We start from the raw sequence: 72,089 nt of genomic DNA, 5'->3' as shown, positions 1-72,089 counted from the left end.
TGTAATTTGAGGGAAGTCCCTGTAATCGATACAGAATACAGAATATGTGCATATGGCCCTTCAAATATTGAAGCGATGGCGATACTGACTCAACATGCGTTTATTAAGCAGAAGCTCGGTTAACCCTTTATCGCTCATAGGAGATCCCCTGTAGGATAAATGCCCGCTCGACACCCCCCCCCCCCCCCTTTGGCGATGGCGAAACTGCAATCGCAGGAAATTGTTTTGCACACTCTTTTGGGATGATGTTCGATGGTAAATGAGACCTTTTAGCTGTAATCATGTTCGACACACATGAATCTGAGACGGCTTTGACTGAATGCGCGTCGTGATGACGCTGCATTTTCTGCAGAAAATCTGCTGCGATTTTTTTTAAAAATTGCAAGCTCCTCTGAATATTGTGGGGTTTGCTTGATTTTGCGTTCATTTCTGCGATCGCGTCATAGCCAAATCCTGGAGGGATTGCTTTATGATGTAGTCAAGAGCGCCTGTGCTGTTCTGTTTTTCTGTGTAATGAGGTCTCATGGGCTTTTAAGCTCTGGTGTTATGTTAGCATCGTTGGCTGCACGGCGGCTAGAATTACATACATTTTTATAAAGGTGGTTCATCCAAAACATTGCCTTACCTGGCGCTCCGAGTGTAAAAATAAACATACACGCAAACGATCATGTTGGTCCGAAACGCAGTTTTCCGAATTGGGTTTTCACAGCCACATAATACACTCGTGCTGAGACTATCGCTTAAACAACGAGGGTTTTTTTTTTAGCATGTTCTGCTTATTTTCTAGGTTATTTGTACAAGTAAGAAATAAAATACTGAGACTTTAACAGCAGCCATGTTTCCATCCAAGTTGTGAATTTAACTTAACGCGAAGAAAGCACTGTTTCCATCCCGTGTGTTCAACAGAACAAAATCATCACTTCCGAGGAAACTGCCGCGAATTATCAATAAAAATTGATATCAGTAAGAAAACCGGGAAGCCACTGTGCCTCTTTTTTCCAGTATTATAAATGACTTGCACTTCAGAGAGCGCAGATGAAACCCTATCACACACCTCGCGTTATCTTGTGATCAGACGCGGATGCCTGATATTAGGGAACGGAACCGTGTGAGACGGATCTGGGAGGTAATTATACCAGATCATTTTGATGACAGACTTTGGCTCAGGCATTTTTGTCCAATGAGATTAATCGGCTGTTAGTCCTATTACACGACCCACCACACCCCAGTATGAGTCAATTATCCAATCACGTGATTCGCTGAGGCAAAGTCACATGGCGGTTTTGGACGCGCATCGAGGAATTTCTTCGGTAAATGTGTTTCCATCGTAGTTCATGCGCATGTCTTCTTATCGAATAAAAACTTTAGCCGCCTCAATTGAGCGCACAAGTTAGTCTATGCGCATTTTGGAGATTTTATTCGCATCTAGTGTTTCCATGCAGCGTATGGGTTTTTAGGACATCGCATAAAAATACGTGGCTGGAAACATAGCTAGAGTTTCACACACAGCTGTCTGTGTGTATACAGTACACACACTTCACAAATACAGCAGCGGCAGGGAATACTTCTGGGTCCAACCCATGCTTAGAAAAATTCCTCACAAACAACGCTTTAGCTCATCACCACTTCCAGCGCACTTTTTTTAGTTAGAAGAATATAAACGTCGATTTCAAACGATCTCTCCTCTCTTTTATAGAGAAGAAAATGCTGATGCTGGTTAATATTATGAAACCTGAGGCTAGATTACCATCTTAAATCCCCAGACAATCCCCAGATACTGATACACAGTGTGTGTGTGTAGCATTTGCATGGCCTCCAGCACTGTACGCAGTTATTATTGATTTATCTACAGCGTGTCTAAATGATCAGATGAATTGAGCACACACGTCGTTTCAAGCTGCTGGATGACGATCAGAGGTCTGAGCTCCGTCTCTGTCTTCTCATCTCATAGTCAGCTTTAACACACACCCTCCAAGTGCAGAGAAACACTGCGGAAACACCCAGCACACACGTACACCAAGCTAAAACTACCGTGCGTTATTAAATAAAAGCACTTCTTCGCCGTGAACTCTGCACTTAAACGGTCTTTACAGGTCAAGCTTCAAAACTCAGTTATTATTCATTATTACTTATTATTATTAGTTATTAACGTTATTATTAACGTTTATGCAGATACAGTTGTGCACAAAAGTTCACATACCCCTTGGAGAATCTGCAAAATCGTAACACTGTTAACAAAATAAGAGGGATCAGAAAAATCCCATGTTTTTTTATTTAGTACTGTCCTGAATAAACTATTTCACATATAGTACACAAGACAAGATTATAGCTGAATTTATAAAAAAATTTACCCCCTTTAAAAGTTTACATACCCTTGATTATTAATACTGCATGTTGTTAACTGGATGATCCACGACTGTGTTTATGTTTTGTGAGAGTTGTTCATGAGTCCCTCGTTTGTCCTGAGAGGTTAAACTGCCCACTGTTCTTCAGAAAAATCCTCCAGGTTCTACACATTCTTTGCTTTTCCAGCATCTTCTGCATATTTGACCCCTTTCCAACAGCAGCTATATGATGTTGAGATTCGTCTTTTCACTCTGAGGACGACTGAGGGACTCGTACACGACTATTACAAAAGGTGCGAACATTCACTGATGCTCAAGAAGGCAACACGATACAATAAGAGCCAGGGGGGTGTAAACTTTAGAACAGGATGATCAGTGTAAATTGTTATTAGTTTGTTTAAAGATCTTTTCTTATTATTTAGTACTGCCCTCCAGAAGCTAAATAAGATAGTTACATGTCTCACAGAAGACAAAATACTATATATTCAGGACAGTATTAAATAAAAAACAACAAGGGATTTTGATGATCCTGCTTATTTTGTTAACAGTATTAAGATTTAGCAGACTCTGCAAGGGGTATGCAAACTTTTGGGCACAACTGTATGTATGTATGTATGTATGTATGTATGTATGTATGTATATATATATATATATATATATATATATATATATATATATATATATATATATACTGTATGCACAAAAGAATCACCTGAAATCCAACCAGGAGAGAGCAATGTCGACGGTGACAATGTCGGCACAATCATAATAACACAGAGCTGAATGATGATGACTAAAATAATATTCATGAATATTTTGCTCAGAATTCATATAGCAATCAGTCATTTGGAGGCAAGGTTTTTGATTGCACTGTGAAATTGATTAATTAGCTTGATGCTTAGAGTGATTTATTTGGTTAGATTGACTTATTTATTTACTTGCTTAAATCGATGTGTTTTTATTTACTTGCTTAAAACGTATAGGTATTTATTTGGTTATATGCACAGATTTATTGATTTGCTCACATTTATTTATTTACTTGCTTCAGTTTATTGCTATAAATGTATTAATTAATTTGCTTGCTTCAATTCATTTATTTACTTGCTTAAATGTATTTATCCATTATTTAGTGATTTACTCGTTTCAATTTATTTATGTTCTTTCTTTTTTATTTTACTTTTGATTTTACTTTCTTTCTTAAATTTATTTTTGATTTTATAAAATGTATTTATCTATGTATTTCTTTATTCACTTGCTTAAATGTACTAATTTACTTACATCCATCTATCTGTCTCTATTTGTCTGCCTGTCTACGGACTTAATAAGAGACCTTTCCTTTTGTTATGTTTTAGAGCGATAGAGAGACAGACAGATGGACAAATCGACATTTAAATGCTGAATATAATCAAATTTAGATGGAAAAATATACAGACAGACAGACAGACAGACAGACAGCATTAAAAGTGAAAATAAAACACCTCCTACCTTTTTCTCAGAGTCTTTTGCCCTCTTGCCATTGTGCTGCTGTGGAAGCTGCTGTTGCTCGCAAAAGTGTTTCTCCGTCCCAAACAGCTTGTTGGCCCACTCGTCCTTGTGGGCATGGAGCCGATAGGGCTGGGAGGCGATGTCTCGCGCCGCACGGTACCGATCAGCCGGGATCTTACTCATGGGAGGCGGCAGCGTGCTGCAGTTAGCGCTGGACCAGCCATCTGTGGACTCGCTGTAGGACTCCTGATCGCTGCTGCGGCCCTGATGCCACTCTCTCATGACATGGACAGGGAGCCAGCGCTGGCCCCCTGCGCCCTTCTTAGAGTGGGCGGGGAAATGGTGGCGGGTTGGAAGTCCGGATACGTCCAGCCGGGAGGAGGAGCTCAAGTGTCTGCTGGACAGAGGAGGCGGGTCTGTGTGGGAGTGTGGGTGTGGCTCGGAGAACTCGTGCCTGTAGCCATTACGATGAGTTATAGAGGGAGGAGGAGGAGGAGGAGGAGGAGGAGAGGGGAGACCAGCCTGGGCGCTGGGGTTCCTACAGCCCTGTGCACTTTCCCATAATCCAGTGGGCATGTGGCGGGCAGGATTGGCACCGAGGTCAACCAAGAGGACGCGGTTGTTTTTTTCTTCGGGCAGGAAGTTGCCGATTCCGCTGTCGCTGTTGCTGCTGGTGCTGTTGTTCTGCTGAGCGTCCAGGTCACCATCGAGGAACGCTCGTGCACGCACGCCTTCGATGGACTCGCCCATGTCACGGTAGAGCACTGATACAAACTGCAGCAGCGGCTGAGATGTTGAGGGGAATTCCAAACAGCCCCCGGTGTCCGGATCTGGAGTGCAGTTAAAACCAAAGCGCCGAGAGATCCCTTGATGTACCTTAATAATGATAATAATAATAATAAGAAGAAGAACTTTATAAATAAAGTACTAACAAATTATTTGACACATTTTAGACAGGTCAAAGTATGTTTACAGTATGTGTAAACAAACTAAACAACTATATCCATTACCAAATGTATTTGAGCTTTAAAGGAGCAGTTTGTTGTTTGTATAGCCTCCTGCTGCTAGCAAGGCTTTTGCAATGAAATTGCAATGAAAACAATGACTAGCTTTCTTATTCAGCCAACAGACCCAACCTCATCTGTTCAAATTACATATGTCATGTGTGTTGGGACTGTTCCAGCTGGGGGCGGAGCTCATTTCAGGGCCAGAATTTTTTTAAAAGTAGCCTTAAAGGAAGAACCTAACAAGGCAATATTGCAAATCAGTTTTTCTAAGGTATCTTCAAAATGACATTATTATTATATCATAGACACACTTTTACAAACAAACGTAACAAACTGCACCTTCAACTGCAAAAAAATAATAATAAATAAATAAATAAAAAGATTAGTTTTAAGACCTTGTGGTGACAGAGCTCAGGATCAACGAGGAAGACATGGCAGGAGGTTCTCGAACCCTGGTCTTCATCTGCAATTGCACTCATGCCGTGATCCTCAGCAGCCTGCATAGTTACCAGGCCAAAGAAGCGGCGGTCGTCTGGGCACACGGCGCTAAACGCCAGCTTCTCGGCCGGGTAGGCAGCCAGGATGGCTCGGCGTTCATTGCGTAGGAGTACACGGTCATGAAGCACCTCGAGCAGCACCAGAGAGTGCACCTTGTGCTCAGCTCGCAGGCGGCGCATGCAGCCACGTATTGCCTGCAAACTGTCACTCTCTAGATTGGCACCACTCGACGCCAGCTCAATGGAACCCAAGTAGCCCACAATCATACCGACATTGAGGATGCCTGCCGAGTCAGCTTCCTGCCGCTCAGGTTCAAACACATCCACGAATACGGAGTCGTCACGCAGCACTCTGGCCAGTTCCTGTTCTGAGAGGAGGTTCACGTCGCTCCTCTGGGCCTCAGAGTCTCCACACAGGAAGTCCAGCTCAGAGTTAGGTCTCCGTTTCGCAGCAGCTTTCTCCGAGCTGCTGGAGGAGTGGCTGGAGGAGTTCTCGAAGATCATGTTGAAGATCCCTCCAGACTGCATCTCGGCCACCACGCGCTCAGCACGGTTTATTCCCAAAGTCTTGGAGTCCATCTTCGGTCGGAGCCAGTGACTTTTGTGCTCATGGAATCCGAGCTCCTCGTCGCTGGAGCACGAATCCAGCTGCCCGCTCTCGGAGATGAGCAGGTGTAGCACACCCGAGCAGCGTCCGATCAGCTTGACCACGTCCTCGTGGGATGCCTTCGCCACATTGATGTCATTCACAGCAAGGATCTGGTCTCCCGCGCGCAGGCCTACATAGTCGGCCGGACTGCCTTTCAAGACGCAGCTTAGCACACAGGGTGAGTGGCCAGAGAGAGTGAAACCGTAACCTGTCCTTCCTCGAGCTACCTCCACCCCTCTGACGCGGCCCAGTGCCTGGCCATTAGCACGTCGTCTGCTTGCCTCAGATGATCTGAACATTGTTGGTTCGCACGCAGCTGTCGAGGGCCTCACGAATGCAGAGCAGGTGGGCTAAATGTAACACTCAGGTGAGATCATCGTCTATCATCTGTTATAGTCGCTTTCAGGATTACAACATCCTGACGCCAACCTGGTTTACGGGACACCTCCTGCAAAGTGTCAGGGATAATGTAAGTTAGAGATGACAGATAAATTAAATAATATATAAAGTCTTCTGCTATACATGTGGGAAAAATTATTATAATCATCCACAAATCCTCTGTTTTTTATTTAGCAACATATTACTACTACTACTAGTAAGAGAAGGAGAAGAAAAACAACAACAATTTCTAAATGTAATGTATTTCTAATATTTATATTATGACCTTTGACATGCAACCACCACCAACTAAACCCCGCCCCCCAGCAAAAAAAAACAAAACAAAACAAAAAAAAAACTCAAAACCTCAAAAATGTATTAGTCTTAAATATCTTTAGGGCCTTTGGAAGACTTTTACAACATTTTTCTCAGCATTAAAATGTAAACTCGCTCCGCATGTGCTAACTCGCGCACTTTAAAACTAGCACTAACTTTCCGTTATTGTTCGTCGCCTTTGCGGGGAACACTCATTCACCCTTGCTATCTGTCCCTCGCCCACCCACGCGCTCCCATTGGATAATATTACACGTCGCCTTGGGTAGCCATGACGACTGAATCAGCAACAGTCCCTTTCTCAACGCCTATTGGTCAGTAGCCTTGTCAATCATTTTGAGAACTGCTCCCAGTTTGCTTGAGACTAGCGAGTCAGCTGCAGATCCAAACTATTCCACAGGTGTCGAAAACTTCGAGTTAGCGTTTATAAAATAAAATAAAAACAACAACGAAATAATACAATACTACTTCGTTATGTTTTCATCCTCATTCCATGACAATAATAATAATAATAACAATAATAATAATCTTGTTGAGCTATAATGAGGTGGTGATGTTTTCTAAGGAACAGCTGCTTAGTGGGAGGAACATAACGGTGTTGAATTCTGAGCCTAAACTGATCAAATATTCATTATTTATTAACAGGAAAGACGAGTCAGACTGAGCTACATGTATATAAACTTGTTTCCAAAGTAACCCTAAAGCACTAAAGCAGCAAGCAGGAAAAGATATCAAGCTTGTAGAAAGGTTAACTCACCAGTTCCTCCAGTTGTTATCTCCTCGTGCTGTAAAAGAGAACCTGTGAGATAATGTTATTCTGTTTTGCTCAAACAAAAGGAGATGAGCCAGATGGTAGGAGCTGAAGAAGAGGTGAGAGTGGATTGGAAGTGGGGGCTTTTTTGTTTTGTTTTTTTCTTCTTTTTTACAAGGAGTGGACCACTGCTGTGTGGACCTTCTTAGTCACGTGACCTCAAGATTCCTGTAGGAAGAGAGGAAGAAGAAAAAAAACTGTACTTCCCCAAGCTTGGAAAAGTGCACGTGCGTGTACAGTAACAAACACAGCGGTGAAATCAGTCTCTTCATAGTTCATATGATTCCGAAAGAGATGTAGACGGGTGAAAGATTAAAGAGGAAAAACCTCATCAAGATTTTTTTTTAATTATTATTAAATTTTGGGGCACCAGAACAGCTTGAATGCTCCTAGACACACCGATTATACAAGTCTCAGGAGATGTACTGATGTTAGGAACACCGTTCTTCCAAAAGATATTCAGTCAGAAGGTGTTAAAGACAGTGATTATCATCATTTTCAGCCTTATCACCTTGTAAAACTGGAGATAAATTACTTGTTGCCATATGGCAACACCGTGCAATAAAGGAAGAAGTCAGGCTTAGTGGTTAGCAAGTTCGCCTCACACCGCCAGGGTTGGGGGTTCGATTCCCACCGTGGCCCTGTGTGTGCGGAGTTTGCATGTTCTCTCCATACTGCGGGGGTTTCCTCCGGGTACTCCGGTTTCCTCCCCCAGTCCAAAGACATGCAAGGTAGGCTGATTGGCGTGTCCAAAGTGTCTGTAGTGTATGAATGGGTGTGTGAGTGTGTATGTGATTGTGCCCTGTGATGGATTGGCACCCTGTCCAGGGTGTACCCTGCCTTGTGCCCCATGCTCCCTGGAATAGGCTCCAGGTTTCCCCGTGACTCTGAAGAGGATAAGTGGTATAGAAGATGGATGGATGGATGGATGGATTTCATACATTGTGATATATGATGGCTTGATTAACCCTTTATTTTATGGTGTTGCCATATGGCAACAAGTAATTTATCTCCATTTAAAAAAATACAATAATACAAAACTATTTACCGACTAACCCCCCCTCCCCCCCTCCACACACACAGTTGTTTTTTAAATGTTAAAATATATTATTACGTGAACTAATTTAAGTAATAAAAATCCATAAAAACCTTTTTTTTGATGCACATGTAATAATTCATGCAGTAGAGGGTTAAGTTATATGAACTGATTTCTTCTCTTTAACACCAACTATCATGACAAGTTTTGGATATGGAACTCAGGTGGATAAGTTTTCGAAAATTAAAATTAAAGTAATTCACTGTCTTGACTTGTAGAACTTGTCAAACAGAACTTGGTGAGTTGGAACAAAGGTTATCTTCAAGTTGAGGTTTTTTAAGGTAGCAGGTGAACTTTTGTTTCTAATTTTAATCACCGGAAATGTTTTACAGTGTACCAGTGTTGCTATGTCTTTTCAGGGAAAGTCGGTAGAAGTCGCCAAATGATGTCATAAACTACAGCTGAGGTCATACGTTTGCCTTGCAGAATATGCTAAATGTTATTTTATTTATTTTTTTTAATGAGGGATCATAAAAATTGCTTTTAATTTTTTATTTGGTTCTGCCCTGAATAATATATTTCACATAACAGATGTTTACATATAGTCAACAAGACACAGTAGTAACTAAAATTTACACAAATAAACCTGTTTAACACTACATACGCTTGATTCTTAATACTGTGTGTTGCTACACGGATGATCGACAACTGTTTATGTTTTGTGATAGTACACCGATCATCCTGCTCAAAAGTTTACACCCCCTGGTTGTTAATGTATCGTGTTACTGTACCTTCTTGCGAATCAGTGAATGTTTGCACCTTATGTAATAGTCGTGTACGAGTCCCTCAGTTGTCCTCAGGGCGAAAAGACGGAACTCAACATTATATAGTCACTGTTGGAAAGGGGTCAAATATGCAGAAGATGCTGGAAAATCAGAGAATGTGCCGGACCTGGAGGATTTTTCTGAAGAACAGTGGGCAGTTTAACTGCTCAGGACAAACAAGGAACTCATGAACAACTCTCACAAAACATAAACACAGTCGTGGATCATTCAGGTAATGACACACAGTATTAATAATCGAGTGAGTGTAGACTTTTGAGCTGGTTTATTTGTGTAAATTCAGTTATTATTGTGTCTTGTGCACTTTATGTAAACACCTGTTATGTGAAATAACTTATTCAAGGCAGAACAAATTTGTATGATCCCTCTTATTTATTTAAATGAAAATTTAGCAGATTCTGCAAGGCGTATGTAAACGTACGACCTCAGTTGTAAGTTTCATATTAACTGCATTATCATTTACTTATTAAAATGTGTTCGAAGAGTAACTAAGATTTTTCTGAGAGAAGCCGAAAACAACAGAAAAGAAAGCTTTTCTCAGAACAGAAAATAATACATTTATACCACAGCGCTGTTGAATTCTCAAATCTGATTGGCCAGAAAGTGTTGATTTTCTGTAACAGCGGCTCATATTAATGCACTCGTTGTAACACATTATTGTTTCTATACTAACAGCTCATTCACAGGGACTTGCATGTTGGACGCTTCACAATAGTATAATAATAAACAGATTTAAAAAAAAACTTTACTGATCAACAGTGAAAAATGTATAACCATTGAAAATGTTTTTCTCTATTGCTTAACATTTATGATAGTGGTCTTAGAATTTTGTAACATATATTTACAGTATAGCTACGTTGTCCACCACAGCGGTCTTCAGGATAGAGGACTTTGTGCTTTCAAGTTTAATGTGATAAGCTGCATGTTTTTGTTTTTTTAGAGGGGTCATATGATGCTTTTTAATGTTTTCCTTTTCCTTAATGTGTAATGTATCTGTTTGTGCATGTATCCACAAATGGATTTATTCGATCTACCAGAGAACACATCCATTCCTGCCTAAAATGCCTCGCTCGAAGTCTAGACGTTACTTCCACAAACGTCTACGTCACTATTTGAAATATCAGCATAACGCCGCCATAATTTTTAAATGTTTAATTAATTAAAAAAAAAAAATTTAAACTGTATTTTATGTTGTCACTTCAGGACATAAAGATGTTACAGTGAAGAAGACATATTAAACTGTTATAATATTGTATTTGAAAGTTATTCGAGTTACATAATAAAAAAAAACTTACCACTGTGAAACGTTCTGCTCAAGTCCTGCTTGCAAAGTTGGTTTCATATTGATCTGCTCGATCATTCGCATTTTCGTAATCTGACTTGGGCTCGAATTGATACAGTAAAACTGTTTAGAATTGCTTTTGAAGCATTGGAAGCTGAAGCTCACAACTACTGTAAAGGGCGTTACAATTCCGACACACGCTTGAGGTTTTTGGCCAATCACAACACAATGGGTCAGCTGGCCAATCGGAGCACTCTGGGCTTTTCGGAGGGAAGGATTTTGGAGAGACCTTTGTCTTGATTTGCATTGACTCTTCACTCTAAGGCAGGGGTGTCCGATCTTATCCGGAAAGGGCCGGTGTGGGTGCTGGTTTTCATTCCAACCAAGCAGAAGCCACACTTGAGTCTATTCAAAGCCAAGATAAACTGATTAAACAGGTGGAATCAGGTGTGGCTCCTGCTTGGTTGGAATGAAAACCTGCACCCACACCGGCCCTTTCCGGATAAGACTGGACACCCCTGCTCTAACAGGATAAATGCCCTCTACAGCATAATACAGTCACCAGGTTTTTTTTTTTTTTTCCCCTTTAATTTGTCACCCATGGACAATTTGTCACATGGACACACAATCTGTCGAGGTTGGAAGTTCTCTCATTTCCCATGCTAATAGATCTCGCCTCCTTCTTGTCCAGCCCAAGATTTCATTTAATCCCCTGCCCTGCCGAACGGAGTGCTAAGTGCTTGAGAGGATTATCACCACACACTGTCCAAACCAGCTGTCTAAAGCAATTAGTAAACACTCTGACATGAAGGGACTGACATTAAACGCAGACTAGGACGAGCACGAAAATCAAAATGAGAAACTGAAAATAGTTAAGAAAAAAATGAGGACAAATATGTGGAGGGTGAAAAAGAAATGCAAATCAACAGCAACAACAAAAACATTTTAAACATTTTATTCAGTTTATTACTACATGATAATCTGTCCAGTAGTTTTATATTAAAATATGCCATTACAGTAAATACAACAACTTTGTCTTCATTCCACCAGCTTGCAGGTTGAGTGAGTGTGGAATATTTAACACACCGATACAGGTTTTCAGGAAGCTCCAGTGCACGACTATCATAGCCATCCTTACTGACGAGGACAGTAGACGAGCGAGTAGAGATAAACGGTCTCATAACCCGTGCTGTCTTTACTCACTTGTCTTCTGCCAGCGTCCACACGCGGACTGATCTGTGCCTCAGCTATAATGAATCCAATGGAAATCAGCAATGAATCGTTGCAGCTTAAGCAAACTTTAGGGAAGGATGCAGGTTGTGCTGAGGGAGGCGTGAGGAGATTTCGAAGAAGGAAACAGAAGTGCTAAAATCAAACCAGGAAACCTAATGCTGATTCTAATGAGTGGCCTTTTTTTCCTCTTCTTCTTCACATTCAATTCATCCCGTTCGGGTTTTCCAGGCTTGGATGTAGAAGAAGTTTTCAGAAGTTTATTGAGGAAATACAGACTTTCGAGTGGTGCTGCAGCTGAAATGTGTGTGCATGAAGAAATACTGTCTATAAAAGTGAACGTCAAGTTGGAAAACGCAAAAGGATGAATAGTAGACTCTCTATACTGTACCACTAAAATAACGCAGCACTGGATACATATCTCAAGATGACAATAATGCAAGGAATCTCACGGCCGTGATATGACTTGGAAATTTATTCCAAGTCGGTCGCCATACTTCAAGTGTTGCATCCTCCTCCACTGTGGTTTTAACATCACACGAAGACCCAACATTAAAAGCGGACAACGGCATGCTGCAGGCTAAATATATACGAGATGCGCACAGGCGTCTATTTACAGCGAAGGGACGCCTCAGTTGTTTAAACGCCTCCGATCTGATTGTTCGCTCCAAGCCTTCGGAGAGCAAAAGTTGTCAGTTTAAGGTTACACGCACACCGTTTACGTCGAGGGAAGTGGTTTGCAAACATTCAGTAAATGTAGTCTCTTTACACCATCTGTCATCTGATGGCTGTTCACATGCAGCGGATTTTTTAGTAGTATAACACAAATATTTCTTCTCTTACATACATTTTACATGATTTTTCTACACAACATAAAAAATAGACTTCCGGCCGCGACACTAGATCGAGAAATCACATTACATCCTGAGAATTAAAACAATTCAGACTTCAAAAATCGAGTTCAGAAGGTGGAACCGGTTTACATCACATCACCGTACGTGCGTTACACCACTTTAACAAGCTCACTTTGTGTTCTTATCTGCGACGACCCCACAATCTAAAAACACAGGGCACTACGGCTGGTTCAAGCCTCAAGCTTCACGTTTTCATGACTGAGGATCAAATTTCTATTCAAATTTTTAAAAATATTTAAACATAAAAACTATCAAAAAAAAACAAAAAAAAACAAAGAGAGAGAGAGGGCCAACTGGAGTTGTTAGATAACGATTAACTTTGTGCCAGTCGATTGTACCATCTCACAGCCCTAAAAAAAAAAAAAATATATATATATATATATATATATATATATATATATATATATATATATATATATATATATATATATATATATATATATATAAATCAAGCACATTTTACATTTCAAAAACATGGAAATTATGTCATCATCTTGTTTCAACATGGCTTACGCAAGTTTCCTCAGACGAGGCAGTATCATCGTCAGTTTACAGTTAAATCTCTCTAAGTGCTAAAAGGTCAAATCGGGCAAACGTTTGTACAAAGGAATGACTTCAGGAAGAGACGTCTTCTGCTAAAAATGTTTACTCTTTCATGCAGATATTATGTTTGAGCGAGCACTTAACTTTGTGGGTTCTTGGACAGTTTTGAAAGTGACGACGCGAAGCAAGAGATGCAAAGCCGCGAGGCTGGAAAAATGAAATCCTAAAACCTAGAGGAAAGGATTTGTACCATGATCTGTTCACTGCGAATGTCAGCTAGCAGTAAGGAGGGTTTTGAGGAGTATATCTTGGTTTTTTTAAATCCACACATTCGCTTTCAGACATTACATCTAACTCGAGTACTGATTTGTTCCTGTCATGTTTCACAATTAACAAGACTATATTGCAGAGCTCATACGTTAGGTGACATTCCATGGTTGCTCTTTGTAAAGCTGGTTATTAAATGTGTACTATGTTGCCTCTGTGGTTTGGTCCTATGGTGAAGGTAAAAGGAAACGGTCTACACCCACTAGATTACTATGTCCTGCTCGAGGTGTGTGCCTCATAGTGGCGTGTCCTGGTGAATGCTCTGCAGACAGCACAGCAGCTGGTAATAAGGACTACCGGGGGATGCCACCATCTCAAAAACCGACTGGAAGGATCTGCGGTCCAGCTCCTCGTCGATCTGGTGTCGGTAGAAGTCCATGGCTACCAGACAGAACAGGCTAACGTCCACGGTGTCTGCCTTGCCCATGCGGCTGATCACGTGAGGCAGGCTGGAGGAAGCGAGAGGAGTTAAAGATAAAAACTGTTGAAGAAGAAGGACAGGTTTGTACACTGTACAATTTTTTTGGCCTGATTTTAGTGTTACGATCTACAGTTTTAAGGGATATGCTCATCAACAGCTGATTTACTGCCACTGCGACCAAAGAGAGTCTACGAGAAAGTTCTGGCAGCGACTTTGTCATTTAACTCTTAAATTCTGACCAATAGGAGGACGGCACGGGATCCTACAAATACGTAGCGCGGCTCCAAATACAGAAGTGAGGACGGCCGAACTAAAAACGAAACATGCTAACGGACAGAAAAATGATCCCTAATTACCTCTAGCTCACTTTGTTTCTGCGTAACCATTTTCTGGTTGCACTTACAGGCCTCATATTCAAATGTCCCGGAGTGCTCCATTTCTTATTTTATGGGTTCAAAAGTGTTTGGACCCCTGGGACAAGCCTGCATAAATGCATGTAAACAGCATCAAATGCATGTCTCTTAGCCAAAAGATCTTGTGATCTTAGCAACGGGCTGTCAGGGATTGTTGCGATGGTTTTAAAAAAAAAAAAAAAAAAAAGGAAAGAAAAAAAAAAGCAACACCGGCGATACAGCAACACAGTCAACAATGGAGACAAAAAACAAAGACAAAAACAAATAGTTGTTATGGGACTGCAATGAGATTGTAATTCATGGGGATTAACAATGGGATTACACGGCTAAATAAACTGAGCGCAACCAAATTTATCTATCATTAAAACATCGTTTTACATGAAGCTACTGCACACTAAAAGTAGTTTATATCTCCATGGTACATATTTTTTTTTAATACCAGTACACTATTATTCTCACTAAGTTGAGAATAATAACCAGGAGGAATGGCACACGTGAGTGAGTAAGTAAGAGAGTACATATGTGAAACCATGTTTAAGGATACAGGGCAGATATCCACTGGCTGGTGGAGGCGCTGACGAAAAAACAGGAAAGGCTCCACATCGCCATGGCAACAGGTGTTCTCTGTGTGAAGTTGGAAAGCGAGAGCAGCACCCAGTCTCGCACCATAGAGGACTGACCAGTGGCGTGGAGTGTCTGAAACACCTGGAACAAAGAGCACAAATTATAACACGGCTAATCTGACATTGCAGTTAACGTTAAAATGGCTTGTCATGGAAAATAAAATAAAAAAATGTTTTTTTTAAAAAAAAAAAATCACATTATAAGCTTGATTTTCTTTTGCATAAAAAGAAACCATCTGCCTTGACAGTTTAAATTTGAGTTTGTGAGAGACCCATATCTTAAGTGTATTAGTGAGGCCAGCAGAGGGTGCTCACCTTGTGGTCTGTGTGGGGCCGAATGCCCCAGTATGGCGCAGATACTGTGTAACTGTAACTGAATTGACGGGGACACTATTGTAAAAACAGCACTGTTTTTCAGATGAGACGTTAAACCAAGGTCCTGACTCTCTGTGGTCATTAAAAATCCCAGGACACTTATGGTAAAAGAGTAGGGGTATAACTCCTGTGTCCGGGTGAAATTCCCCCATTGGTCCTTCTCTATCACGGCCCCCTAATAATTCTCATACCTGATTTGACTAAATTACTCTCTCCATAGCTGATTTGTGGTGGGCGTTCTAGCGCAATATAATTATTAGCTCAAAGCATCACTAATGCATAATAAATAACCGAGGAAGTCAATTTCAATTTAAAAGCAATACAAAGCCCACCTTATATACCACTGTGGCCATAAACTGTGGGTACGGCTGCTGATTGGACAGAAACTCTCCGATGACTTTGTTCATGACGTCCTGCGGTGGAAAAAAGTCATCCAGAAACTGCGGTAGTATCCGTGACACCACACGCGCCTCGCACGGAAAACCTTTACGGATCCTGAATACACGATACGCACAATACACGAGGCAGTTAACAGAAACTGAACTATACATTCGACTGGAACATTAATATGCATGAGCTATATTTGCACATACGCATACACTACCGGTCAAAAGTTCGTGGACACTCGACTGAAATGTTTCTCATGATCTTAAAAACCGTTTGATCTGAAGGTGTATGATTAAATGTTTTAAATCGGTGTTGTAGACAAAAATATAGTTGTGCCGACATATTCATTTCTTTCATTAGAAAACTAACATTTTATTTCAAAAATATTTTTTTTAAACGGTTGACTCGGAGCGAAATATTCTGAAAAGCAGCCGATAAGTGTCAAGCGTACGTGTGAACTCCTTTAATACTGTTTAAAACGCATCTCAGGGAAATTCCTCAAGAAATCGGCCGCGAAAATGCCAAGAATACATTTCTGGAAATTCTAGACAAAAAGGGTGTCTACATTGAAGATGCTAAAAAAAAATTACATTATTTTGATTTATTATGGATTTTCCCAAAATACATAATTCCCAAAAAACATAATCCCCTCAGTTTCAATTGTGTTACTACAGAGTTTTAATGACTATTTTTATTCAAAAATATATATATAAAAATAAATAAATAAAGCTTTTGACCGGTAGTGTATATGTCGATCGTAGATGTAGCAGTTCTACCTGTCAAAAAGAACCGAGACACGCTCCATGGCAACAATAACAGACTCGCTATCGGGAGCTGTGGGGTCTGTGTCGATTGGCAGACCAGGACTCCCTCTCTCCTTCCCTGTGGAGGGAAAACAAAAAAGGTTGCCAGTCAGTTTAAGCAAACGGCATCTCTTATTAATAGCACACAAATCCTCTTTGGACTATTCCGAACATATTCTTTTTGACATTCGTTACATACAACAAAAATGTCCGACATTATATTCATCTCATTTTGTCAATCAAAATAAAAGGAGCAGCGTTTTCTCCTCCTTGCTGTGAGGACTATGTGAAGGAAGTGTGTTTGTGTGTTAGTCAGATGTGTTAGCATGAGGATGGGGGCAGTTCTGACCGGCTGCAGGATGTTTGTTAGTAAGTGGGTCAGTGGGGGGAGGGGGGGAGGGGTAAAAGTGAGCTGAAATGTGTCCTGCCTTCCTCTCCAGGCACACCTGTGTACATGCAGGTGAGCATGAGACCCAGGGCGGCCATGGCGCGGTGCGGGCTCGGCATGTTCACGCGATCCACGCTCAGCTTCACTAGCGTCTCCGCGTCCACGCGTGACAGCTGCTCAGACAGAAGCAATCGCTCCAGGCCTCGCAGTGCACAGTGGTAGATTACAGATGGAGTGGCCTCCTCGCTGGCTGACAGCATTATGCCACACACCTAGAGTTAGGGAGAAAGAATGAGATTGGATTTAACCTTGGCAAACCATGTCTTCATGGTGCACGCTTTGTTTACGCTGTCATACTAGAAATTGCAATGCTACAGCATCCAAAGACATCTGATATAACTGTGTGCTTCCAACTTTGTGGCAACAGTTTTTTTGGGGGGGCGGGGGGACCACACGTGGGTGTGATGGTCATGTGTCCACATACTTTTGGCCATGTAGTGTATTTTCTAACAAGTGTATGTCCTCCTTACCTGGACAACCCCTGCGTTAAACTCTGGCCCGACATCCATTGGGTAGTTTTCCATCATGTAGAATGCCACAGCACACATTACTAACACATGCTGCTGATTTTGCAGGTTTACACATCTGAAACACACACACACACACAAAAAAAACAAATTAGTTTAGTTGGCATCAATGAATTAAAAATCTCCAGTGTCACAATACTACACAATACTACAGCTAATAATGAGCCATGCAGTGTGTGTATCTCTGATTTAGGCTCTCAGCAGGGTACACAGGCTCTGCCATTAGCTTTAACTCCAGGCATCCAACACTCAGCAGAGCCATGAGGTCTTTCATCTCGAGTGGGAACTAGCTGCTGACTGTTTCCTTCTCGTCTCGTATTCCCTCATATGAGACGAGCACGTCTACACCGGCTCTAATGATATATCATCAAGCTGAGAGACTGTGTGAGTGTGTGTTCAAATCTGATCGCTGTGAGGTCTGACTGAATAACAACACTCACTGTCACATCAGGATGGATGCTATTTCTTTCAGTGTGCTGTATGGAGAACTTACTGGACACATGTTATTCATCTGATATTAGTCAACGAGGACTAGCTGTAAGTTTTGACAGTATAAATTTAGTAAAAGTGTGTGTGTGTGTGTTACTCACTGGGCAATGGCCCGAAGATTAGATAGTACATATTCGCTGACAGTGGGTATGAGTTGGCGTGCTGTGTCGTCTAGCAGATCACACTCCAGCACATACAGAACTCCATGCAGCGCTCCAATTCGACTGGGGAGATGAGTGCTCCTCAGTGACGACTCCAACAGCCGACACACAGGCTCTGCTGTCACCTTATCCTGACACACACACACACACACACACACACACACCATAATTAAGCAAGCATAAATTACATCTTAAATTACACTCACTCACACAGACAGACACTCACTCACACAGACAGACACTCACTCACACAGACAGACACTCACTCACACAGACACTCACTCACTCACACAGACACTCACTCACTCACACAGACACTCACTCACTCACACACTCACCATGCCCAGCACAGCAGCTGCTTTGCAGATAGCAGGGACGAGGTATTGGTTGAGGATCTCATCCTCTGGAGGGTGAACCTTTTGCAGCTCCATCAGAGTGGAAAACATCATATCAAACTGATTCCGTTCCGTGAACAGATCAGACACCGCCAACAGCTTATAAGACAAACGGTGAGAAAGACACAATGAACATTATGAAATAAAGCTATTTATAATTTAATCATGATTTTTGGCTTTATCTGTGAACTAAACATTATCGATTACGATATTGGAGGAAACCCAAGGTTACAGTTTGCCTTCGACTGTTAGAAAGTTAATTCTAGAAAATGCTAGATATCATCTCACAAAAAGCTTTATCCTTTTCACATGATTTAAAAGAAATTAAATGTCTAAAAATTAAATGAAAAAAAAAAAAAAAAAAACATTTATGAGGAGTGTCCACCATACACGTGCCCGTGTACATTGTTACCACAGGAATGATAACAAGCGCATCGATATAAACCTGTGATTTGTCTTGCAACTATTATCAGAGCTGCTATTACAGAAAATTAATCAACACTTTCTGACCAATCAGATTCAAGAACTCAAAACTATGATATAAATGTTACTTATCAGAGAAAGATGGGCAACAATTGCACTTTTATTAGTCTACACATGTAAAACTAAAGATCACCAGACAACATAAGCTCGTCTTACAATTCCTGCAACTTGATATACATGCATTTATTTATTTATTTAGAGTCTCAAAATACAATTAATGTGATTAAAGAGCAGTTGTATCAACTAACATACAAACAGTGTAATGCAACTAAATTGGCTAAATTATTGTTACAAATAATAAAGACATTAAAGTTAATCAAAACAAAGCAAAAACAATTTTATTTTATCATCATTCAGCCTTAATGTACATGAACAAAGAGCAGGAATAAAACAGAGAAGCACAAGAACTAGCTTCCCCTCACACAATCAGAAAGTAAACACAAACTCACCGATCTCACCACCTCACTTATAAGCACTACTGGAGTTTTTCTGCTGCTGGGGCTGCCAGGGAGGATCCACTGGCTATAGAGCTCCAGGAGAAACTGGGAGCAGGAGTGGATGTCAACCCCAGCTCGGTGCTTTCTGAATAAGAGAGGGGACAGGCAGCACACCAATGTAAGTCTAATTTCATGCACAGCTGATGAGTAATATACTATGCCAGGAGGACCTGCTTTACCCTAGGCTCACAATAACATGACAATTCACTAGTGTCGCATGTAGTTTGTCTATTGTAGGCGTGTAGCAACTGCTACAGCTGTTGCTCCTGGGTGCCCACTGTTTCTTTTAGTACAGTGGTTCTCAACCAGGGGGGCGTGGAGAGATCAGAAGGGGGGCGCAAACTTTTTCAAGAAAAAACAGACAGGACATCATTTGGGTACTCGCTGTATTTTATTGCTTTTCAAATATAATGTGCATAAATGGAAAAACCCAGCGTTCTCTCTCCCTCTGTATTTTCTTTTTGCTGTGAAGAGGCGGAGTTCAGCCTGCCTAGTTCTCTTGTTCAAAGTAGTTATAGTGTTCAGAAACATTTTATATCATTCATATTTCATACCTGTCCAGTACATAGATTAATAAAAGTTATTTAAAAAAAAAAGTAAGTAATCTTAAGTTATGAAAAGTAATCAAAAAAGTAAAAAAACACAAAAGCAAAAAAAAAATAATCTATCTATCAAAAACAGATTATAGATAAGGGGTGTGTGTGTGTGTGCTCGTGTTTGTGTGCATTTTTATATATATATATATATATATATATATATATATATATATATATATATATATATATATATATATGTACAGAGAGAGAGAGAGAGAGAGAGAGATAAAGAGCTAGATAGATAGATAGCTATTAAATTGAATAGATAATCGTTATACTTGGTCTCCTCCAATGTGGGGGGTGAGCGTGTCACATGATAGGGAATGTTTGGGGGGGGGGGGGGGGGGGGGGGGTTTAGTTGCAAAAGGTTGAGAGCCTCTGTTTTAGTACATTCTAAAATGTATAGCCTACAGCCTACTATCCATCCATCCATCCATCCATTGATCCATCCATTATCAGTACCACTTATCCTACACAGGATAAGGTGGGGGAGACCCTGGATGGGACCGTTACAAGGCACATTTGCAAACACATTCACACACTACAGACAATTTGGAAATGCTGATCAGCCTACAACACATGTCTTTGGACATGGGGAAGAAACCGGAGTACATGCAAAGTCCATGTACACAGGACGGAGGCGGGTTTCAAGGCCCCAACCCAGGAAGTGGGAGGCAAATGTGCTCGTCACTAAGCCACCGTCCCCCACCACCCAAAAAAAAAAACAAAAACAGCTAACTAGTGAAATACAAATTCTTTTTAGTAACACTTACTTTTCCAGCCTTTTGTTGCCCGTCCCACCTTTTTTGAGACGTGTTGTGGCTATCAAAATCACCTTATTTTTTTTCTTAAAATGGTACATTTAAACATTTGATATGTTTTCTATGTTCTGTTGTGAATAACATATAGGTTGATGAGATTTGCAGATCATTGAATTCTGTTTTTATTTACATTACTCACAGCGTCCCAACTTTTTTGGAATTGGGGTTGTATTTGTCACTTTACTGCTTCATACTGAACTTGGATAATTAGGTACATGCCTAATTTGCATTGCTTCGCTATCGCTGTAACCCATATAGCGCATGTCCACTTTGTCACCTCCTAGCTTGAAGCGAGAGTTAGAAAAAAATGTACATGTGTGTTGAATGTAGCTCCGTGTCCTTGTCTGTGTCTGAGCGTGACCTCACCTGGAGTTAATAGGAGATGTCGGAGGTGAGGCGGTTGCAGGAGCATCAGCTTCATCTTCCTCATCATCACCCCACTCTTCCTCCCTCAGAGGAGTGATATTATTCCCCAACCATACGGAGTGTATCGACACCTACAGCAATCAGCATACAAGCCATACATGATCAGACCGCCTTTAACGGACAGATGAAGATTTATCACGTTGTTGCTAGTTTGTTTTGCGCTCTCTAACCTGGCCTAGTTTATAATCCATGTTGCCCATTTCTCTCTCGGTGTTAATCTGCAGGAGGAGTTTCTCATGACTGATTAAAGTGCCTGTACACAAAAGAAGAAAGTTTGGAAACAGGCTTAAAAAAAAAAAAAAAAATTTAAAAAGATGATGTGCACTTTTGGATGTATAGGACTGCTTATGTGTTCTACCTGCAGATGAAGATGACAGCGATGGCACCGGGTCCCAGACTTGGTAAGGGAAGTGCGTGGCTATATTGTCTCTCTTGGACACCATGGCCTGAATCTCCCTCTCCACTACACCTCTGATTGCCCTCAGCTTACGCCCAAACCTGCAGCAAAAAAAAATAAAATAAATAAAAATAAAAAAAGGAAAGAAGAAAAGATTTCAAAACTCATTTACTGATGAGTTTAGGCCTCTGATGACTTTTTTGAATTTTTATCTAATTACTGTTCATTTAATACTCTTAGGAGACCCCTGATGTAACGCTTCTGCTTGCATAGTAATTTCTCACTTAAGCAAATCGAGAGAGAAATAGGCTAGGCGGACTTGAATAACATTTTACGTCAGATGCAAGTCCATAATAATGCGATTAGCTAGCCAACTACTTAATCAGCTAAAACTTTTTAACCTAGTCAGTTAGGTTTCTGGGTTTTTCCAAAACCGTTAACAGTAAAGACAGCCCATAATGCAAGTGAATAACTGAGCGAGTAAGTCTTAAGAGCAGTTTCTCTCGTGCAGTCCTGTTGATCTGATCTTCTGTTCGCTAGTTTAGAAGTTTAACCTCAACAACCATTATAAAAAGAAATGCACCTGGTGTCTAATGCTTTGAGGCTCTTGTTGCGCGGCTGCTGTTCCAGGCAGCTGACTGCAGGGTTCCCGGCTGTCGGCAGAGTCATGGCGCTCAGCACCAGGGAGGTGATGGCCTGCACCGCCAACACGTTTATCTGCGTCCGCTCCAGATCCTCCTGTTACACATAAAACATTTTTCAGTTTTAGGGTCAGCTGGATTATGATGGAACAAAGTGAAACAGCAAACAGTTCAGTTTCGGTGCACGCTCGATGCGGTCACCTCTTGCGGAGTCTCCTCCTCTTGATCGATCGTGATCGGTTGGGTGACCAGCACCCCTAACAGAGTGGCCCAAGTCTCCTCAAACTGGGTCCTACTGCTCCAGCCTGTAGCAGACAAAAACACACCAATCATCACATGAAAATGAGCTTCTGATGTTATAAGCATGTAATCAGACCACAAGCACATCTGTCTCTTTCGTACCGAGGACATTAATGCGGTAGAGGAATTCTCTGAAGACGTCTTTCTCTTGCAGGAACTCGACAGGAATCTCAGGCAGTGCTGTGCCAAACTCCCCACCACGTCTGGGGGACCAGCCTAGCTTCCAGACCTATGACACACACACATGAAGGCTCACATTGGATTACTGCCATACTACACATTAGAGTTGGGAGATATATACAGTACATATACATGAGAAACAGGGAGAAATTTAATACGAGACAGGAGAGCAGGCAACCCAGGTGCTTTAAGTTTGGCTTATTTTTTCAGTGATTGACAGAAACTTAACACTGCTCATCACCATGAAAACACCATCTACACAGTGAAGCATGATGGTGGTAGCATCGCGGTGAGGGTTACCCTTGGCTTCTTGGTTGCACTAATCAGAGTTGCTGTTGGGACATATTCTTTAATATTTTTAAAAGTGGTTTTAATGGTGTTTCAATGGATTCTGAAACTTCGGGGTGTTTGTTGGGGTGTATTGATTTATTTATGTTTTATAACAAGACCGGACTGATACTTTGTCCCAAATTTGTTTTAATAGCATCTTTGGCCTTATGAATGAGGTGACATCTGATGGCAACTGGTTTAGGGGATACACATCAATGAGTATCAATAATTTCTGGATTACAACCTTTTATTTTCCCTCACTCCAACATTATGGGCTGTTTTGTCTAGATTTCTAGATTCATGAGATATAATCCCCAGTTAAGTCTGGTTCAGTTCCAGGTTTACAAAATGTAGAAAAGTTTAGTATTTTTATTTTTTTTTTATTTCAAATATTTAAATCATACACCTTCAGATCAAAAGGTTTTTAAGATTATGAGAAACATTTCAGTCAAGTGTCTCTAAACTTTTGACCAGTAGTGTATATTTCACTCACCAGTGGTGGGATGCGTGTGTAGCTGTTGACAAGGGGCAGCCTGGCCAGACTGATGATGACATTCCTAAGGGTAGGAGTGAGGAATGCTGGGATATTGCTGTTTCTGTGGTGACCAACAGCCAAAACACTCTGCAGGCTTTCCACTAGCTCAGCCATGATCTCACAACACTGCTGCTCACACAGGTCTGAAACACACACACTAATGATTTGGACTCAAAATATGCACAAAAAAAGTAAACAAACAAACATATAAGTTATGATTATTCACTTGTAAGTACTTGGGCCCATCCCTAGTGCCAGCTACAAAGTGTGCTCTGGAGTGCGAGTGTGGGTGTGCGTGTAAAACTCACTGCCTTTTGCCGAATCCACCTGGTCCTCCTCAGAATCTCGGTCAGCGTGCGTCTTTCTCTCAGGCCTTACTAGTTGATCACCTGGACCAACTGTGACTGCATGAAATACACACCCAAAACAAACCCTTCAGTTTCATACGTTCTACACAACTAGTTAAGTACACGTTTGAAGTTCGCCACCCTTCTACTCACACATACCTGCGTAGATTAACAGGTGGACACAGTGGATGACGGAGCAGGTGTGCGTGAGGTAGGTTCGAGAGGCAAAGTCTGTCCACACTGATGGCTGCTGCAGAGCCAAACACAGGCAGGACACGCTCATCTGCACATCTATACTGAAAGGTAACCGGTCCTGTAGCAGACGCCATGTCACCAGCTACAGACAGAAAAGAGAGAGAGTGTCAGGATGTCCATACTTTCTTATTGGGGGTCAGATAGAGAGGGAAAAAAAGGATGGATCATAATATCCACTATGAAGTACCGAGTGTCTACTGGAAAACAAATGCATGTTAAAAAAGTGAGGAATGCATCCAAAGACAGGTGCACTTTTTACTGGCAGCATTACCACAGGTAATGCCTATAAAAATGTACATCTTTAATAGATTGAAGAAGGTAAAAGAAGTGATTGAGAGTTGATATCGGGGTGGGTGATACATAAAAAATATCATACGAAATTTGAATTACAATACAAATTGTAGCAAGGAACATTCCAATAGTTTAAAAGCATCCGATGATCAGGGCTGATTATATCCTGTCAGTCAAAAGAGGGTGGGGAAAACATCGATTTCGTGCTGTGTGTAAAGAAAATGTCTCGTGTGGAATGACGACAAAACTGCAGTTTGTAATCTCTGCACTGCTAAAAATTTTACACCTGACGCTGCAGCAGTGAAGAGGGTGTTTCAGGTGTCGAGTCAACTTTTTAATTTGCCACGCTGCTCGCGCTGAATTAAAGGGCCAGTACATTGTTGAAAGATTTAAATGAAGATGAGTGAGAAAAAGTATATATTGCACAGAAAAACATATTTGTAGTGTAGTATATTTCATATCCAGTTAATGTTAATACATATAAGAAAGTTTATTATATATTACCAGATTGAGATCAATGATGAAGTAGAAATGCTTTTTTTGTGCTTAGTGAATGTGAGACTAACAAGAGGTTTTTTAGAATTCAATGTTAATAATAATTAATAACATTCAATAAGTTAAGAAATCTTAATCTTCAGAATTGAGTTCATGTGTAATGTTAATTAGAGTAATGTGTTTTCTGTTTTTGAGACCAGTTACTGTGAAACAACTTGAAAAATGGAGAGAATAAAGTTTTTATCTGTATCTCCATCAGAATTGTGGAATCAATTATAATTAATTTAAAAGAAGGCATAAAAGGTGACATGTGACGCATTTCAGCAAATTGCATGGCCAGAAATGAACTTTAAACTTCCTTAGCCAATGAAATTCTGTCTGCTGGTTTAGATCAGCTTGTAATTTCTCACTATTAGTGAGCTCTAGAAAGGAAATGACCGTATCTACACCAGCTGTCATGCCACTAGAGGAAATGAGCTTTCCAATGATGCCAAACGTTATTTCTTTTTGTCCTACATCGGACTCCTTGAAACCAAATTGTTTCCAAACGGCTGAAATGGTTTTATCTTTCTTGTCGACCAAAGGCTCTCTTTCTGTCATCTTGGCTCGAGCTCAACTAAAAATGCCACAGCCTGGCGGGGAGGGAGTTTGGCCTTTTAGGGAGGGGCGAAAACGCACGTCTGTAAAGAAAAAATGGTGCATGGTTTTTCAAAGAGACAAAACGAGAACGTTGCAAAACAGAATGCGGCACAATAATCATTTGATCTCAGTTATTTTCTTTTCATAATTGTCGGAGGTCATAATCGAAAATTCGATTAATCGCACAGCCCTAACACGTGTGTGTATATACCTCTATGACCAGGGTGGTGAAGGAGGTGATCAGGTGCTCAGTGGCAGGAGGGATCTGCAGCGCCGAGGGCAGTTTGGGGAGAGACATCAGATACCGACTCAATGCACTACACACACTCATCACTTTCTGGTAAAATCCGGCCTCACCTGCAACACACAGGAATACACTTTTAACACAGGTAAAATGTTATATAATAAATAAAAATAAACCCTACTGTTATTTTGGCAACAGAGAAAGAAAGAAAACCCTAGTGGACTCGCATTAAAAATGAATTTTAACACCCCAAAAAATTCTTGTATGGGATGGCAAATGTTTTATCCGTATATGCACAAAGCAACAATAGGTTCATGGTTCAAGTACTCAGTCGACATATTTGAAACACATTAAATTACCAGATGTTAACACCACGTATAAACAGGGTCATTTACAAGCTGGAGCACTCACCATATACACCACTAAGTGCGTTCCAGTAAGTAGAGTCCGTGTTGGGTTGCGAGGACAGGAGGAGCGGTTGATGAGGTGAGGGGAGCAGTGCTGTAATGCTGGACAAATGCTCGAAAATCACCTGGAGGGTGGTCTCAAACAGAACCACTCCCTGATTTCTCCACAGCCTCTGCAGGCCAACACTCAAACATGGAGCCAGCAGACACAGGTTAAAATCCTGAGACAGAGAGACACAAAGTGAAGGGTTAAAGAGGATATGGAGTTAGTATTAGTACCAGAGATATTATAGAAGCCTGAAATGAAATAAAACTGCTAATCAAAGCAGTACAAAAGCTGGTAAGTTGCTTTTTGCCCGTTGCATGAGCTAAACATCATCGTATTCCTTATACAGGATTATGATGAGTACCTTGCAGGACATGACGGCGTTTAAGTCGGACTGGGGTAGTTTGGTTAGCAGATCAGTTGTCTCATACAGATATGCTTCACCTCTCAAACAGCACTGGGATTTCACCAGAGCAACATACCAATCCTGTAACACACAAGTCACACAAGCACATACACACACAAACAAAATTATTAACAAAATAAATCAATTATAAACAAAATCATTAAAACACTTGGGGCATGCTGTATTAGGAAAATAATGATCAATGACAGGGTGGTGTGATGTAGCTCAATGTGAAGCAGAGTGTCTCATTCCTCTGCTCCCCATAGCTACTTCTCAAAAATATATTTTTTTCTTTATTAAAGAACCTTCATATATTCTAGATTCATTACACAAAGTGAAATACACATAAAGCTCTTCTCAGGTTGCCATTTCTGTATTATAAATTCATTATTCGAATATTTTGAGATACTGGATTTTTGATTTCCATGAGCTGTACGCCGTAATCATCAAGATCAAAACAAAAAAAGACTTGAAATATTTCACTTTATGTATAATGAATCTAGAATATATGAAAAGTACCACTTTTTTAATTACATTACAGAAAAGAAAAAAAAATCTTTTCCGCGATAGTCAAATTTTTTCAGATGCACCTGTACTTTCATCTTATAACATGAAATGTAATAAACAATATTTAATGTTTTAAAATCCGTTCTTGTTTTCACTCACGTTATGACAGATATAAACAGATCGGAAAGCACAATGTCCTCTGTCCTGAAGACTCTCTCGTGCTGACGGTGACACTGAAGACTCCCTTACATGAATGTTAAATAACGGTCTCCTTAGAGAACGCTTCGCAATTATACGGCTTCGTTAAACACGCGTTCATTAGATCTGTTCATATTTAGTTTTAGTTTAAGTAGAGTGACCACCAGACAAGCCCGTTACAACACAAACAATAATATATTAAAACAAGCGCTTAAAATATAAACCTGTCATCTGTAGTCAGAGCTGCGGTTATAGAAAATGAATCAACACCTTCTGAACAATCAGATTTGAGAATTCAATAGTGCTGTGGTACAAAAAAAACAACTACCCCCCACAATAAAACAATAAAAAATCAGGTCAGTTTTACGAACCCTGTGATGAATCTCACCTTACTGGCTGTTACACTCTCTGGGCCAGGGGGTGGATTTCCGTCCAGCGGGTGTGATGTGATGGGAGGGGAGGGGCTTGTGGTTTCCTCTGCAACGGTGGCTCTAAACCTGTCCAACAGGGAGTAGAACCTCTGATGCCTGTGGAAAACAAAAAAATGTGGTTTTTTAATCAACAGCAGACCCTTCAGTTCTGTCTACACCCTATAGTATCGTGCTACAATAAATGAATAATTGAGTGCGTGGAGTCATGAGGAAACACCACAGGAAATGACAAACACAGAATTACCTTTGAGCTAGGCCGCTGGTCTGGAGGTACTGTTGGATCCTGTCCAGCTCCTCTACTGGCAGCTGAGCTATGCTATTCTACAGAGGAAAAAGACAGAAGAAATTGCAGTTCAACCTCAGCTCGTTTGAATTATTGTCAATGTCGCCGTTCCACAAAATTATGTTAAATAATGACATAAAAAAAAAACTTCACTTTGTTTGAGACGAAGTATAAAGATGAGGAGCTAAAAGACTAAAGTGCTGCTGCATCACTATTTTTAAGTAAAGGGGTAACAGTGTAGTAATAGTTCTTGACAGATGCTCACATCCACTCAGAGAAATGACCAACAGCTTTAGATCTTTGATAGATTTTAAGATCTGAAACACGTTTACTGCACTGAAAAGCAGTCTGCAAAACCTAGCCATAGTGTGGCGCTCGATGCTAAGCTAACAATGCAGCGATGACTCAGTGCATAAAATACATACGTGTGTGATTTGGCACAACATTTTAGATGAAATTAGGACAAAGCCTGTTCAGACTGAGGTTGTCTAGCCGCATATCTGGCCTGTACTTGATTTCAGTACCACGTATGAAAGTAGGCCAAATGTCAGATTCGATGGAACACTTGCTGTTCACAAAAAAAAAAGAAAAAAAAAAAAGACAAACCTGCACCACATGAGGATAAATCAGATTTTGACTGCTTTTGCCTTGGAAAATGTAGCCTATTACAATCAACTTCTTTGATTTTTGTTGTGCTAAACACACATTTGGAAAAATATTTATGAACTTCCTTGCATGGAATTTGCTGCCAGGTTCCAAAGTATAAAAGTACCATTTAAACTGCTGCGTATGATATCAGGCATGTGTGTGTGTGTGTGTGTGTGTGTGTGTGTGTGTGTGTGTGTGTGTGTGTGTGTGACCTGTAAAGTCTCAGCGAGCAGCATTTCCACTCGTCGGCAGGCAAGTGTGTCCACCATGCGTGCCAGCACACGGAAGGGTGTGCTCAACAACTTGTCCACATAAAGCATGAGCAGAGCTCCAGACTGACTCAAGTGAATTCCCTCCAGACACTGCAGAGTCTTCTTCAGCATCACCGGCTACACAGAAACAAAGGGAGTAATTCAAGACGGGGAGAGAGAGAGAGAGAGAGAGAGAGAGAGACACACACACACACACACACACACACACAGAGAGAGACAGAGAGAGAGAGAGCGCTCATTACTGGGCGTGTTTTTTAGCACAGCAGACAACACAAGAAAGTCTCACTAGTGCACTGAATGGATCAAGATTGAACAACCTAAATAAAGACATCACTGGCTTTGGGGTGTGTGTGTGTGTGTGACGTACAGTAGAGACATTGTCACAGCGTGACTGTATGGCCTGAATGAAGAGGCCGCTGGCTGCAGAATTGCGGTGCACTGCACTGATGAAGTCCTGCACGGGCGGTTCGTGCGACAGGCTGATCAAATCCCTCACATGGTTCACAGTCAGCCAGGTCAGATGCTCCGAATCATGCAGGTTCTGACACTGAGATACACAGGGAGAGAGAATGAGGGTCAGAATATTTGAGTAAGTGCAATAGAGTACAAGAGAGACAATTAGCAATAAGAATGTGGAGGAATTAAGTCTGAAAGGAAAGCTCAGAGAAAAAGACTAAAAAATGAGAGAAAGTTATGTTATATTCTGAAGTAAAAAAAGTAAAAAAGAACTGGATACTACTAACCCATGATTAAATCATTTAAGGGAAATTCAATTCATCTCAAACTCAAGTATGCAGACTGATCAGTTGTAAAAAAAAATAAAAATAAATAAAAAATTGCCATTACAGTGATTTTTCATAATTTTCAAAAAATAAGTAGGGAAAAAATCTGAAGAAAAAAACACTACATTTAAGTAAGCATTGATATTGGCCAGGCGAGAGTTAGTGTCATAGAAAATAATGTAGTTTATATAACACAATTATAAGGTTGGGAATGCAAGTCTAGGGAAGCTTCATATTGGTAGGCACACCGTTGGGTTTTTTTTTTTGTTTTGTTTTGTTTTGTTTTTTTTCCTCATAATCTTCATAAATCCTGGGTAACTTTAGGGTTTTAAGGCACCTGTATTGTAGTGATCGACCAATTATTGGTTTTACCGATATTTTCCCCAATATTTACACATTTTTCCATAATCGGTTATCGCTTTTGTAACATCGGAAAACCAATGAATGGCCATCTTGTGGGCGTTATGATAATTGCATACAGGACTGCTATTGCAGCACTAAAGCCTCTGGCATGCTTGCTTTTTTTTTTTCTTCTTCACGCGTACAGAAGAATTTGCGCACCGTCATATGCATAGCCTTTCAAAGTATACTCCATCTGACATGTACGCGTACACCGGCGGTTGATGCACGCGCATTACAACAACTTGCACTACCGCTCCTGTCCTACAGAAGTCAGTACAAAGCAGTAAAGCAGGTCTGGTGTGAAGGTTGAATATGAAGAAGAATTACAACACAAACAACAATGCTTGGGCAATCTCTCACCACGATTAGCACCCATATACAAATCCTTATACTCTTTAAGGCTAGAGTTATACAAATGCGGGTACTTTCTAACCTGCACTAGTTTCCGTCATTTCTGGTTATTCTTCAACTACCTTGAGAATCAACTGCCCTGAGTGACTGCTGCCACCTTGTGGAAGAACTAAATAGTGCAAAATAATTAAATGCGCATGTGCGCCCTGCGGTTAGAAAAATCAGGCTGCGCGTGTACAAAACGTGTGTACTCTGTTGATGACAAAATCTGCGTCACGCATACTGTACGCTGTTCCTAGCGTAAGTCTAAAAAGTGACACATACTTCCTGCTTCAATCTGAGGAAAGATGAGGCAACAGCAGTGTGCACAGGTAAAGAATATTTGCTTTGCTTTAATTAATAAACTTCATTTCACATAACAGCCATTTATGCACAAATGAGGTGTGTTAAATACATGCTTGATAGGTAGTTTAAGCAGCTTGGCGCAAATAAAACTGTTTACCTCATTAAAGCTTTTATTTATTTAAAAAAAATATATATATATATATTATATATATATATAAAAACTTTGGTAACAGTGTACTTTATTTTTTGCACTCTTTCAGACGCCTCTATTTATTGGAGTATAAATAAGAGTCTTGTTTTGTTTCGTATGCATGGTGAATGAGAAACTGACAAAACTGTTATAAATAAAATGCTTTGTTCAGTTCGGTGATGGTGTTATTGTGTCAAAACAGAAAACAAATAAATATTGGTTCTCAGGCACAAACATGAAAATATCGGTATCGGTTATATATATATATATATAAAATCAATATCGGTCAATCTCCACTGCATTGTTTAGCCCCTTTTAATTGAACTCTTTTGTGTTTTCTCCATCTGTGTGGTTTTGTTTATGCAGATGAGACCACAGCAATCACACTGTGGGGCTGAACAAAACAACAGGAGCGTTTGAGCAAGGTGGTTTCAACCCGGTAGCATGATTCAGTTGCAGTGAGAAAGAGATTCGACTCTGATTCAACCCGAGTGTATGAAATGAACCAAACATGTATTGAGATCAGCATTATTTTGTAGACGTGAGCTGGTATACTAAGCCAAAGGACAGACTCGAAACCCAAACGGCTCCAGAAACGTGATCCGTTACGGATATTTGAAACAACAGACAAAAAGAGAAAATAAACACTGGATGACAAATGCTGGAAAACAATTAATACTATTTATTCTGTACCAGCTTTTCAGCGCTACACTTTTCGATTTCTGACACAACAAAGGACTCAAATCGGTGTGGAAGCAACCTTAAACTGCCTCCAGCTGTATGATTCAATCAAATAAAGTCTCACCACGTAGTCACAGAAGAGAATAAGCGCTCCTCGGCGAACGATCTCTCGGTTACACATGGCCTGCTTTCCCTCGGGCCTCTGCTCCTCATCCTCTCCAGACGAGTGAGGGCTCAGCAACTTGGTGCTGGATAAACTGTGCCTCCTAGAGACAAAAATAAATAAAGATTTGTGACTCAGGAATAATCTGGAGTTGATTACAGAGATTATTTTGCTCAAGTTTCATAGCATCACATGGATCATAACATTAGAAAAACCTATAACCAAATGAATCTGAATGATTATTAATCTGAATTGAAATAAACTGTATTTGAAAGATCAGCATACCTGGGGGTTTGGTGCACTTCGGACCACCAGGTGTAGTTAGTGTAGTTGATGATAAGGAGCACCTGGCACCAGAGCAGCACCAGTGAGGGGTGTGTGGTGATGAGCTGCACCACCAGGCCGTTCAGCCCTTCCAGCGTGTAGAAATTTGCCCCCTCAGCCCCCTCCACCTTCAACAGCCGGCTGCCTGCAGCCGTGATGCGTCGGAACATTCCTGAATACAACGTGTAGGATGATGCAAGAGATGACTGCAGGACAAATCTTGCAATACAGAGCAGGTCAAATATGGAAAGGGAAAGAAAGGGAAAAAATGTGAATAAGACATATGAGCTCGTTATATACCTGATTTGAAGATGTGGATGAGACACATAAGGAGTGTGCCTAGCTGCTGGCAGTAGAATGTGTGTTGGTGCTCAGTCATATCCACTTTTACCTGCTTACTAGAGATTTCATCCAACAACACACCTACCAACTGCAGAAGGAATCTGAGAAAGAGATAGGGGAGGGGAGGAAGCGATGAAGGAAAATTAGGAGTTGTTCCAACAGGCTCCAAAAAAAGTTTTCATAAAAAGCAGTCTCACCTGGCGAATGTCTCTTCAGGCAGGAAGCGCTGTGGATCTCCATTGGTCTCTACATCAGCAGCGGGTGGTGCAGTTGGAGAAGAAGAATCATTGTTGTGGAGAAGGCAGATGGCGGAGCAGGACAGAAGGTATGGAGACAGACACAACTCCTGGACACGACAAAGAATGATGTCCTCTGTTGACTGGGAGATCAACACACGCAAGATGGCCAGAATCCCAGACACCCACAACTGCACAGTGCCAACTGACACCTACAGCAAGAACAAAAAAGCATCATGAATACGGACAGAGCTCAGGGAGGAATGACCAGCAAGAAATATATTTTAAAAAAAAGTGACAATGAATTCAGGCATAAAAATCTTCAGATGACATGCGATAGACAGATCATATAATAGATATGGCATACGGTAGATATTTAACACTTGATATCTGACAAATGGTTTAATGGGAGACAAATTATATATTTGTACGCAATATGCAATTAGACAATAAAGCAAATGATTAGCAAAGCAGCAGATGTGCAGTTATAACAATACAAACAGAGCTAAAGCTACAGACTTTCATTTGCACCTACAGAGCTCTCCACTAATATTGGCACCCTTGGTAAATATGAACAAAAAGGGCTGTTAGAAATTGTCTTTATTGTTGAACCTTTTGATCTTTTGTTAAAAAAAAATTCTCAAAAATACTCTGCTCTCATGGCACGAATATATACACACACACACACACATATATTTATATATATTTTCTCATGTGCCATGAGAGTAGAGTATTTTTGAGAATTTTTTTAACAAAAGATACATATTTTATATATATATATATATATATATATATATATATATATATATATATATATATATATATATATATATATTCTAATTATGTAACAAGTTCAGCATTAACATTTTAATTTCATTGTTACGAAATATTTTTGCTGACTAATTTTATTTATGAAACTAGACATTATCAATTTAAACTATGTTAAATAAAGAAATTCTAATTGCATAATTGTATTTAATAATAATTACCTAAATAATTAATCACGCACTTTTGTTTGATAGTGTGTACGTGCAAATCAGTCATTCAGTCTCTCTGTCATGCTCTCTGTGTATGTATGTATGTATGTATGTATGTATCCATCTATCTGCATACAACACATGCATATTTATCAATCTGTTTGTAGATGAAATGAAATAAAAGGGGGTATAAAAATGAAGAGAGTCATGATGATGAAATGCGATGACAGGCTAATGTGGTTATTTGTAATCGAGCACTCTGACCATTGTAGAAGGTGTGACGAACATGCTCTTCAGCAGCATGTCCACCGGCCTCAGTGAAGATGGTGCCACCGTCTCAAAGAGTGTGTTCAGCACTCCCAATGCTTCAGGAGAATCTAGGTGCATCTGTAACATATACACATACACTCTTTACAGATGCGTCACTGACAAATAATTCATGGACAATTACAGTGTTAAGCAACAGTGTCTGACCTGCTGTTTACCAATCATGGGCAGGATTATATCTGCAATCTGCCGTGACAGTCTCTTCCATTTATCTTCGTTCTCCTTATGACATTGCTGCAGGACCAGTATGAACATCTCTAACACCTACAGACACCAAATGCTTTCATCAAAACACCGTTCAGCACATCATAGCAGTGCATAATGTAGACACTCTAGAGTTCGGTGCTACCTGATGATGCTGTATAAGGCGCAGCAGCATGGACACCACCACCTCTTTCTGAGTCTCCAGCTCTTTGCCTGCATCAGCCTTATTGGAGCCTCGCAGCACAAAAAGATCATGCACAATGGGCTGCAGCGCAGGGATTGCTGAGAAGCAGTGCAAACACAGTCAAGTACAAACCAACTCACAGCAGCTATCTTGTACAGTTTTTAATCAATAAAACATCCTGCATTCATTTCATCAATGATATAAGAACACATTTAGGCAAGTGGTATGTTTCGGGGGAAAGTATCACACACCGTGAGTTACCGCTTTTCTGCCGCTAGCCATGATGCCATCACACAGCTGAATAATCTTTGGAATGCTGATAATCTGTTTGGAGTGATAACGCTCATAGGACAGCAGCACCAGAAAGAAAAAAATATTGGGAATGATTGCCTCGGAATCCCTGTGACAGTCCGAGAGAAATGAAGAGAAAGTAATGAGGCACGCCTTAAAAATTGTCCAGAGGATCGGTGTACAATTGTGCAAACATTCATTTCTTTCAATATAAAACTAACATTTTATTTACAAATAAAAGCAGCCAATAAGGGTCCAGCGTAGGTGTGAACTCCTTTAATATTGTTTAAAAAAACATCTCAGGGATTTCCTCAAGAAACCGGATGAGAAAATGCCAAGAATACATTTCTGGAAATTCTAGGCAAAAAGGGTGTCTACACTGAAGGTGCTAAAATACAAAATTATTTTTGATTTATTTTGGATTTTTTTATCACAACATAATTCCCATAGTTCCACCTGTGTTATTCCAGAGTTTTGATTACTATTATTATTCTAAAATGTGGAAAAAAAATAAAAATAAAGAATGAGTGTGTCTAACTTTTGACCGGTAGTGTATATTACACATAATATTATATATAAGTATAAGAAGTACATAGGACTGTTAACATTATAAATGTATGAGTGTATTTGTTCAGCCACTCCAGCTTACCTGAACTGCCCCACCTCAATGTATTCAAACTGCTTCAGCACAAAACCAATGAACACCTGAAACACACAATGCAGCACATGTTAACTTTTAGCTTGCTAAGATTGCCAAGTCTCTTTTTTACTGGGCTGAACGTACTTTTAAGCGTCTCAGATCCAAGAGGTACGGGCCGTCTACAGTTCAAGCCCGGATTTAACAAAACAGCTCAGCCAAAAATGAAACTTGCACACTTCTGTTCTATTAAAAACGATCTTAAGATTTTTATCAATAAAAATCCCTCTGAACTGATTCAGGGTTCAGTACTTTAAAATATTTTCGATAAAGCTGTGTGACTCACCTGGTCAGAATCGAGCAGGCAGTAGTTGACACGGAGCTGCACTAGCTGAGCGAGCAGGTCCAGCACTTGCTTCTGCAGGGCCACGCAGGTGCTAGTGGTGTACTGCTTCAGTGCTTTGATCACCAGCGGCTCAAACAGACGGATGTGATTGTGGATGGCATTCTGAAACACACACGATACAGCATGTCGGTCATGAATCAAAACGTTTTTTGGGAAGAAATATATACTGACATCCAACAGACTAATCAATTCCCAAAATAAACCCAGTTAATCAAACAAAAATGAGAAACAGTAGATTATAAAAGCCAATTATATTTTATTTGGAATTTCTTTTGGTAAACTAGTAATGACATACCCACTATGGTATTTCTGCATGTGTGTGTGTGTGTGTGTGTGTGTGTGTGTGTGTGTGTGTGTGTGTGTGTACGTGTGAAACCTCTTGGATGTCATTGTGGCTGAATTCTAGTGCACAGCCTATTGAGAATTAAAAATAATAATAATAATAATAATAATAATAACAATAATAATAATAATAATAATAATAATAATAACAATAATAATAATAATAATTTCCTGTCTAGAATATACTTTGACACCCCAACTTTAAAAAAAAACTACAAATATATTTTAAAAAAATATTCCAATCTACACTAGGCAAGCTTAATGCCAGTTTAAAAAAACAAGCTGGTACAAAAAACAAAAAGTCAGTTGTTCTAAAGATGTCTAAATACACATACACACCAATCAGCCATAACATTAAAATTATGGCGTAGGCTCTGCCCCATCGAGGCATGGACTCCACAAGACCTCTGAAGGTGTGCTGTGGTATCTGGCACTAAGACACTTGTGATAGGTACCTACCACTGCATACTGGGAACACCTCACAAGACCTGCTGTTTTGGAGATGCTCTGACTCAGTCGTCTAGCAATCACAATTTGGCCCTTGTCAAAGTTGCTCAGATCCTTACACTTGCCCATTTTTCCTGCTTCCAACACATCAACTTCAAGAACTGACTGTTCACTTTCCACCTAATATATCCCACCCCTTCACAGGTGCTACTGTAATGAGATAATCAATATCTAATGTTATTCACTTCACCTGTCAGCGGTTTTAACGTTATGGCTGATCTATAATATATAATGACGTCTCTCTCCATCTCCCTCATACACATACATACATACATACATACATACACACACACACACACACACACATATATATATATATATAACAAACATATACACACATATAAAAGAGTCAAAAAAAATCACCATGTACAGGGTTTCCCCAGGCTACCCCACACTATAAAGATACATTTTAATCCTAATTTTAATTTAATATTCTGTTATAATGTATATGTTCAAAAGTTAACGTAAACACATCAATTCTTATGAGATCATCTCATGGACTAACAAAATTTTCTCTGAAAATTAGACAGACTTAACCACAGAAGCCTGAGCAATCTGGCAATCCATGAGCTGCTTTACCTTGTCTCCTCGATGACGTGTCACATTAGTGATGCTTGACCTCAGCTGATTGGACACTTTCTGCATGACATCAAACCACCTGCAGGAGAGCACAAAAAAAATAATCTTACACAGTCAAGTACAATCTCAAGTTCTGCGAAAGCACTTCAATCTTTAAATGTAAGTGTCTTTACTCACCCTGATGCATCTTGCTCGTGTTCAGCTTGCACCATGTTCCTTAAACTGGCGTCTGCGAGAGCCTGGGTGAAGTGTGTATATGGTGCCATGAAGCAATAATGATAGAGGCCTGGTCGCAGGCTGGACGAGCCCAGACGGAGGGCCTTCCCCTGTGAGCGGCACGGGTGCGAGGAGGTTCCATCGTACTGGGAGGCTAGGTTAGTTCCAAACAGGGTCTTAAGCAGCTGAGGGAGAAACAATATCACAGTGCTATTACATGTTACAGTTAAAAGCGTGTATGTGGGCATGTGAAAGTGTGAGCACATGACACACCTGTTGGACACACACTGTTGCGAGAGTGGGTTCCCGTAAGAAACAGGACTTCAGATAACCCAGGATTTCCTCCACACACTGAATGCAAAACACAGAGTGTGAACTCTCATCCCCTTTATCCATATTAACACATTACAAGCCAGATTTCCACAGAATCTTAGGGAAGGCATAAGTAACCTGAATAATATTTCATTACATTTTTATGGTAACAGCAAGGTGAATACACTCAAACAACTTTAGTATGTCAGACTGTCTCATCCATTTCATCCTTTATTCTAATTTGAATATTTATTGACAGAGATCCACAACTACCCCTAGACTTTCATTATTTAAATGAGTTTTGAGTAAATGAGTTTTATGTTCTTTTCCCATTACAGGGAAATGCATCAAAATTCTAAGTTGTGGTTAGAAATCAGTAGAGAGTGACCGATAACCATTTTTACAGATATTCTTCCCGATATTTAAGCATTTTTTCCATAATCAGATATTGGTTTTGTAATATAGGATTTACCAATAAATGGCCATCTTTTGGCTGTTTTGAGAATTGCGTGTAGGACTGTTAATGCAGCACTGCATCAGTTTTTTTTTCCTTTTAGATGTGTTAGAATTATTTTCATGTGCTTTATTTGTTTTACGAGTTTGTTTACCTCATTGAAGCATTTATATTAAAAAAAAAAAGTCACTTTAGTAACAGTGAACTTAATTTTTTTGCACTCTTTCAGACCCCTCTATTTATTGGTGTATAAATAAGAGTTGTTTTGTTTTGTATGCAAGGAGGAAGCGAATCTGATTTTTTTTCTCCAAATAAAATGGTCTGTTTAGTTCAGTGGTGGTGTTATCACTGTGCCAAAAAAAAGAAGTAAAACAATGAATAAATAACGGTTCTGCATATCTGTTATCGGGCACATATAAATGCAAATAATTGGTAATTAAAAAAAATGTTAAAAATCAATATATAGGTCGATCTCTAGAAATCAGGCTGAAAAATGCTGGTGTATTCCAACATGCAAAGTAATTACATAAAACGTCACACATTCAGTCATACTTTGCCGATGTCGTGCAGGGTGGCCAGCTCCAACAGCTGGGACAGAACATCGAGCGCAGACCGCAGGAAGCTGCCAAATTTTTCACTGGTGTTGTGGAGGTCGAGAGTTACCTTGAAAACACCAACAAAGTCCGACATGACAAACTAACCGTTACAAGATTTATTTATTTATTTATAACGAACAGACGTCCTTCTGAGGTTGTATAACCTCGAATGAAATAACCAGACGTCAGACACTACTCTGTCTCACTTTGTAGTTGGCGTGAGTGGCTTTGAGCACGTCGTAAAGCTTCAGATAAGGAGGCAGGTGATAAAAGCTGCCCACAGAGGTGGATTTGCTTGCCGGAGCTGTGCCTGTGCTGTCCGTTGGTCTGCCTGTGCAAAAACAGAAGGATCCCAGGATTCAGATCTCGACAGTAATATGCAAAAACAGGCCTATCCTAATATTTTTGACTTCGGACTTAGGAATACATATAGTTAAGTAGGCAATTCTTTATTTTTATTTATTTTAAAAGAGACCAACAAGTTCAACCTATTCAATAACTGTACCACTGAAACAGGTTTAACAACATGCTGTTTGGATTGTTATTTATTTACCCTTAAGTTTATCACTAATAAGAACATTTCTCAGTCAGGGATTAATAGGAAGCTTCCATCAGACTACGAAGTTAATTTATTGATCTTTGGCAGTTAATTCAAGCTTTAAAAGCGAATAGACTAAAATTGCAAGGGAGAAAGGTGGTCACTTTTTTTGTTAAGGAGGCTTTCATGTTCAACTTTTGAAAACTACTTAATGGATCCGCTAACCACAGCTGGCAGAGAAAACGCAGCCAGACTGATGCAAATACTCGTGAAGTGTCATGTGTCATATTACCTGCATTGGTCTCTCCTCCTTTTTTTGGGCTCATGGGAGTGGTGCTGGGTTCAGTTGTGTCCTTCTCTTTGCCCTTTCGCCTGATTGGACTTAGAGATGGAGTGTTGGTCAGCGATGGCAATGTAGCCTGGTTTAAAAACAAACAAACAAATTAAATTTAAAAAAAAACCCACAACCTTTAATGGTTTACTGAAGATCTCAAAGCACAAACTGTTTCATTCAGTGATTTAGAACATGTAAAATGTAATCGCAAATGCAAATATATATATATAAATAAATAAAACAAAACATTGCATGGTTAGAAAACAATATTGTATTACCTTCACCACAGGGCCTGGGGACGTGTCCTCTAGGACATGTGCACAGATGTTGAGGACCTTCAGCAAGTGTGAAAACAACTGCTCCGCCATAGCAACTAGGGAACGGTCACTCAGAGCAGGCCACACCTCTTCCTGTTTGGAGGGAGCAGAGCTGGACTCTTCCTCACCAGCCCATGGGCTTTTCATGCACTTTGGTGCAGCAGCTTAAATTTCAGAGTGGAAGCAGGACACAGACAGGTAAGGCAACAAATATCAAACCTTAAAGATTATGGTACTTTTTTCACATATCTGCTCCTTTTAGGTACCAGCTGATTCAAATGTAAAGCAACAGGATGTAAGATTTTACAATTTCCATCAGTCCTGTATGCTTTTTCACCTCTTATGGCACAATATCAGACTCTTTGACTCTCTCACTCCTCTTTGTTTACACTTTCACATTCATTCTCTGTCTCTCTCTCTCTCTCTCTCTCTCTCTGTCTCACTCTCTGCCCAGATTGGCAATGGGTCCTGTCACTGTGTAAGTGGACTTACTTCATGCCTGAGCCGGTGTATTAAGTAGGTGTACAACTTTCCTGACATCCCTAACACATTAAAATAATAGAATTGTCAGAGCGACTCACAGGACCTCATGACTCAATGTAATTTCTAACAACATTTGTAACATGTCATTTTTAACAACAACTGAAGCACACTGTACACGGCATCTTTAAATATAGATAAAATATTTAGCAAAATTGTGGAGTCATTTGTATGCTCTCCCAATCTAGAAAATTCTCTCAGTTCGTCCCACAGTCCCCCAATCAAAGCTAAAATTCCAAAAAGTGCATGTGTACATGCAGTATTTTTGTGTGCATTAAATCAACAGAAATGGCAAACCAAAATGTCACGATTGTGACAGTCTAAAGCAGGTTGCGCACCAGCAAGCAGGTTTCCAGCCAGCATCAAGGCATCCTGATGAGCAGAGAGGTCCAGTGGGAACCAGGCGGAGGAGAGGAGCGACAGTACCATGCTGGCCACACCGACAATCAATGACCTACGGCCGTCTTCGCTGCTGCCACTCTGGCTCTGAGATAGACTAGAGAGAGAGCGCAGATTAATACAGGTTAAGGCTTTAAATAATAAATGTTAACAAAATACAGTGTGAAATAAGCATGATGTGCATTTCCCCCCAGACTTTTAGGAATTGTTTTGCCAACTAGCAGGCACTGCAACTTAATACAGGTTAGGTGGGTAGTACTACAATAGTTAGAATGCTTTCCACAAACAACCTTTACTGAAACATTCATAGTAAAACTGTAACACTAACATTTACATATAGATGTTTGTTACTTGTTACGCATGTCCCTTAAGTCTTACAGAAGTTGTCATGAGAATGATTTTGTTACAGGAAGGGCGCCAATATTAAGTTTATTATTTTATATATATATATATATATATATATATATATATATATATATATATATATATATATATATATATATATATGTGTGTGTGTGTATATTTATTTATTTATTCATTTATTTATTTATTTATGGGTGATGAATATCTTAAACTGCGGGGAGACTTCCTGTCTAGGAAATACCGTACACACTGTGCTCACCTGTAGGAGCGTGCTTGGCTGCGGGACTGGCTGGATCGGCCAAATTGGAACACAGGAGAGCTGACAAAGCCGCAGTGCCACCCTGTGCTCCAGGTGCACACTGGGAAAGTGAAGGATAGCAGACACAATGCCTCGCAGCAGCCGAACTGAAGCGAAGAGAGAACAGAAAGCGCAAGCGAGACAAATTTATGTCCTGAGTTTCATGTATATTTGAAGAAATTATCGATGGACTCGATTTGTATAGCTACAGAGGAACTCAAGTCTCAGCCTTCTGAAACTTACAGTCAGAGCTCTAGAAGTGGAGGAGGTAAGCGCGTGAGAGATGGCGGTGATGACTCGAGAAAGGTTGTTCTCCACTGTAACGTCGGACACGCCCGGTGACAGACTGTAACCTCGATATGTCCTATTATAAAGCACATGAGTTGCAATAGTCATTTAGAGAGAGAGAGAGAGTAAAAAAAGAAAAGTGTAACGCACTACGCAATTGATCATTACACTGTATGCTGTTTTTACCGTGTGATGGTGCTGACGGTAAACTGAGACGGAGGCTGCGTCTCGTGCATCAGAAGCTGCAAATAGACACTGCTCTGATCACGTGCAATAGCCACCACTGGATCTGCCTGAGCCTGGTCACAATCATAGAACAACCTAGAGACCAATCTGGAAAGAGGCACACACAGGTATTTAATTTCAACTGGCATAAACTGTCAAGTGAACAAAAAATTATCAAGATGTTCGCAGCGTACAAGGACTTGACATTCTGCTGACAAAAGACTTCTCCCTCTGTGGGAAATCAGGTAGCACAGCCAGCCAGAGACAGCGAACAATAGCTCGGTTTCTTTTTTTTTTATGGACCAAGATCATAATCATAAATAATGTGTGCCAATAAAGTCAATACCATCCTAGCAAGGAGTTCCTTGGCTTTGAATGCCTGGTACTTTCTATAAGCAATTCTGTTCACCCAAGCAACTGATAAGTCGCTTATTTGCTGGTGGTAGTGGCACAGTGGATAAGACATTAGACTTCAAATCCAATCGCCACCAAGCAGCCACTACTGGGCCCTTGAGCAAGGTCCTTAACAATCAGCTGCTTAGTTATACGCAGCAAATGAGAGAAATTTGGATAAGGGTGTGTGCCAAAATGCCATAAATGTAGCTTGTCTTTCGTGGGTGTGTAGCAGCTTAGATTCGAAAAGCAAATGAACTGTACTAGTTGCATACATTCCCTACTAGAGAACTAACGTCATATTTAAAGAAAGCTCGTACATGACAATAAGACAAAAGCACGGTTTTTCTTCCGTTTTTGCATGCCAAACAGTAAAGCTACTTACAGACCTTAAGAGCTACTTACCGACCTTACAGGCTTATGATTGGTCAGAGGAATCATTAGCACCACTCGTTTGGATTTGTTAGGTATTCCTATACCTAATTTGCACAGAACTGAGAAACTCTCGATTGATATGTTGCTTGTAGCTTGCCACAACACTGAAATCACATCACCGTGTGGTGAACAATACACTACCGGTCAAAAGTTTGGAGACACTCGACTGAAATGTTTCTCATGATCTTAAAAACCGTTTGATCTGAAGGTGAATGATTAAATGTTTGAAATCGGTGTCGTAAACAAAAATATAGTTGTGCCAACATATTCATTTCTTTCATTAGAAAACTAACATTTTATTTACAAAAAAATATTTTTTTTTTAAACGGATGACTTGGAGCAAAATATTCCGAAAAGCAGCCAATAAGAGTCCAGCATAGGTGGAAACTCCTTTAATACTGTTTTAAAAGCATCTCAGGGAAATTCCTCAAGATATCGGTTGAGACAATGCCAAGTATACATTTCTGGAAATGTATTCTATTTTGAAGATGGGGAAAATATTAAATTATTTCAGATTTTTTCTAACAACATAATTCCCATAGTTGCATTTGTGTTACTCAAGAGTTTTCATGACTTTATTATTCTTGTAAAATGTGGGGGAAAAAAAATAAAGAATGGGTGTGTCTAAACTTTTGACCGGTAGTGTACTTATCCTATGAATGGTCACTGCCCTGTCCCTATCCCTTTGTCATCTTTTGTTGTGAAAATAGGGATACGCTTGTTTACCTGGTAACAATAGAAGCCGCAACATGTCGTACACGCGGATCATCGTCACCAAGAAGGTAAATCACTACGTCCTTTATTACTCTGTCCTGCAGACGCAACAACTGAGAGATAGAGAACACACAGAAACATATATTGAACTGTGGCAAAAGTAAAATTGATTAATTTGTTTACTGCACATTTACAACAGTGTTCTAGACGAATTAAAAAAGTGAGGTGTGTATAGCCTTACCCTGGTGTAGTGATGCTCTCCTCTGTGCAACTTCTCCGTTTTCCTCTCTAGAAAGCACACTAACCTGCGATCAAGAGTAGCCACGTTAGAGTCTTTAGCACTAGCGTTGTAGTGATGTAATGTTAAAGCAACACATTTATAAAGGAATAAAGACCTAACAGTATTTTAATATCAATATTAGATGCTGTATGACAAATGAAGCAGAGTTAACCTCTTACCGAAAGTCCACTTCTGCCAGGGTTTCTAGAAGCTCATTACGGACCAGCCAATAAGAGCAATCCCTCAGGGTCAAGAGGTCAATGAGGAGCTGCAGACCCAGCTCACTGAGACTGCTGCTGCACAGAGCCATGATACAGTGCTGAAATGAGAAACACACATCCATACACACGTCATTATAGAGAACACGCTTTAGTATTTGTATATCCATGTGTTGGATTGGCATGTACATGTATACATGTTCTTACCCTCACAGCTGAACAGGCCATCTTACATGTCACTGAGGACTCGTCCTTCAGACTGCGCTGTAGTAAGGGTATGATGTCTTCCAGAGACACTTTGTTTCCTGACACACAGAAATATTGAAGTAAATAAAAGATATACAGTCATGGGGAAATAAGTACACCCCATGGAAATTGTTGGCTTTTTTGATCAACTTTGAAACCGTGCCTATTAATAGAGTTGATATACTTGAACAAAATCACAAGGAAAAATAGCTTTTTCAAACATTTATTCAATAGAAATAGCAATAGATGTGATACTCTTCTGTGGAAAAAGGTAGTTTTAGGTTTTCTTGCATGTACTGCCCGTTTCAAAGCCCCCCAAAACATTTCAATGGGGTTCAAATCCGGGCTTTGACTAGGCCATTCCATAACCCTCCAGTTCTTCTTTTTCAGCCATTCTTTGATGGATTTGCTAGTGTGCTTAGGATCATTATCCTGTTGAATGGTCCACTTTCGGTTCAACTTCAACTTTTGGACAGACACATTACCTTCAAGCACTCGCTGAATAGATGCAGAATTCATAGTTGAATCAATAAATGCAAGCAGCGAAGCAACCCCAAACCATAACATTTCCACCACTGTGCTTCACAGTTGGTATGAGGTGCTTCTCCTGAAAAGCTGCCTTTGGTCTGTGCCAAACATGTCTGCTGTTACTGTGGCCAAACATCTCTATATTTGATTTGTCTGTCCAGAGCACATTATTCCAAAAGGTCTGGTCTTTGCCTATATGCTCATTGGCAAAACGTAGTCTTGCTCCAATGTTCTTTTTAGATTGCAAAGGCTTTTTCCTGGCACGCCTTCCATACAGGTCAAATTTGTGCAATCTCTTTCTGATTGTAGAAGCATGCACACTGACACCAACAGCAGATCCTGCAATTAAATTTTGGGGTTCTTGGAGACTTCTTTTTGCATCAGTCTGCTCTTGGGCTGAATTTGCTGGGATGGCCAGTCCTGGACAAACTGACAGTCATTTGAAATCTGTGCCACTTGTAGATGATTCTCCTTACAGTGGAATGATGTATTTCAAATAATCTGGAGAGCTTTTTAAATCCCTTGCCAGACTTATAGGCAGCCGCAACTGTTTTTCTTAAGGCCTTACAGAACTCTTTAGATCTGGGCATGATGACGCCACACACCTCAATAACAAAGGGAACACCAGACACTAGATATGAGAGGGGCATAAATAAGACAGGTTCCACCTGCTTTCCCTAAGCAGGTTCTAAATAACTAGAACACCTGATTCTATGGTAATTTTATGGATTTGAAGGTGTGATAAATGTAGAGGTGTACCTACTTTTTCATGTGCCTGATCTGTTTTTTTTTTTTTTTTGCTAATATAAATTGTGAAAATTACTACAAAATGTCAATTTTATGTATCATTTGATAGAGTGTAAACTTTATTAATAGGCACTGTTTCAAAGAGGATCAAATGTTTGCTTGTTCAAATATGTTTAAAAAACAACCACCATGTGGTTGTTTTTTCAAACTGGTTTTTCTGTGATTCTCACCAGTGCTGCTGTGGAGGCGTGCGAGCCACAACTCCGTGCTGAAGCGAGTCTTGAGCAGGATGGCTTGGATCAAAGCTCCACTCAGTATGGCTGTAGCTCCCCTAATCTGAGGATCCCCGTGCTCAATGTACTGCAGGATGTCACTGATGTACTGCTGCGCTGTTAAACAAAACCCCACAGCACATATTAGAGTTGATTTTGTCAATACAATGAGACCAAATTTAGCTTGACATGCTGAAAATCACTCAAGACACATTTTCAACTGAATGGTAAGTTAATCTACATCCCCAATTCCAAAAAAGTTGGGACAGTATGAAAAATGCAAAAAAAAAATAAAAAAAAATTCAAATTTCATTTGAAAATTCAATGCACCCTGTACTATATTGAAAACACATTAACACATGATTTGATGTTTTACTTTGTGAATTTTATTCATTTTTGAAAATATACACTCATTTCAAATCTGATGGCCGCAACACACTCCAAAAAAGTTGGGTCAGTCGACGGTTTACCACTGTGTAACTTCACCTTTTCTTTTAATAACACTTATTAAGCGTTTGGGCGCTGAGTGAAGACACCAGTTGGTTAGGTTTAGCAAGTGGAATTTCATTGCATTCATCCACTACGCATTTCTTCAGCTGCGCAACTCTACGGCGCCTTCGTTGCCTTATTTTGTGCTTCATAATGCGCCACACATTCTCAATCAGAGACAGGTAAGGACTCTAGGCAGGCCATGCTCGCACCTGCACTCTCTGCTTACGCAACCATGCGCTTGTAATCCGGGCAGAATGTGGTTTGCCGTTGTCCTGCGCTGGATGGCAGCATATGTTGCTCCAAAATGTGTACATATCTTTCTGAATTAATGGTTGCCCTCACAGATGTGCACGTTACCCATGCCATAGGCACTGACACCCCCATACCATGACAGACGCTGGCTTTTGGACCTGACGCTGATAACAGCTTGAATGGTCCTTTTCCTCTTTGGCCCGGAGAACACAACGGCTGTTTTGTCCGGAAACTATTTGAAATGTCGACTCGTCGGACCACAAAACACGATTCTACAGTGCTACTGTCCATCCGAGCCCAGAGAAGTCAGCAGCGCTTCTGGACAGTGTTGATGTATGGCTTCTGCTTTGCAGAGTAAAGCCTTAACTTGCATTTGTGGATGCAGCGGCGAATGGTGACAAGGGCTTACCAAAGTATTCCCGAGCCCATGTCAGGAAATCCATTACAGACTCGTGACGGTAGGCAGGCAAAATAAAGAAATCTTTGCAGGGTTATTGTTATTGTGGACCCACATTGTGCAGCATTCAACAATGCGACTGACAATCTGCATCACGGAGTTGTGAAGCGCATGTGTTCTGAGTACAGATTTCAGCTATATCATCGTATTAAAAATCGTAAGCACTGGGTTACAATCAAAATAACAGGTAAAAGCTATGCTATGTTACATAGCATGTAACATGAACGCAATCCACATGTAGAAGTATTATATATACGTAAAATAACGTATTCTGGTATATAATTTGCAATACATAACAATAAACAGCATATTAATAGAAGCAATTTTAATATAATTATACTCCAAACATATTCCAATGTCTTACCATCAGTCTGCTGTCCATCCAGGGGCTCCAGGTAGAGTCTGTTAAAAAACGTTTCAGGGAGAAGCGCTGCTGCTGCTCCTACACAACTGACCGCTAAAGCCTTCACGCTCACACGGACCTCCTTATCAGGAACCAGCCCTGCAAAGCACGTTCACATAACGTCAAAATAAAATCGTGTTCATGTCATAATTGAATAATATTATTTTCAATCGTTTCCATGGCATCGTTGTATTTCTAAAACCACCCTACACATCCTGACCAAAAGAAGAGCAGCTCATGTGTCACAGCAGTTTCTAAGCACAACGAATGGGTGATGTTCATACGGTTCTTACCGTTTCTTTGGCCGGAGAGCAGGAAGGAGGCAGACAGCAGCCGCACACAGTGCGACAGCGGGGCCTCTGCCGGATCAGTGTAGTGTCCGATGTCCCCTTTAATCCTAGACAGCTATTAAACGCAGACAAAAAGATTTTAAAAAATTCAAATGCATTTCCAGCATTAGTGTGAGAATAAACAAAAGGTGGCAGCGTATATTTAAAAAAAATAATAAAAGTTCACTATAGATTAAAAGACTAATGGTAAGAGAGCCTTTTTTTTTTTTTTTTTTTTTTAAACGCGCATGAAGCTCTCGACTATATCTTTCCTGAAGTATAATAAGTCTGCAGTGACAGATGGATTACTACACTCTTTCATACCACCAATAAACAAGCCCTGCATGTACAGAAGGCCTGTTTAGGAGCTGTTTAAACAGATAGCAGACATCATTAAAGCATTCATGAATTCATTCATGACTTCAGGGTAAATACTATGTATTTTATTATGTATTTATAATCGAACGCTGTATTATGTGTGCATTTTAACCTTGTTATCAAGGTCCACTGGCTCCGGAACCTCATCCTTTGGTATAAAGCGATCCACGCTGCTATCAGAAGCTTGTCTGTTGTGGCCTTTACCCTCCAGTAGGTGAGGCTTACTCAGTGCTGGGGGAAGGAAAAAAAAAAAAAGACAACCGCGTAATTTAACAATTTAAGTGAGAAAGACACCGTATGTAGTTCGGCAGCCAAAATCAGATCGTATCAAGTGATACTATAGATTCAGATGCTTAAATCAAGGTTTGAATAGTAGATAAAGATTCTGGTAGATGAAAATTGTTTTTAAGGTCATGCACAGTGGTCTTAACAGGCCATATGAAGGAATGCGGTCATGATTCTCGGTGTCTCTGTGCGCAATGCCTGAATGTTGCGTGAATGTCGTTCATACCCAGCACAGAGTGAGCAAATGACTCTGGAGCTTCATCAGGGACAGGAGCCACTCCCTCCTCTTCCTCATCCTGCAGAGTGCCTATCTGCATCCCTGAGTACTGACTCTCACTGCCATCCAACACCTACACACACACACACACACACACACACACACCAAAAGAACCAAACATGAAACAAGAACACACCAACATTCACATACAAACATGGACACAAAAACGGGCATAAAAAAATAAAAATAACACAAAAACAGAAAGACATGCATTATCATTTCTTATATAAACAAGGAATCAGGATATTCCAGTACGCAAACTGCTATGAAAGACTAAAGCACTAATGGATTCAGCCAAAGATTGTATGCAAAATCAATGCATATCCCTATATCAATGCAGGTTTTTATTATTTTTATTGGGGGAAAATGTTGCAGAAAGGTAACAGTATTTAGTACAGAGTCATAAACTAACAGATGCACAAACATGCATTCTGGATGCTTGAATCCAAATAACCAAAGAAGATCTCATCAACATGCTTCTTACTGAAGGTCAGAATTAAAAATAGAGATGGTTATTTCTGAATTCTTCTTTTAGGGAGAAAGTGAAAACTGATTAACAGCATAAAATGCACTTGACTTGATTTTCTGTTCTTTCTGCACAATATGGGCGTGCATGAGGAAGAAAGCTTAATTTTTTTTCAAAAACCAACGCAGCTGAGCTCAGACAGGAGGATGGGGAGATTAAGATATAACCCTCATTCTGCCACCTGCTGACCTTGTCACTACTGCTAGCGAAGGAGACGGCAGAAGAAGAAGAAGAAGAAGAAGAAGAAGAGGAAGATATGGAAGAGGAGGTGGCTGTGTAGGATGAAGAGGCCTCGCTGTCGGGGTGGAAGGAAGTGTATCTTACGAGCTCGGCGCAGTCTGAGGGAGTCACAGCCGAATCGGGCCCCTCTGTGGTCGTCTGGGAGCTGTCGCTAGGAGGTGAAGATGACCCCGCCCCCACTGAAGGATTGGTCTCTGAGTGCAAATCGGCGGTGGCGCCCACAGCCCTGATGGCGCTGCTCGAGCTGCGACTCAGCATGTCTTCGTCTTCCTCGTCAGGTGTTTCAGGTCCACCCCCTTGTTCTGATGATGCGCTCAGTTCTACAGAGTCGCCTGGCTGCAGGGTATGCTGGGAAGAACGCGGCTGCTCTGTGATGATGTCAGCCTGGCTGAGGGACGACACGCCTGACGAGGAGGGGGCATCGCTGGAGCTTTCCCCTCCCACTGAGGCTGCAGGTGTTCAACAGATAAATAACCATAATACATTTGTGCTTTAAACAAACTAATGAATTGATGAACAAACATTTTTTTTTGTATTATAACACAGTGCTTTTGAATTCACAAATCTGAGTGGTCAGAAGGCATTGATTAATTGTTTATAATGACAGCTCTGACTATAGTCATAATTACAGAAGTAATTCAAATCACAGGTTTACTAATGCAACAGTCATCGTTTCTATAGCAACAGCTCAATCACAGGAACTTGTATCGCAGACACTCTACACCTGATAATAAACAGACAAACGTTTAACGTTTATGAAAGGAGTCTCCAGCATCAGGTAGTTGTCCAATATGGGGAAGTTTTTAAGACAAAGGATTTTTTACACTTTGCAGTTTCTCAGTTAGATGAAAAGCTGTTTTTCTGTGTCATTAACTTAACACTGAGAAAAAAGAGGCAGGTGAGGGACTGTTTATAGCTCCTATAACATAAGCAATAACAGGAACTAGCTTGTTCCACAACATTAACTGTAACTATAAATGGTTAAAAGTATGACGTCTTTTTTGAATAAACATAACATTTTAATTGTGAATCAACTGCTTTAGTATAAGAGGAATGAAACACTTTAAAGATGAGCTGTTTTAGGAAAACAAATAATCACACTACCCCTTCGTTGATCATTTTCCAATAACAGCACACCCCAAGTGTTTTATTCCTTATGTTATTAATTGAACGGACATACTGACCTTTAAGGTCTTAAGTCCTACCTGTAAAGGAGCCTGTCGTGACCTCTGCCTTCTCAGGATCATCCTCCAGACCCTCCTCTTCCCCTGACAGGAGTTTACCTGAAATAGTTACAGCATGTAGGTGAAATGACCCCATAACGTTATGAGCATTGTAGCACATATGCAGTTTTAAATGACATAAAAGATTACAACAGAACATCATGTTCTAACCTAAAAATGTTCCTCAATGACTGATAAGTTACTAAAGCAAGGTCAAAAAATAGCATGAACACTACCGGTCAAACCTTTGTGGACATTTGACTGAAATGTTTCTCATGATCTTAAAAACCTTTTGATCTGTAGGTGAATGATTAAATGTTTGAAATCGGTGTCGTAGACAAAAATATCATTGTGCCAACATATTCATTTCTGTCATTAGAAAACTAACATTTTATTTACAAAAAAAATCTTTTATTTAAACGAATGACTCAGAGCGAAATATCCCGAAAAGCAGCCAATAAGTGTCCAGTAGGTGGGAAATCCTTTAATACTGTTTAAAAGCATCTCAGGGAGATTCCTCAAGAAATCAGTTGAGAAAATGCCAAGAATACATTTCTGGAAATTCTAGGCAAAAAGGGGGTCTACTTTGAAGATGCTGAAATATTAAATTATTTTTTATCACAACATAATTCCTATTGTGTTGTTCCAGAGTTTTGATGACTTTATTACTATTCTAAAATATGGGAATAAATAAAGAAAGAAAGAAAGAATGAGTGTGTCTAAACCTTTGACCGGTAGTGTACTTCACCAAATATAACATGCCGTATCTAGTCGACTATCACTTATAACTATTTTGGTATACAAAGATGCAAAAAAATATAACTTTAGACTGACAGTTTTTTGACAAATGTAAATCGCTATACCATTTTGTATACCGATATTTACATTGCACTACAAGCAGCGTGCTACTAATGAATGAAGGAATAAATAAATAAGTAAAGCCTTCAGCTCTATTTCTGGATGTTTTTCTTAAAATGGAGATGGAATCAAAAGGACAGGTGATACAAAGGTTAAAAGGTCAGGCAGGACGTCACCTTTCTGCTTCCTGAGGACCAGTGGACTGGATGTTGATCCCCCAGCTGCACGCATGCAACAGGAAGTAGAGAGAACAGCAAAAAAAACCCCAGAAACCAAGGGAAATGGAGTTCAGACAGTTAGAGATTAGGTCAACAGACAAAGCAGAGGAGAAGTTACTGAAATCAGATGAGCGATTATGTCACAGAATGATATGAGTTTTTCAAGTGGAATCATAGAAATGCTTATTATTCAACAGTCACATGCAAGTTAGGAGGTACACACAGTATATGAAGGTAAAGAAACACTGTTAGAGATGTAAGAAGCGTTGCGTTAAACGGGTCTCATACCAAAGTTTCGGTTTGTGGGATTTCTTTGTGAAATATTTGCAATTCCCTTTATACCACATTGAATTCTGGAGTCTGATTGGTCAGAAGTGGTTGATTAATTGTCTTTAATGACAGCTCTGACTATAGTACCTGCTCAAATGTGTTCGTTCTAACGCATTATTTCCATAGTAACAACGTGCGCAAGGAAACGTATATAGAAAATCCATATAAAGAGATTTTAAAAACGTGTGATTGTTCATATTTGGTGTGAGCATCTACAGAAGGAGTCTCCAGTGTCAGTGCTTTGGAACGGTCCGAAGTAAAGCTGTAACATGAAGCTTTCCGGAACAGGAAAGTCTTCAGGATGGCGGGCTTTTCCGACTTTCTCTGTAACAGGACAAGCTGCACTTGTTCCCTGGCATATTAACTTCCAGAGAAAAGGAACGACTGTTTATAAATGCTATACATTAGGGGACAGGAATCTATGGCTCTTTCAGTGATCGGCTATGGCTCAACGGCGGGTCAATTCAATTAAAACTTTAAATATTACATAATTCATAATAGATGCCTGTTTGTCATGTATACACCAAGCTGTGGCACAAGCAGCTCACATTTCACTGGAAAGTGTGAAGCAGAGTGGTAATTTCCTGGTCTAATTCATAAATCAGCTGAAAACTACATAGCCAGTCTGGTTTCCGTTTTAATTTTTTTTTAACAGAGGTGAAATGACTAAAAGAAAAAAAGAAAAAAGGAAAAAAAAAAGATGACGAGTATCGCTCTTTCCAGTCTGAACGGACAGACGAATTTGCATATTTTGAAAGTCGCATTAATTTATTACATTACCACTTTTTATAATGATGCAATAATAGTATAGATAAAACTATAAGAAGAAAACATATTTAAAAACATTCAAAAATGTATGTTAACTTTTCTCTGGCTCTTTAGCTCTTTTCTCTGGCTCTTTAACTCTTTCCTCTGGCTCTGCCGGCTGAAAAGTTCCTGACCTCTGCTATACAAGAACGAACTGGTTTTGCGCATACTTGGCAATATTAAATGTAACTATAAACACATAAAAATAAAAATGGTAAATTTCCATGGTATAAAAGAAATAAAATATTTAAGGACATGATGTTACTGGAAAACAACCAACTTCATTGTGTTTATACTCTTATATTTAATACGTTTGCTTAAAATAGTTTTATGCTGTTCTCTTCAAGACCCCTTACTATAGAAACAAAACTCAGATAGTCTTTTCATTGTTTGTGTTTAATAAATTCAAGGCTCAGAAGTGGAGCTTTGTGTTCCCTACTGTTTAGACCTACAACAAGCCAGGTCCAAGCAGGGTCAAAGTTGAATTAAACAAACCTAAGCAAAATCCTGATATCAAACATGATAACTCTTATCAGACTGCTGCTTAAGGGTCCCTAGAGGTAAAATGGTATTTAGTAGCTTAAGCTAATTAATTGAATACGGATAAGACCAAATAGATCTTATGGTGTCCGTCCTTAATGTTATTTAATAACTGAAAGCTCAGAATGTGATAAAGATCTTCTTCAAAGACGCAATAATCGCAAATGTACACAAACTGCATCAATAAGGCAACAAAGTACCGATGAACTCGACGATGCTCCCGCTGCGCGCGCGGCTCTCCATCTCCTCTCTGAACACACGGGTGTGTGTGATTTTGCCAGGAATTATTAGTGTGTTTAGGAGCTCAGGAGCTGGAGTACGGAACAGCTGTTGCAGAAGCTCCAGAGAGGCGGTTACCACGTTATGATCACGGTGCTGTGTGTAGTGTAGCGTCAGCTCATACACCTGATTGGAGACATGCATCTTGATTAATATAAAGACAAATTTAATTAAACAAATCACAGCTGTTCAATATTTCCTCTAAAAGATTTTTTTTTTTAAACCACCTTATACAAAGCAACCGTACCTGGATAAGCTGTTCAGGTGTGGGGGACACGTCGGCTTCTTTTCGCATGACACCGAAGCTGCCTTTCAGGCTGGTGCTTGCGTCCTGCTGCTGCAACAGGGGCATCAGGTAGCGCAGGGTTAATAACACACCCAGAATCAGGTGGCTCGAGTGTTCCTCATCCACTGGCACCACCAGACCTGAGAGAGAACAGAAGACAAAGAAGTTGGGACAATGTGTTAGAGAAAGGAGAAAATGAAAGCACTGAGAAGTATGCATGGGTGTTGTAGGAGTGTGTGTGTGTCTCATACTTAGCAGCACGTTAAGGAGCCAAGTGTAGAAGTAGTTGGCTCTGCGCGAGTGCTGACAAACACTGACAGCCGAACTGGCCGCTGTGCGCCGAATAGTGGGAGAGCTGGACTTCAGATTTGCCACGAAGGCTTTCAGAAGCACCTGCACAAGCACAAAGACACAACTGTTCAATCTCCAAAGGAAATGGCCTGCACCTCTTACTAAGTATTCTTTAAACGAAAAAAGAAAAAGAAAAAAAAGCTAATTGCCGAAAGGTGTACGTTGTCTTTTCTACATCAACTGCGCAACCGAGCAAGCGTACATCCTGCTGCTTAAATCAGTGTCTCTATAATATAACTAAAGGACATTGACGATCTTATACATATAATCCTTCAGCTCCAGAATTACTGGCACCCTTAGTATTGTAAATATACGTTTAAAAAAGAAGGTTATGGAAAAGAAGTGTCATCATAGTTAATTAGTGTAATCTAAATGAAAATATTAAAGAAATCTGATATTTAAAATGATTGGTACCAGTGCGTTTCATGCTTTGCGCCACCTCCTTTCGCCAATGTAATAGCACAGACTATTCTTAATAAAACAGAGCAAGAAACAGATCCTCCATGGTCCTGGGTCCTGTCCTCTCTTGTGGACTCCTCTTCAGCTCACCTACAGGTTTTCACTGGGGTTTTGGTCAGCAGACCGAAACATCGTCAACAGCTTGATTCTGTGGTCTGGATTTTATTTATGTGGATTTGGACATATCATGTGGATCACTGCTTGAAGATTCAACCATGACCCAACTGAAGCTTTTTGGCAGCTAAATTTTCATTTAAAATCTCCTGGTGCTTTATGGGATGTTATACAACCATGATGTTAAAATGTCAGACAATATTTGAAGCCGTTAAAAAATAATTTGATGTTTCCATCTGTTAAATATACCATCTGTTCCTGTTTTCAACGACACCATGAACCAGGCAGACTCTCTTTTGAAGTTGTTTTTATAATATTTCAAAGCTGTGTTGTAAAGTACAGGATAGCTCGATACCGCTAAAATTAGCGCTTCTCTTTTTGAATTTCTTTTTTTCTTTTAACTAAAAAGGTCATGCAGCAACGTTGCAATCATCTATTGGTCACGTGGCGTAGTACAAAAATTCTACGCATGAGCTTGCATTTGAATGGAAGTCAATGGAGCGCTAAAGCCTAGTGTGAATGGCACTTTACAAGGTTCCCAGGGCCTTTGGAGGGAAAAACCTCAGCACAACCTCACAGATCCTCCACCTCCACCACCAGGTTCTAATGAACCCCAGGAGCTTATGCTTGTGTTTGAATAAAAAAAGAATGGCTCATACTGTGTGTGTTTGTGTGTGTGTGTGTATGGAGGCTAAATACACTCGCATCCTTCTCCAGACAGGTTCATACAAGCTCCAGTTGTTTTAAACTTCTATATTTATTTTCCTGACAGTAGTTATGAGCATTTTCAGGCCACTAGTTTTAAAGCTACGGCTTGATTTATGAAGACCAACACACCTTGTCTCGTTTTATTTCTGCATTCTCTAAACTTTCCTATGTTGATGATTAACTAATTGAATAAGCCTCTGTGCCACCTCACAGTGTAAAAGTCATAAATGACCACTTATGAGCTCTTAAACACTCAGGAACACTTTTAATAAATAAATAAATGAATGAATGAATAAATATGCTGCATTTATATTCTGGGGATGCCAATAATTGAGTATCTATTTTTTATAAAACTTGTGGGGTTTTTTTTTAAAGAATATTTTTACTTCAAGAGGTGAGACTTTTAAAAGGTGAGACTCCTCCAATATTTTCAGTGACAATCTAATTAACCATAAAGACATTGAACATCTCTTACAAAATTTAAGAGGGGAAAAAAAACCTCAATTTGACTCCAGAGGGAAGGTGCAATGGAAAGTGGGTGAATGAGTAAGACTGAGCATGGGAGAGTCAGTGGGAAGAGGGAGAGAGAGATTATGTATAATTGAAGCCAATCTGAATGAGTCACACTCCACATTTAGAATATGATGTCACCCTCATGCTCTCACGCCTGGAATCTGGGCAGGCAAGACACTAACAACACTGAAGGTGGAAAACATGTTAGATCCCCAGCTGATCCCCTGTAATACAGTCACATGACAAACAAGGTCACATGTTCATTATACACACTTCAGTGGATACTTAAAGGGCTGATGATTATTTCAGCAATTCATCCGAAGCACCTCTGCTTGGACTGAATGGAGCTGGAGAAGGACTTGCTCAGTAAATTAGGGGGATCAAAAAAAAAAAAATGTAGGCGCTTCAAAGTGCCTTGAACGTAATACTGTATATGCCGTATATACGAATATATGTCTGGAGCTGTGAAGGTAGGATTTAGGATGAACCTGCAAACTGTTCTTGTTCCATTCACTATGCAAAGCAAACATTCATATAAATCATTTTGTTCCTCACTGGAGTTTCTTATTGTACCTTGATCTCAGTGTCGTTGGCAAAGTTCCCCAGGGCTGCCATGATTTTGGGGATGGAGGAGGCCAGAGTTTCCTGCACCATCTCCTCCTGTCGCTTAGCGATCCGTGTCAGGCAGGGTAGCAGGTTCACGAGATACGGCCTGAGATATGTGAGGAGAAAGCGGCAGTTACGTACAAATAATCTTTTACACGATAAATAAATCTACGGTACTTACAGAATGTAGTACTGGCATTTAATTCATAATAATGCATTTATACATAAATGACTGTAATTAGAGTGAGTTATTGGTCCGAATCAAAACAATTTCGAAAAAAAAAACAAAAAGGAAAAAAAAAAGAAATGTAACTGAATTAGCAATTCTGAATCCATCAGCCCGTACAGGAGATTTTTTTGTGATTGTTGCAGCCAAAAATGCTTGATTTTGCCAGGGCATTTAAAACAATTTGCGATGCAACTTGCGATGCAATTTTTTGTCTTTCAGTGACGTTTGTTGCCAAATGAGACCTTTTAGCTGTACTCATGCTCGACGCACGTGAATCGAAGCAGGCTGTGATTGAACGTGCGTCGTGATGATGTCACATGATGCGTCTTGGCCCGAATCTGTGAGAATTTTGAAAAATTGTAAGCTCCTTCGAATATTGCAAAGTTTGCTTAGTTTTGCGTTCATTTCTGCAATCTGCAAAATCCTGGAGGGACTGATCTGTAATAAGACAGTTATATATCAGGGAGATATACAATTCTTACAGCAAGTTGTGGCCAAATTAATGTAGGTGCTTAAAAAAAAAGAGAATGAAAGCTGTTTATCGCACCTGCATTTCTGCGGACGCACAAGATGAGCGAGCTCACCAAACCTCCACAGCGCTGCCCGCAGGCTCCGAGAGGCACCATTCTGAAAAAATAAGACATACAGAACGCTCATTTTTTGTTTATGGTTTTTTTAAAATGTGCAGCTGTTAACATTTAAATGCATTTCCAAACCAACAATAAACAAACAATATTAAAGACAGCTTAGAATTCACAATATTAATATGCACTGAATCTGCTTGGTTTCCTCATTTTCAGCTGTTTCTGTTCTCCCTGGAAACGGCTGTGCTGAGCCTTAAAACGTAAACCACACAGCATAAGCAGCTTCGTAGGAGGAACTGGTTCATGTTCGTTGTCAATTCATCTGACAGGCCACCAAATAGTTCTTTTTTCACGATGAACATTGAATGGATTTCACTGAGGAAAAACAATGTCTACCGTACCTTTTTAATTTCTTTATAAAGCTCGAGCTGCAATCGAGGCAGGTTGGAATCCATCAATGCCTATTGAGAGAACACAGAAATAAGAAATGTTCATTCTGCTTTATTTCACATCAATAGGTTTTCATAAAATAAAAATTTTGAAAAATTCAATAATTAAATACATTTCAAGACATCTCCTTTAAAGAAAAAAAGATAACCAAGCACAGACTTCAGGAATCAGAAGCATGGAAGAACTCACTTTAATGATTTTGTTCAGGCATTCGTCTGCAACCATCCTGACGTCGGACTCCTTGTCATCGCTGCACAGCAGGAACATTTCCATGGCAATTCCCAGAAGTTTCTGGAACTCTGGGGAAGTCCTGGTGCCAGAGCCGTAATACATGAGAGAGACATAATCAGAATCGCATCGCTTTTCCAGCATCTTCTGCATATTTGAGCCCTTTCCAACAGTGACTATATGTTGTTGAGATCCATCTTTTCACACTGAGGACGACTGAGGGACTCGTACACGAGTTTTACATGAGGGTGTAAACTTATATTTTGTTTAAAGATCTTTTTTTCCATTTAGTACTGAGCATCACTGAATGTTTGCACCTTTTGTAATAGTTGTGTACGAGTCCCTCAGTCGTCCTCAGTGTGAAAAGACGGATCTCAACATCATATAAGCCGCTGTTGGAAAGAGGTCAAATATGCAGAAAATGCTGGAAAAGCAAAGAATGTACAGGACCTGGAGGATTTTTCTGAAGAACAGTGGGCAGTTTAACTGCTCAGGACAAACGAGAGACTCATGAACAACTCTCACAATACATAAAAACAGTTGTGGATCATCCAGGTAATGACACACAGTATTAATAATTGAGTGAGTGTAAACATTTGATTAAGTTCAGTTATTATTGTGACTTTATGCAAACATCTGTCATGTGAAATAACTTATTCAGGGTAGAACTAAATAAAAATTGCATTTAGTTTTTTATGATTCCTCTCCTTTTTATTTAATTATTAATATTTTGCAGATTCTGCAAGATTTATGTAAACTTATGACATCAAACGTAACAATGTGGAGCTTTAAATTAAAAGTCTTAAATAATGGTCTTGGGGGAAAAAATGTTGTCCTCAAGGTTTAATTATTTTTCAGCCATTGTCTCTAATTCATTCATTTTATGCATTTATTTACTGTACATTAACTGCTTTATCTTGTTCAGGGGTGTGTGTGTGTGTGTGTGTGTGTGTGTGTGTGTTAATGTGCCTTTCCTATGACACAAAGCACAACGCTGTACACACACTCACTCGTTCAAATCTGGGGCAATTCAGAGTAGCCAATCACCAATTGTATATGTTTGGGAAGTGGAGGAAAGCACATGGCCACAGGAAGAATATGTAAAACATGCTGACAGTATGCAGATGCAGGTGTGTTTTCCTTTATACAGTGGAAAAAAGTGGTGTCCTTAGTAACCAAAGCACAGCCAGGGTTGCTAAGCCTGCTGTGAATCGGTACTATTCTGAATCTTCACACAGCACCTGGCCGTCTGTCATCATACTGAGGATATTAATGTCTGCTGAGCTGCCCTTTAACCAGCATGGCCTTTTGATCTGTGTTAGTCTGTGACTCAGAATAAATCGTTCATATATTAATATCTGAAAATGTTCCTTTCCAATCAGTTGACTAATGAGACTCTTTCCTCCTTCAGTATTTATGACACAAAGGACTAACATGCTCAGTTCTTCTGTACACAGCATAAACATCTCCTCAGTGAAGAACTCGAACACGAGTTAAAGATTATTCGGTCTTGCAGGGATACTCATTTGTTGTATATTTGTTGAATACTCAAGAATAGAACATGATTATTTTTTATTTATTTTTGAGGATGATTCATAAAACCCAACCAAATCTTCTAAAAACTAAAATTCTGTGAGATTGCGTCCTACCTCAGAGACTGTGCTACGATATTCTCACATATCGTCAAACAATGAGTCACTCGGTCCTTTTTGGTCGTCGCGAGATCTTTTTTCCTGGAGAGAAAAACGAAAACACATTTATACCATACTGTAGCAAATCAACAATCTGAAAAATGTATGAGAACATAGAGTACTTTATTTACATGCTGCACTTGCTAGTACATCACTTTATACATTAAGATAAGGAAACATAAGATAAACTTTATTGATCCCACACTGGGGAAATTCCCTCGTTACAGCAGCTCAATTACACAAAAAGCAGATAGGAAAGAATACACATTGAATAGGAATAGAATTGAAAAAAAAAGTCTAAAAATATATATACAATAGGAATAGAAAAATAAGTATAAAAGTAGTAAAAAATAATAATGGTAATATGTACACTATGAAAACCTCAATGTATGTACAGATGAACACAAATATGAATATATACAGATGAGTAACACCTCGTTTATATACAGAAAAGTGATAAACAGATTATTGCACAGTTAACAATAGAGGGTGAGCAACAAATAATAATAGATGAATAAATGTTCGTATTGCAGAATTATTGTGAATGTGTAGGTTGATGATGCAAAACAGCTATCAGTGCTACATAATGTTGTTTCTATAGAAGTTGTACATTACTAATCAATGGTCCTCAAGTCAAACAAGATCTAAAGAGCACAATAATTTCTGACTGACGTTTGTCTGAAAAGCTCATTAGACGCAACATTCTGTCGAACAGCATGGTCCGGCGAGCTAATAAAAGCTACTATTACAATCACAGTTACAGATATAAAATCACTTTATATTCATGCATTTCTCAAGGTCATGTTCAGTTTATATTAATAAAATAACAAGCAGTCATATCGCTCTCGGTTTCTTAAATTAAAAAAAAGAAAGAAAAATTATAAAATGTTCTCTTTATTCAAACTGATCATTTAAAAACTAGATCTCCAAAAATGTTTGATTTTCCTGTGGCTTTTTTCAAAATGCGCGCTTTTGTGGGTTTTTTCTGTGGAAAACTACTACATTATGCTCTTTCACAGTGATGTTTGTTGGTAAATGAAACCTTTTAGCTGTACTCATGTTCGACGCAAGTGAATCGAAGAGAGCTTTGGCCGAATGCGTGTTTTGATGATGTCACATGACTTGTCTTGGCCTGAATCAGTAGAAAATCTGTAATTCTGTACGATAGCAGGATCGACCTTCCTGCAGGTTTCATCTCCAACCAAAATCCAACACACCTGTTTTGGTGATTAGAGTGATTCAGTCAGGTGGACATGTGTCGTGGTTTCACAGTTATACACAGTGTATTATCAGACAGTTACCTTCTCTAGCTGTTCATCACACACAATCAAGCTCCTTACTCCAGCGGTTCTCATCCCTTTGTGTCCGGCTGTGATTCTACAACATTTTAACAACACACTCCTTCTGAACTCCTCACGCTCAATCATACAACAGCAACCTCCATTTCTCTTAAAAAAACGCTTTGGCCATTTCCTCTGTTACTTTTGTATACATTACATAACCACCTGTTCGGTCCCTCCCAGCACATTCAGAACTTCATCATACACAACAGCTATTAAATGTTCAGAAGAATACTTTCTTTCTGCCAATCTCTCTTTCAGACTGTAACATGATAAATGCTGACAATGAGAGATTTTGAAGAAATTGTGGTTCTCTAAAAAATATCTTTCTAAGAAATAATGACAAATTAAGGGGTTTGAGCAAAAACTTGTGCTTTTTGGAATATACATGTAAGGACGTGCAAAGAAACGTTTGGACAAAGTTTTCACAATCATTTTTAAATGGTTGATTAATAATGCGATACCATCAAACATCATACTTTCTCTCTGCAACAAAACTAACAATTTGAATACACCAATTTATAATCCAACTTTCCGGTGTAAACCAGAACAGTACTCCCGTCTGAGTCTGGATCTTCTCTAGATTTTCCTCTCAGAGAGTCTTTCCTTGCCACTGTCGCCTCCAGCTTGCTCATTACGGATCTAACTTCTATATTAGAGTCAGTATATTTTACATTTCTAAACGCTACTTTTCCAACTAAAAATTAAATGTTGCCGAAACACGTTTCTCAGTCAGTGAAGAAATTAACAAATTACATAACAGACCACTTTTCAGACAAAATACACAATGAAGTCTGTCAGGTTTTACATGCAAGCAGTCCATACTGGATTTCATAGAGGATTTTTTGTGATTGTTGCGGCCAAAAATGCTTGAATTTGCATCAGATTTTTTTTCCCCCAGCCATACAATACACTTCTTCTGAGACAATGGTTTAAACTATTATTATTTATCATTTCCACATCATTTTCCATGTTAATTGTACTACATAATTTGGGGTTATTTTTTATTACATTATTTTCTTCAGCAGCAGACGACCGCAGGTCCTTCATTCCGACAGCAGTCAGGCTTTTTAATGCAAAAACAACACAATGTAGCACTGCTAGCTGTTTTGCATCATCAGCCATCACGTTCGCAATATTCTGCACTATGTATATTTATTCATTTATTTCTCTGTTGCTCAAGCGAACTGTGCAATAAGCCATTAGTCACTTATCTGTATATGAACAAGATGTTACTCAACTGTATATATTCATAAAATGAGGTGTTCATATTACTATTATTATTACTCTTACTTCTATTCCTGTTGCATTTTTTAGACATTTTTCTACTCTATTCCTATTTCATGTGTATTTTCTTATCTGTTGTGTGTACTTGAGCTGCTATAATGAGGGATTGTGGATTGTGGGATCAATAAAGCTTATCTTATCGTAGCTTACTAGTAAGAAATGAAAAATATTGACTATTGGATCTTTAAGCATATTTTAGATTTTATAAGATGTAGGTCGAAAATATGAAATATACAAATATCTGGAATACATGACTATTAGTTGGTCCCTAGTTTTCCCCTACTCTAACTAACACACACAACCGGATGAAGCGTTTATTGAACACCGTTTTGTGATGAGAGGGGTGTGTGTGTGTGTGTGTGTGAGAGAGAGAGAGAGAGAGAGAGAGAGAGAGAGAGAGAGAGAGAGAGAGGAATGTTAACGTTAATAACATTATTTTAGGAGCAGGATTAAAAACCGCTGAACTATAACAGTCATGTGAAAGCGTTAAGGGTTAGCACACGCTAGCACTGTCAACACTTAACTTCAGCTAACTAGCTAGCAATACAAATGTCACGCTTTGTGAAAATATAATTACTTCACTTACTGTTTCTGGACAAGTTCCTCTGCAGACAGCGGGCCTTGCTGTTGCTGCTGGAATGATTTGAGTGACTCGAAGGCTTTCATTAATTTCTCCATAGTGGCCATTTTATTTATTTATTTTTTTAAAAAAAAGAACCGTTAGCTTAGCTAGCCCGTGGAATAAATCGCTAGCTAGCCAATGTTTACAAATTTCGGATTAGCCAGTTTGCTTAGCAACAAGTCGCGCGCGGACAATGTGAAATACAGCAAATAATAAGGGATAACACGACAATAGTTAACGTGACTTTCCGCGCTAAACTCCACACACTTTAGGAGATCACCAAAGATCCGGACAAAATGAACGGGACGCAGGTGAAACTCCATCGGGTTCTGACATCTGCCATTTTTTGAACCAGTATCAGGCGAGAAACAATGTAGCAGCAACTTCCGGATTTCTAAACACTCATCAAAATACAAGTCTCCACGCGGCGAGGTCAAAAAAAAAAAAAAAAAAAGAGAGAGAGAGGAAATAAATAAAGGAAGAGACTTTTATAATAATGTGAAGCAAGCCAGTGAAAATCTAAAGCTGAAGAATTAATTATTACATTTAATTTTCATGATTTATAATTATTGCTAGGCAAGCAGTGGTTAGCATGTGTCTTCACACCTCCAGGGTTGGGGGTTGGATTTTGCATGTTCTCTCCATACTGCGGGGGTTTCCTCCGGGTACTCTGGTTTCCTCCCCCAGTCCAAAGACATGCGATGGTAGGCTAATTGGCATGTTCAAAGTGTCTGTAGTGTATGAATGGGTGTGTGAATGTGTGTGTGAGTGTGTCCTGCGATGGATTGGCACCCTGTCCAGGATGTACCCCACTTTGTGCCTCATGCTCCCTGGGATAAGCTCCAGGTTCCCCCCGACCCTATAATACATATATTAATATTAATTATTCAGCAATTTTAATGGCACACTTCATAAAAAATAAGCAAAAATGATTGCATAAAATACACATTATACATAATTATTATTGTTTTTCATTTTGGCATGCAACATGAGTTCATAAACACCAACAATAATTGAAAGGACTTAACATGCCTGAACTTTGCTGCTAAAACTTTTGACTGAACCAAAAGTGTGAATCTGTTCAAATGGAGGAACCTGAGAATTTTGTGAATAAAACGGATTTGTGAAAGAATATAGTGGCCAAAAAAATGCACACAGGTATGTGGATGACCTTTTTGCACCTTTCTCTGAGTTTGCTTCAGTCCATCAATGCAAACTAGACTCACTTGAAACTATGCATAAGGTTTGGAAGATGGAAGATTTACAAAACTCCTTGAGCATATCCAAGCCAAATTTGACACCATCGGGAATAAGAACATTATGCATTATGCAAAACAAGAAATAATTAATGGTATACAAAATCATATATTGCATAACCATTTGTTTACGTTCAATATATCACTCACTACATTCATTTATTTTGGCTCATTTTCATGAAGGGTGCCAATAATTCTCCAGGGCACTGTAGTATCGTGTAAATCATAAAAGCATATGCTTAGTTTTTCCACAAGGGATACGTGTAATGTTCAATGTTACTTGTTTTTTTTTTGTTTGTTTGTTTGTTTGTTTTTTTTGTATGTTTTTTGTTTTAACATTTTATATTTATTTTAGGTTAACTATGGTATATGATTTATTAAACATTACTGTAAAGAATAATATGTAATTGATATTTTTCGGAATTTAAAAATGAATCTTTACCTGTGCAATAATGTTTGTGCTCTGGCAGACTTCTGAAAACTTGTCTGCAATATTAAGCTGTCAAAGTTAAACATATGGAGCACATTTGCTATTCCAAAACTGTTGTTTATACCTGACCTTTATTTTTGCTGTGAACAGGAATAATTTTTTTAAAAAAGCGCGTGTTTGCTGATTTATTTTTCTTATGCGAGTGATGTGTTGTAGGCATGCTACTGTGTTCATCTAATAGGTGACATCCTAATCTGTGCAACAAAACAATATGTGTAGTACCTTTAGGAAACATTATGTATATTTATATATTTCTTAACAAGGAAATAAAACAGAAGATATTTCATTGGAATTAATTAACTTCAATTGGGTAGAGAGGGTAGCGTCACCATATTGCTAGGAAAAAGTGGCTAATGAAATCGTGGACTTATAGTGTAAGATACAAGATTTTTATTTGTCACATACAGAATATTATACAGTATACAACTTCCAGTGAAATGAAAACCTGGCCTTCTCTTTAGACTGTGTATTCAATTAAAAAAAGATCAAATTGAATAGAAATAATTATAAATAATTATTGGGTGAGGGTGGTGTGAAGGACATGAGAGATTGCATTCTCAGTAGACCTGTTGGGGTGGTAGGTGAACTGCAGTGGGTCTATGGTGTCGGGGATGGAGGAGCAGATGGAGTTTTTGATAAGCAGAGACATTAATGTTACATATCTACAACAAGCACTCCTGCTGCTACTGGTTTCTGTCCATTCTGCTAAATTTGCACACACAGACATCTCTGGTAAAGAACGTGACGTCATTTCTCAGAAGAAGAATTTGCAGTGTTGTACATAAGCAGAAAATTTTCCCCCACTGAAAGGCGCAATGCGGTAGTGGAACAAGAAGCTCGGGCCATGGAATGGGCCATAGAGGACATTAAGTATTACCTCACTGGCAGACACTTCACTCTGTAACAATTTTCATGATCCACTCAATGGATGGCTAAGGCAAAAGGCACCAGTGCCCATATCACCTGTTGGTTGCGGCACAGAGTGGGGGTCCAACATAGAGATGTAGGTAGCAATATCTCAATGCATCATCCAAACAGTTAACAAAAACAATATGTTCAGTACCCTCAGTGAAAACATTGTTAAATAATATCTAAAGCATTTCAACAACACATTACTATAATGAAGTGGGGAGAGAAAATCAATATAGTTTGAACAATTATTTGCCACAAAACACTTAAAATAGTTCTAGTGTAAGCACATGACATTAAAAAACACATGTTTATTTGAATGGAGTCAACCTGTGGGCTGTCATGTGATCTCTGTATAAATACATATACTCCTAGAAGGACCCAGAGAAGGACCCAAACACCATTAAATCTGTTATTGGACCGTGCCTAGAGGACACCATCAACAAGAGGGCATTGTAAGGAGTGCAATAGTCAGAAATGCAACCAAGAGGCCAAGGATAACTCACAATGAGTCTGAGAGATCCACAGGTCTCCAGAATGGAGAAATTGTTCACAGGACAGCAATAGACTGGTCATGCTACAAAGCTGGGCCTTAAGGATGAGTGCTTTAAAAAAGAAGAAAGGAATTATTGGGGGGAAAAAAAAACACTATATGAAATTACATTTGGAGACTCGACAGACATTTGGAAGATGGTTCCCTGGTCTGATATGACAAAGAATGATCATTTTTGCCATTGGAACAAAGCACTATGTTTGGCATAAACCCAACGTTGCTCATCACCCTATTTATCTATAGTTACCAGTAAGAATCTTACTCTGTATGGGTAGGATTATATATTGATTCCAATTTAAGGATGTAAAATAATTGAATAACACTTTATTGTTGAAAAGTTTCCTCAAAACTTTTAAAAAGCTAAAAAGCTATCATCTTTAATACAAGAAGCATTTACACAGCCAAGTAAAAGACAATGAGAAAGGCAATGTACATAGAATATATATATATATATATATATATATATATATATATATATATATATATATATATATATATATATATATATGAGGCCTAAAAAATTGAACTGTACCAGCTTATAAAACCTGTCCAAAGACAAGACCCTCTCTCCAGATTGCTGGATAATTGAGCCTGCACCCCAGCATGAAGCCTAACTCCCTTGCTTCCTTAAACGGCCTGCCTTCTAAATGAGCATGACTTCGAACGGACTGCGTCCTTAAATGAGCACACACCCCTCATAGGAGAACCATTACGAATAATCTTCAAAAGTGAACTACATTAATTAAATAATCAAAAGACCAAAGACTAACACATGTCAAAATCGCATCTACTTATAACCCTGCTGCTTTAGTATTTTGTTAGTTGATTAGTTAGTTACTTAGTTTGTTAGTATTGTTATTATTATAGTTAGTGTTATATATTAATTCCACTTTGACATCTTATTTTTAGTCCTCTGTCTTTAGTTGTCTTGACCTTGCCTAATTATTGTTTAATTACAAAAAATAAGATGATTAGTTCTTGTTACAACCTTGCAGACTGTTTGATTGGTCTAGCAGTGTAATCAATTCACTCCATCAGTGAATAGTTTATGAATCCTACAGATTTCTCATGTGGGCTATTCATTTATTATTATTTTTTCTTAATTTCCCTGTTGTTTTTTCTTTCTTTTCAGACAGCCCTCCCTGTACATTTTCAGCAGTGGTGTAATAATCAAACTAGACATGCTCAAGGAATTCATGAAGGGAGCCACGTTACAATAAAATAACACCCAGTGCATTTTTATCACAGTAACAATGCTAAGGAATCCCTGAGGAACATAAGTAATCAGGATTATAAGTAAAACTGAAAAGATCTTATTGAAGGCATCCTTCTTCTGTTGGTTTCCTCCATCTCTATCAGTCCTCTTTGTGATATGTGTAGCTAATGGCCCTGGGTGTTTCAGAGCACACAGCACAGACAAACAGCAGAATAAAATCACAGCAACTGACACAATGAAGACAGAGTTAAAAATAGGATCAGTGAAAGTCAGGAAATAGACTTCATACAGGCCGTATCCAAAAGCCATCATCCAAGCTACTCCAACTGCTGCAATTCTGTACTTTATGTCTTTATATTTCAAGAATGTTACTGGATGAAGCACTGCAAAGTATTGTTCAATACAAATGCAGGTTTGTATCAGCGGCCTTCCAGTCCAGGACAGACCATAAATGAAGCCAATCACTAGTAACAAATTGTTATTCATGAATATAAATGAATTCATTATCTCAATAGTACATTCTATGCAGGAAATCAGCTCCATTATAGTATGATTCAGAAGGAAAACTTGAGTTTGTTTGATATTGCGAAGATATAACCAAAGATACCACAAATGAGCTGGTGTTCCCACAAGGATACAAACCGACATGATAAAGTAGCAGAAAATAAGTCCATAATCTGGTTCAGTTAAACATGCATTATAAGTGAATGGAGTCACCAAAGTGGAATTCATGATTTCTTCAGATGTATTGGCCATCCTATATCATTCCTGTCCTGCGGAGACAACAAAGGCAATAGTAAAGACATACAAAAAAAATAAGACTCTCCTACAAAATAAAAAAAACAAAACAACAAAAACGAATATATATGCCTACACAGTTTATCAAGAACATACAAATCCTGAGTAGGACCCCTCTTTGCTTTCAGAGCAGCCACAATTTTTCATGCCATGGATTCCACAAGATGTTGGAAACATTCCTTTTAGCTTCTGGTCCATTGTGACATGATTACAACACATAATTGGTGCAGATTTGTCAGCTGCACATTACTGCTGTGAATCTCCCATTCTACCACATCACAAACACATCTATGCAATACATGCAATCTGATGACTGGAGAGATCACTAAAGTACACTCAAATCTTTGTCATGTTCATGGAACAAGGCAAGTTGGGTTCATGGATTCATGTTGTTGATGCCTAATTTTGACCAAGTTGATGTCACCACAGCACTCATGATCAACGTTTCATTTACTATAGAAATGATAAGCAAGTACATCAATATTAACCTGTGATTACTCTTCCAGTCAGCACTACAGTTAGAACTGCTGTTATAGAAAATGAATCCACACCGTCTGACCAATCATAGTCAAGAATTCAACAATGTTGTGGTATAATAAACATATGTTGAAAGAAAGCTGTCTTACTGTCTTACCTGCCGCAATATGGATGTGTTGCCGAGATCTTAGCATTTCTGTAAAATTCAGATCATTTCCAAGTAATAAAGGTGGATCGCATTTGCATATCACATATAATGTTGTTCAGTTTGTTTTTATTGTGATGCAGGTGTCATGCTGAGTACACTATAGGCTCAAAAGGCAAATTATTATTTGCCACTGCTAGTGCCTAGTGCAACAGTTAACAAAAACAATCTGTTCCGAACCATCAGTGAAATCATCAGAATATAAATGCCTAATATGTTTTGACAATCCAATAGCTTTTGTTAAAAAGGAACTTGGGCAAAAAAAAATATATATATATAAAAAATTGCACAATGTTGTTGTTTTTTAAAAAATAAAAATAAAACAAAACATAAAACAGTAGATAAATAAATATATACATAAATAAAATAAGATAACCAAAAATAACCAATAAACTCTATAGTGCATTAGCACTGTGGAGCAATATATAAAACAATGCAAACCCATGATTCAAGCCAGGAAGGATTTATGCATGGCTTGACAATGGGTGCATAGGGTAGTGTTGCAACCTCACAGATCCAGGGTCCCTGCTTCGTTCCAGAGCTCTGGTTACTCTCAGTTTAGCATGTTCTCCCTGTGTTCAAATTCCATCCCTCTAAATTCTCCAGGTTTCCTTACACTTCCCAAAAACATGCAAGTAGGTGGATTTGGCGATGATAAATGCCACTAGGTATGAATGAGCATGTGAATATGTGTGTGCATAGATTCCTGCAATGGACTGGTGTCTCATTCAGGATGAATTCTCCCTAGTGTTCCAGGATAAAGTGATTACTGAAGATGAATGTAGGAATTGACAAGGGCATGAACATGAAACAGGAGTCAGTACTCTGGTTAGGTATGGGCAAAGAACTGACAAGGCCTAAGGTGTTAGGTATAAATTAACACAGTTGTGGGTCATTCGAAGGTGCAGGCTGAAAAAGTAATTACGAAAAAGTAATTTTAAGTCATCCACAGGCAAAAAAATATATTTTACTATTTGACAGAAATACGCCAATGATCCCGTGACTTGCTCACCTTTCTAGACGTTGCACTATCACCTGGCGGAGCGCACACTGCGCCACTTAGCTTCCATAGAGTTATTCCACCTAATGGTTAAAAATGGGAAATGCGACAATAGCTACTGGTGCCCTATGGGCTTTTTTGCACAAATACTTCTGCATTCTTCTTAGCTTGACAACTATTTCAGGTTCTTTCATTACGCTCACAATAACAATATTTTACAGTCACTGTCTGCAAGGGTTCCCGGAAATATGATGTAAGTGACGTTCATTGGATATGTAAGAATACTTGCAAAGGCTTCAAATTATATGCTTCTATCATACACAACAGTGTCAGCTAGTGGTTTTTGAAAAAAAGGTGTTTGTTATTGAAGTGTTTATCTGTGTGTGTTTCATCTAATGGTCTGGCCTTCTGATTAATATTATGCCTCTCCTCATAAGTAAGATTTTTCCCCCAAAATAAGTTAGTAGTGAAACAAAATTAGTAGTGTCTTCCATGTTGTGAGATTTAGCTTGCTAAATTTCTCTGAAGAAGGCAGTGCCAGCTAGCTAGCTAGGCCTATAAATACACAACAACAACAACAACAGAAAAAAATGCGAATAATCAAACATAACTTTATACTTACTATTTATTTGCAATATTTACAAATGGCAAAGTAAAACATAACAAGATATACACTACTAGTTATGTAAAACTGTTATGTCTTCGGTTTCTGACTTACTACTGCAGCGCTGAGTCTGACTGGTACTGATAGGTTTAGGTTTGTGATGTCAGTCATGTTCATTACCATTTATGTTTTGGTAGTTGATTAGAAGGTTCAGAGCCTTTGAGAGGTCTCCCAATCAGCATATGCAGAAACCATGTGTCTGGACAGGACAATGAAGAGTGCACTGTCTAATAAACATTGATTTTACTCAGCCCACACAGTTCACTGCAAAGGAGCTCGTATTGTCTTCAGTGGGGTGTTTTCGTTGAAAATGATATTGGTTTCTAGACACATACTATAAATTATTACATGTAATTTATGTGTGGTTTTCTCACTGCACTGACCTAATTGCTGCATCTGACTTATCTCAGAAGTGGGAAATGGAAACTAGGAATTGTCATTTTTGACCTCTATGCGTTCAAGCTACAAAGGTGGGGGAAAACATGGATGACTCTATGTTCATATTTTTGTTAGCAACAAGATAGCCAGCTTACTGTGAAGAGTGATGTATATTTACCTTTTCAGATGTGTGAACTGTATAGATCATTTGATCAATTTAACAAGCTAATATCTGTATGCTGATTCATCCACCATAATTACTAGTATATACATTATAACTCATTTAAAAATAAATAAGTAATGCTTTACTTATTGTTGATGCTGATACTGATGTCACGTGCTGAACCTCCTGACTTTCTGAGTGGGAATTTTAGTCAAACCCAGCATATCTTACCGGAAACA

The 72,089-nt window shown here is 39.3% G+C and overlaps 2 protein-coding genes across 7 annotated transcripts in view; both read right to left on the bottom strand.

Moving 5' to 3' along the window:
- Positions 1-7,678, bottom strand: part of rgs12b (regulator of G protein signaling 12b) — a 94,764-nt gene extending 87,086 nt beyond the window's left edge. The window contains exons 1-3 of one of the 4 annotated variants that reach the window (XM_053679856.1): positions 7,452-7,678; positions 5,233-6,431; positions 3,831-4,706 (exon numbers count right to left, since the gene is read on the bottom strand). In XM_053679856.1, coding sequence (XP_053535831.1) covers positions 3,831-4,706; positions 5,233-6,282 — 1,926 coding nt within the window. In that variant the 5' untranslated portion in view covers positions 6,283-6,431; positions 7,452-7,678. Of the gene's footprint in view, positions 1-3,830; positions 4,707-5,232; positions 6,432-6,853; positions 6,920-7,451 lie in introns of those variants that run through there. The other 3 variants (XM_017464530.3, XM_017464528.3, XM_017464529.3) reach the window with 3 other exon arrangements.
- Positions 7,679-13,236: 5,558 nt separating this feature from the next.
- Positions 13,237-64,145, bottom strand: htt (huntingtin). Of its 3 annotated transcripts, none has more exons than XM_017464521.3 (67): positions 63,706-64,145; positions 60,451-60,534; positions 58,763-58,883; positions 58,525-58,584; positions 58,087-58,166; positions 57,278-57,416; positions 54,811-54,952; positions 54,521-54,699; positions 54,195-54,399; positions 52,276-52,320; positions 51,224-51,301; positions 50,103-50,467; positions 49,202-49,325; positions 48,803-48,921; positions 48,277-48,388; positions 47,945-48,082; positions 46,338-46,496; positions 44,794-44,891; positions 44,548-44,687; positions 44,330-44,393; positions 44,101-44,201; positions 42,508-42,654; positions 42,277-42,397; positions 41,995-42,140; positions 41,312-41,469; positions 40,395-40,597; positions 40,075-40,201; positions 39,451-39,575; positions 39,201-39,311; positions 38,156-38,233; positions 37,844-38,067; positions 37,667-37,745; positions 36,179-36,340; positions 35,845-35,900; positions 35,156-35,304; positions 34,866-35,002; positions 34,664-34,780; positions 34,454-34,576; positions 33,174-33,424; positions 32,935-33,077; positions 32,596-32,806; positions 32,272-32,413; positions 29,764-29,943; positions 29,337-29,513; positions 28,438-28,514; positions 28,151-28,289; positions 27,016-27,138; positions 26,610-26,826; positions 26,166-26,311; positions 24,434-24,611; positions 24,236-24,331; positions 23,886-24,070; positions 22,985-23,111; positions 22,784-22,887; positions 22,525-22,679; positions 21,903-22,042; positions 21,715-21,797; positions 21,485-21,615; positions 19,654-19,786; positions 18,665-18,820; positions 18,267-18,457; positions 17,620-17,734; positions 17,130-17,361; positions 16,675-16,780; positions 15,844-16,006; positions 15,058-15,218; positions 13,237-14,128 (listed from the first exon to the last, which is right to left on the bottom strand). In XM_017464521.3, exons 1-67 carry the CDS (start codon positions 63,804-63,806, stop codon positions 13,915-13,917), a joined length of 9,393 nt encoding a protein of 3,130 aa, XP_017320010.1. In that variant the 5' UTR covers positions 63,807-64,145; the 3' UTR covers positions 13,237-13,914. The 3 variants fall into 3 exon arrangements, with proteins under 3 accessions (XP_017320010.1, XP_053535829.1, XP_053535830.1); XM_053679854.1 differs by having other exon boundaries at positions 17,148-17,361; XM_053679855.1 differs by lacking the exon at positions 52,276-52,320 and having other exon boundaries at positions 63,706-64,144.
- Positions 64,146-72,089: the final 7,944 nt, after the last annotated feature.

Source organism: Ictalurus punctatus, chromosome 3 (genome assembly GCF_001660625.3).
Source record: "Ictalurus punctatus breed USDA103 chromosome 3, Coco_2.0, whole genome shotgun sequence".
Lineage (NCBI taxonomy): Eukaryota > Metazoa > Chordata > Actinopteri > Siluriformes > Ictaluridae > Ictalurus > Ictalurus punctatus.
The sequence above is the reverse complement of the archived record's forward strand: the minus strand, read 5'-3'. Positions and strand labels throughout refer to the sequence as shown.

Bases quoted from the DNA above. Each gene is read 5' to 3' on its own strand.
- htt (XM_017464521.3), bottom strand. From the start codon at position 63,806: ATGGCCACTATGGAGAAATTAATGAAAGCCTTCGAGTCACTCAAATCA. The intron at 49,326-50,102 runs GTAAGATACACT...GTGTGTGTGTAG, and splicing joins CCTCAGACTGCGCCGAGCTC to GTGTTGGATGGCAGTGAGAG. The intron at 33,078-33,173 runs GTGAGACTGCTT...TCTCTTTCTCAG, and splicing joins CCTGAAGAGACATTCGCCAG to ATTCCTTCTGCAGTTGGTAG.